Source organism: Bos grunniens, chromosome 23, assembly GCF_055505025.1.
Source record: "Bos grunniens cultivar Pamir isolate PY7600 chromosome 23, Bosgru_T2T1.0, whole genome shotgun sequence".
In the NCBI taxonomy this organism is placed as follows: domain Eukaryota; kingdom Metazoa; phylum Chordata; class Mammalia; order Artiodactyla; family Bovidae; genus Bos; species Bos grunniens.
The window spans coordinates 53,509,441-53,580,728 of NC_141187.1; the positions used below are offsets into that span (position 1 = coordinate 53,509,441).

Sequence of the window (71,288 nt, forward strand, 5' to 3'; positions counted from 1 at the left end):
GGCCTGTACGCTGGGGCCGGGACATTGGTGTTTAATTTCTGTTCTCTGCGGGAGAAACTCAGGGCATCTGCTTTACCTGTTTCCATACGTAAGAAAGCATTTTAGTTTCTTCCACAAAAGCCAAGCCTCCCAGGAAGGCAGCGGGGATGCCAACAGAAGAGCGCGTTCAGAGTCCAGGCCTGGGGTCCTCACACGAGCAAAAGGGGCTGGCCGGTGTCTGCGGGGAGAATGCTTTATGTGCACACACACACACCCGTGTACACATGCACACACCTGCACGTACATGCACGTGCCTGTACACACGTATATACATGTGCACACAGAGACACGTACACGCGCATGCATATACATGCGTGTGCACACATTTATGCACACATACCTGGGACACACGTACTACAGCTGTTGCTCCTCTTCTTTGGTTGCCAAGGCATGTCTGACTGTCTGCGACCCCATGGACTGCAGCACCTCAGGGTTCCCTGTCCTTCACTGTCTCCCGGAGTTTGCTCAAGCTTGCGTCCATTGAGTCAGTAATGCTATTATCTCATCCTCTGTCACCCTCTTCTTTTGACTTCAATCTTTCCCAGCATCAGGGTCTTTTCCAATAAGTGGGCTCTTCACATCAGGTGGCCAAAGTATTGGAGCTTCTGCTTCAGCATCAGTCCTTCCAGTGAATATTCAGGACTGATTTTCTTTAGGATTGACTGACTTAATCTCCTTGCAGTCCAAGGGACTCTCAAAAGTCTTCTCCAACACCACAGTTCAAAAGCATCAATTCTTTGGCACTCAGCCTTCTTTATGGTCCAACTCTCACATAAGGTGCTCATGGTAAAGATTCTGCCTACCAATGTAGGAGACATGCGTTCCATTCCTGGGTTGGGAAGGTCCTCTGGAGCAGGAAATGACATCCCACTACAGTATTCTTGCCTGGGAAATCTCAAGGGCAAGGGAGCCTGGTGGGATACAGCCCATGGGATGGCAAAGAGTTGGACACAACTGAGCCACTAAGCGCACACACACACACACACACACATTTACTGAAGAAAATCCACATTTAAGTGGACAGTTCAAACCTGTGTTGTCAAGGGTCAGATGTGTATCCGAATGTGACAGAGAATGTACACGTAAAGTGTCATTCGGGAAAGTCAGCACGCCGCACATGAAGCAGAGCGCGTGAAGCCGAAGCCAGCGCACGTCACGCCGCTGGCGTTTCATCGAGTCTGTGGACAGCAGACGCCTCAAACGTGCAGCTAGTGGTGCTGGTGCCCCCGGCAGTCAAACCTTGAGGCCGGTCGTTCTCTGCATGCTCCCCCCTTGCTCACCCTGCGCTGGTGCCACGCTGGCTTGCCTCCAAGTCAAGGCAGGTCCACCCCCGCCCCATCCCTCTGAAGTCCCTGGAGAAGCCACCACCTTGGCCTACTTCCAGCTCATGCTAGGCTGAGAAGTCAGGAGGATATTTTAAAACTGAAAGTCCCTCCATGGCCTCAGGCTGAACCTAGAACAAACTCCTGCCACGTGGCCTGGTCTAGCTCCTGCCGTGTCCTGCTACGTTCCCAGGGCTCCAGCCTCAGAACACCCTGGTCCTCCTCCTTGGCTTGGGGTCTGCACCTGAGCCTGGAGCTTCTTCCCCGGGCCCTCCACCTGAAGCTGTCCTGCCTCCTCCACGTGGAGCTCCGCGTCACCTCCCAGAGAGGCCGTCCAGGGTCCTGCCCATAAGGAAGGGGCTCCCATCCCTGGCGCCTCCACCAGCCTCTCCTAGACCCCTACTAGGCGCTCTTCACAACCTGCTCTGGCTTGTCTATTTGCTCACTTCTGCATTGCCACCCCCCAAACGATGGACTGGCCACGCCATTACAGCCACGATGGACTGCCCGTGCTGTTATGGCCACGCCGTTACGGCCACGCCGTTACGGCCACGATGGACTGCCCGTGCTGTTACGGCCACGATGGACTGGCCACGCCGTTACGGCAGGAAAAGGGCCAGTCCCATCCGTCGCTGCCTCCCCAGGACCCTCAGCATGTCCTACCTCAGAAATAGAATTTTTATCACAGCCCAGAACATACATTTTCATTACGTGTGATTTAAGGATATTTTCTGGGCTTCCCTGGTGACTCAGCTGGTAAAGAATCCACCTACAAAGTGGGAGACCTGGGTTCGAACCCTGGGTTGGGAAGATCCCCTGGAGAAGGGAACGGCTACCCACTCCAGTATTCTGGCCTGGAGAATTCCATGGACTGTACAGTCCGTGGGGTCACAAAGAGTCAGACACGACTGAGCGACTTTCACTTTCAAGGGTATTTTCTATCCTATTATGTTCTATCCTAGTTCTTTTTCTCAAAAAGCTACTTTTGACCCAACAAACTTTGCAACTCATTGTAGAAAGAATGTTCACCATTCTTGATTTATTTGGATGATGGGATTATATAAAATCTTTATAGCTCAGCTGCTTCAGATGACATGTTTGGCAAAACTTTCAATTATTCTTCGAAATAGTGAAGACTCGGGCAATGAAAATTTAATTTGCATGTAGGGTTCTCATGTAGTGAATAAAAGGAATTTTTATTATTTTATAAAAAGAAAAGAGGATGGGGAGAACTTTCAATGTATGAAGTCATTTTTAACAGAGCAGCAAATAAATCAAGTACATTTACAACCTGTGGCCTGACAGCTAAGTCGGTGACTCAAAGATGCAGAGGTTGCCACAGTGTCGGCAGACCTGAGCCTCTCTGGGGGCCGAGGACCCAAAGGTGCAATCTGACAGGGGAAATTTTTTATCTTGCTTTGTTTCAAATGTTTTTAAAGTAACTTTGAAATATGAAATAAAAACTGTTCAAAAGAGTAAATAAAAATTATGACAATGAATGTACCAAGTGCCAAGCCTCTCCTTGATTCCCGTTTGAAGGGCTTATCCTTTCAGGGATATTTATGATTATTTCCCTCCCTTTAAAGAAATAAATGATGCACACTTGCACATCACGCTCCTTCAGAAACCTTTCTGGGAGGTTTCGGGACGTCGCTCCACGTCTGGTCATGCTAGGCCTTGTCCGTTTCGTGGGCTGTGTCCCCGGTCAGCACCCCATTTATTTAACCAACTTCACGTCGACCATGCAGACTGTCTCCACATTCTTGCTGCCAGACCATGATGCAAAGAGTAACAAGCTTGACAAACCTCACGGAAGACAGGGACAAGGATTTCTGAGGGGTGGATTCCAGAAACGGAGCTTCTGGGTCAGAGGGCAGGTGGGGGTGGGCAGGCACCCACCGTCCAGGAGGCCCCGGGGCGCACACCCTCCTGTGGGTCAGCAGACGCTCCTCGTCACACCCGCCGCTCAGGGACACTCGCGGGCCTTCGGACGCTTGCCGGTCTGGTGGGCGAACAAAGGCGTGGCAGCGTGACATGCGTGAAGGGTGATGAGCGGCGGTGAGGATTCTGGGCCACGCGAGACAGCGTGAGGAGGCAGCGTCCACAGGCAGGGGGAGGGCGTCAAAGCAGCGGCTTCGAAAGCGGACGGCTGCTGTGACTGTACTAGCGCTTTCCTTCTCCCTGTGATTGTACGCAGCGTCCACACGTGCCCTTTCATTTTGCTCCTTCTGAAACCCTGCATTCTTTGTTTTAACTCCTCTCTCAGTAAACACAGTCGCCAAGTAATTTCCCCAAAGTGTTTCGTGCTGTTAAATGCCCACATTTTTATACGACGAACTGAAATTTAACTGGGTAGAAATTACCAGCTGCACTCGGCCACACTCTCCCTTCGGAATCGCAGAGCGTTTTCACTTCATCTTGAGGCATCCAGGGCTCCTCTAAGAGAAGTCTGACGTTCAGCTTCATGAGTGATTTGCTCCTTTTACAGTATTTACTCTTAATCCTTAAATCTCCATAACTTTACCAAGACGTGACTCAGTGTTTATAATTCTGTGTCGTTATTTTTCCTGATACAAAGCGTGCCCTTTCCACCTTCGGCTTCAGGGCTTACACTTACTTTAGAAATGTTTTGTTCTATTATACTTGAGTGGTTTTATTTTTCTGTTTATTCTCTTCTGTCTTCGGGAACATCAATTATACTCAATTTAGTACTTTTCAGTCCAGCTTTATATAGTTTTCATTTTATCTTTACTTGCTAGCCCTTTTTATTTCCCTTGGCCTGGGTGATTTTTTCATACTACTGACTCTGTGCCCAGTGGTGTATATTCTAGTTTTTTCCCTAAACTATCCATGTCCCCCCATTAACAGTTATGTTGTTATCCTCAGTTGCCTTTCTGGGTTCTGCAGTCTCCTTTTATATCCTCTGTATCTCTTTTTTAAGGTATTTCTCAACCAACTGTCAAAAGAGTATTTACTCTTCAGTTTATTTGAGAGTGTGGACAAGTATTTTCCTAAAATTTCCTTTTATCACCTGCGAGGATTCTTCTTTTTAAGTGCATTCTTCTTTGTTATTTGCTTCTAATTCTCCTTTCTTTCTACTTAGACATTTGTGATGTTCATGCATGTGCTCCTTTCGTATTCTTTCTGCTTGTTATTCTTATTCTACTGGGATGGTTTTATCTGGGTCTGATATTTGCTTGAACACAGGATGTAGGAGGGCAGAGTGTTCTGGTACAGCCGACAGCTGCCAATCAGCTCTATTGTCGCCAAATACTTTTCAACAAAACCTACCGCCTGGGCACACACGTCCTTCCTGAGGTTTGAGGCCTTCGCTCCATTAGGGTAAGATGGTTCCCCAGCCAGTAGCTGGGCAGAGGGTTGCTGGGCTTGTGACTCGACGCTGACTTCTCCTTGTTCACACGGCCATGGTCTGAAATGTCCTGCTTCTGGCTGTGCCCCCAGATGGAGAAGCCCAGGCCACAGAGGCACTCACCTCACCCCCTCCGTGGGTGCACCTCTGCCTCAAGGCAGAGTCATCAAGTCGTGGGACCTGCTTCCTCCCAGGGCGACTGTGGGTCAGAGAGCATGCAATGCTCTGGGAGGGGTATGGGGGCTCGCTCCAGAATCGCTTGCAGTTGAGGGAGCCCCAAAATCTAAATAGTTGACTGCCTACCACAGCTGCGGAGCCCAAGGCTTCAGTGTCACCACGAATCACTGTCTCTGCTTCTTGCCTTTGCCTCTTTGCAGGTGCTCCTTGTCAGGAGGGCCATCCCTTGGGGCCTTGGGAGGCCGGCTGAATCTTCTGGCCACGTGAGTCTCAATTACTCCAGTAGAAAAAAGAGAGAAGCTCCCTTCAACAGACCAAAGGAAGCATCAGGGTCGGGTCTGCTGGGTTCTGGTGGGTCTCATTTGGGTCCTGTGCCCGCTACTGGACAAAAAGGCTCAGCCCAGAGCGTGAAGCCCTCTCAGGCTCAAGCTGGAGAAGTTTGATTCCACTGACCCTGTGTGGCCGGGAGCCCAGGGTCAGGAGGGTGGGAGGACGCAGCTGGGGCAGCCACGCCATTCCCAGCTGATCCAAACGCCGCTCTATCTGGTGGAATTCTTCCTATTCTTAAACTGTTTTCTCTCCTGAATTCAATCAGAGGTGGAATTCGTTTTCTAATTCACTTTTATGGCTTTCAGAGGTGAGGGCATAATCTCTTCATTTCTGATCTTTACCTGCAAGTCCAAAGTTAGCTACCTGTTCAACTTTATGACGTGGATTCTTTGTCATTAAACCACCAATTCCAGGCGTCTGCTGGTCGTGGTCCTGGGCCTGCGGTCGCAGCAGTAATGAAGGCAGGCGTTGGTCCTGGCCTCTTGGAGTTGGTGTTTTGAGTATAAGATGTGATGCGGGGAAAATGGACTTTACTTTTCAACCAGCTTCGCAGCCATGGGTCTGTTCCCAGTAAAGTGGCCTTTCCTTGCTCTGGGGGGGTGGGTGGCGCAGAGGACAAGCAGGCCCTGGGTGAGAGGAGCCGACCCCAGAGAAGCCGGCCTCTGGGGCTTCCCGGCCTTTGACCTCTCATGGTCCTGAGTGAACTCGCTGCACGGGTCCTCCCGTGTCCTCCCCGCTCGCGTCCAGCACGTCCCCAGGGCCTGGCGCCCACTGCGTCTCAGGCAGATCTGCCCCTCACTGCCCCCACCCCGGGGGCCTGAAGGCCAGGCCGGGATCCTGGGGGCTGTGGGACGGCTGGCCAGTCACCAGGGACCCGAGCAGAGTCCAGGCCGGCGTTTGCAGCCCTTACAGTGTTTACAGCACTTGCAGCCCTTGGCCACGGGCACAGGCCAGCGAGTCCCAGCCCACTGCACGCCCGGTCATGCCGCTGCCCCGAGAGGCAGAGCCTGGACCACAGATGCGTCAGGCTCGCGTGGGCCACTGTGACCGCGAGACCCTCCTGCTGGGGAGCAGCGCCCGGTCAGAGCCTCGCCCGGCGCCGTCCTGTGCCCAGTCACTCGTGTTCACGTCTCTATCGACAGGCGCTGTGTTTTTCTTCATCTTCCTGACCCTGGACTCCGGGGCTGGTCCAAGCCCATCTTTCCCAGGCACGGTCCTAGGCCGGCTCTGGCCCCGGTCACCCTGCGGGGAGGTGGATGCCTTTCTAGTTGCGGCCCAGCCTGTCCCTCTTGTCCTCTCTCTTCGGTAGCAGGACCCTCTCCTGGACACAGCCCAGGGCGGAGGCAGGGACTTGCTCAGGATGGGCTCTGCCGGCCCGCCGGACTGGAGAGCCTGGGGTGGGAGGTGAGCCCAGTGGCCTCCACGTCGGAGCTTTGAAGACTGTTTTTATGCTTTTTGTCTCTTCTTTGTTCATTTGCTGTTTGCTCTCCTGTGGTGCTTCGGTGAAGTTTCTTTTGAAAACCCCAAGCTTTCCCAGCTGTGCAAAGACAAACAAAGAGAAGGCCTGGGCGCCTTGTCCTTCCTGGGCAGCTGCTCCCGGGGGCCGGGCAGGCGGTGGGTGGGGTCCTGGCCGGGTGTCCGTGGGGCTCGGCCTTTCTCATAGAGAGCTGCCTGCCCTTCCACCACCCACCATGCGGAAGTTTAAGAACGAGATATCTCAGGAAGCTTGCAGATTTGTCCCCAAAAGGGTCCCAAGTCCATTCACTCCACCCAGCAAGCCCCGCAGCTCCGTCCCCAGCCCTTCTGGGGCTCCTGGGGGACTCTGCGGCCCTGAACTTCCATCCCCGGACAGCAAGAAGTGACAGTGATGCCACAGGACAGAGGTGGCGCCTGGAAGGGGACCCGAGACTCCTTGTAGCCACAGCCTGGTCCCAAGGCTCTGCCCCATGGCAGCTGGATTCCAGGTTTGGGCAGGAGAACACTGCAGAGGTCCCTGGGGCTTTCCTACTCTGAAAGGGGTGGAAATGAAGCCTGAATTTACCATTTCCTCCCAAAGAGGTGATGATATAAGTAAGTATATCAAGTAACAACCGCTATTTAGTAAACACTGTGAACTTTACATTTCACATAGAGTCCTTTCAGATAAACTGGGTTCACAAACCTGGCCCCTTTGAAGGTGAAGAAACTCAGAAGATTGGCTGATCGTAAGGCAGCGAGCAAGGATGGGCAAGGTTGGACTCAAATGCTGGTTTTGGATGTTCCTGAGTCGAAGCACGCCCTACTGTTCAGCATTTAACAGGGAAACTCAAAACCTCAGTGCCAGGACCACTTCCTGTCTCTGCAGCTGCCAGGGCTCAGCCAAGCCCCCCGGGTGCTCGCCCCAGCCACCCCTGCGCCATGATCGCTGCCAACCTGCCTGTGCTGAGCTGGGGGCTCAGAGGAGGGGCAGGGGCTCTCTGACTGGATGCGTTGGGGGCTTGACACACGGACAAGCTGGTCAGTGACTGATGGGGGGTAGTGAAGACTGGCTCCATTTATAAGGAGACACAAGGTCATCTTGGGGGGATCACTGAAGACGCTTGAAGCTAGGTTCCGTTTCTTCATTTGTAGAGTGAACACTGATTGATCCAAGTAGAGCTTTGGGTTCCTTTCTAGGTATGAAGGTCTGTAATGCTAAACAATACCTGTAAGCTGTGTGTGCTTAAAACCACGTAATAATACATGTGTGCTGTGCACAGTGAAGAAGAATGCGATGCTAATCAATCTCCTCCTGACTCAGAGTTTAGGGTCATAGTCGATGCTACGAAGTTAAACACTGCGAATATAAATGTCATCATAGGAACTACATAGTTATAAACTGGAAAATGGAAATGTTTTGTGGAAATTCATGTATGCTATTTACAGAGAGGCCCTCCACGTTCTGCAAAGTCTGAGAAGCATTGTCACACCAAGGACTCCGGTGTCGGAGGGGTTGATGCAGAGGTCACTCAGGAACGTTTCGGCTCTCCTCGTGAATGTGGCTGTTAATGAGATGGACACGCAGATGTGAATCACTGTGCTTCCAGAGAATATGAATCTTTCAGATGAATAGCACACTTTCACTATACTCAAAGGACAGATTTGTTCTTCCCATTCTGAATGTGGGAGAATTTCAAGTGGAATTTCTTGGGGAAATCCAGGCAAGCAGATCACATAAATTATGCTGATGTATCGAGTGTTTGTGTGTATTATTTGCGGTCATAACTGAAGCAGGATGGGTTTAGCTCTGTATGTGCAGATGGAAGCACTTAGGGAGAACCTGAACCCCGTCACACACACACCCTGGGGGAGGGATGAGATGCCCACCGAGGGATAAAGGGCCTTGAGGTTTCACCCACAAAGCAAAGCCAGATGACCTCAGGGAGAGGTAGGGTACTCCGGGACTCTCCCGGGTACTGAGCGGTCTGCAGGAGGTTGGGTCTGCCTCAGCGCCCCTCCAGGGAGTTTCTGAGCTTTGGGTGGAAGGGTTGCACCTCAGAGGGGCCCTCCCCCGCTTGTCTGGAGAGCAGAAGGTGCACTCCGGTGCCCACAGGCCGTCGCCAGAGACTCTGACTCTGAATAAGCCGGGAATCGATTCTGGCTGCAGCATTCAACGATCCGAGCCTAAACTCTGCAAAGTTCAGTCAACACGCACTTTCCGTAGATCAAGCAGACCTGTGCCTCTACTGGTTCACAGCAGGGCACAGCCTCCCAGAGGCAGCCAGCCCCTTCCTCACCTCGGGACACGAACATGCTTGGAGAGCAACTGCGCTCTGTCTGCCTCGGCAGCAATGGCCGCTGGTGAAGGGCCCGGGGACCCCGCGCCCTCTCCTTAGAGACTGCAGACTTGGAAAGACGGGCTCTGAGGCCCCAGGGGAGGGAAAACCACTCCCGGAGACAAGGGAGATTTTTAAAGAAACGTGTAGATTGACACAGCCTGGAGGAGGGCATGGCTACCCACTCCAGTATCCTTGCCTGGAGAATCCCATGGACAGAGGAGCCTGGCGGGCTCCAGTCCCGGGGCTCGCACAGAGCCGGACAGGACTGAGTGACTAACACACGGTCGTTCTAAAGTTCTAGTTGCTCCCTCTGGCCTGCAGGCCTTGTTATAAAGAAAGCTTCGGCTCTCAAGCAGCAGAGGTGACCCACTGGCTCAGGGGGCTGGTCACAAGGTGCTGGCAGCTCTTCACTCAGGACCCCTTGGTTCGTCCTTCCCCATCACTGGGGCTCCCTCCTTGTTTAACTTGACAGGCAAAGTTCAAGGCTTCCTCTCCTTCAGTGACATTTTCCAAGGTGGAGCCTCTTGTCCTGTTCGTAGTCTTGGTTTTGTTCAAAAGCCCTGTCCTTCCTGGCCAGCTTTGACCTGCCTATCACATCCCAGACCTCAGCGAATGTGCAGTTTAGGGCGATGCACCACGTGCCTCTTCAGATGCACACACTTGCACGGAACTGGGGCGCAGAGAGCAAATGGGGCGGTCAGGCTCGTCTCGGCCCCTGAGCGTGATCTGATTCTGACTCAGAGCTTGTTTACTTCCACGGCTGGAAACCCTGCCCGGAGCTGAGTGAGCTGTTTACCACATGCCCCCAAGTTGCAGAGAAACTTCTCTAATGTGGGTTATGTGAGGCAAAGTCTAGGATGAACTCAGCATAATGCATATTCGTGGCTGTAGAACCACTGTGTCACGGGGTGCTCAGGAGCTGAGTTCAAATTCCATCCTCACAGGGGAGACCCTGCACCTTCTCCAGTTGGTGTGAGCTCGGCCACCAGGGAGACACATGTGTGGGAGCCAGAGACACATGTGTGGGAACCGCTGGGCTCAGGGTCCCCTGTCCTCTTACAGGAGACGCTCCCTCAGTGATTGGTGGATTCTTGAAAACACAGCTCGCCCTTGGAATTCCTGGCCTAGTGTTCTGTTCTCAAGACCCAGCCACTGTTTGCTTAGGTCTCAGCGTGGAGTTTACGCTAGAACATTCCAGGGCATGCTTAGCAGGGGTCACGGGGAACATCAGAGGATTCTGAGGGAGGTGAGACCGGCCCTGCTAACCAGCTGCTTATGCGACGTTGTCGGTCTGGAACCAAACTGGCTGGAAACCTCACATGAAGACAGAATCTCTCCTTTCCAATCTTTCCGCAAGGTTTCCAGCAGTCGACACTGCCTCAGAGGGTGGTGACCCCAGAAGAAGTCTGTGTTTTCAAAGCGTCAAGTGACCCCTAAGCACCAGAACCCTCAGGAAGCCCCGGTGGTCCTTGTCAGAGTGTCTCCGCCCACCGCTGCTGCAGAGCAGGGCCCTGTGATCAAGTCCAGTGCAGTGAAGGAAACCACGTCTGCTTTTGACAAAAGGCCTCTCCCCACCTCCAGAAGCCTCGGAATTTCATCAGAGTTTTGTACAAGCAAATGTCAGGGCAGCAAAGAATCTGAACAGCCCTGGGAGGAGTGCGTGGACACCATCCGTGTGAGAGACGGTCCCCAGCTCTGCACAGCCCTTACCTAGGAGCCTGAACCCCCAGCTCTGCACAGGCCTTACCTCGGGGCCTGGACCCCCACCCAAATTCCACTGTTTGCATTCCCAACCCTACTCCTCCGGGACAAAGTTGCTTTGCTGAGAAGGCTGCTGGTGGTTTTGTTGTTAAGAATTGTTTGGAATTTGTTCCCTGATAAAACCATTGATAAACTGAGCGGGAGCCAGAAAGAAAGCAGGGAGAGAACCTGGGATTGTTGGATGAGGGGGTCTTGGAGACCAGGAGCCGGGAGCAGACACCGGGCAGATGGGAGGCTGAGGAATGGAGGCTCAGCCTCTGCCCTTCACACCGGCCGGAAGGAGGCCTGTCCAGGGGCCTGGCTGTCCAGGGCGGCCAGGGCACCCCCTGCAGGGGGCCCACTGCCGGTTTAGAGCAGCCACGTGTGCCCTGACCACGTCCTGCCCAGAGGGACCAACCGCCTCTCCCCGGGGTCCCTCAGAACCTCAGAGACTACACTCCCAAAAGGCGATAGAATCGCAGGCTTTGCAGGTGAGACGCCGGCAAGGGAGGAATCGCTTAAAGATCCTCTCCAGAGAGTCCGAGGGGGGTTGGGGTTTGCCTGTTTGTTTTACAAAAGAGTGGGAGCAGGATTCCCTAGGGCTCAGAGGGCAGATGATGGCCCGTCTGCCTTCTCCCCGTGTCCAACACGCTAACAGCCCAGTGTCACAAAGACTTCTTTGGGAGCCGCAACCGATGGACATTTTTAGTAATTTCAGAAATAAATTTCTGTCAAACAGAAACATAGTGACAGAAACATGGGGACCAACCGGGGGGACAGGGGGGTCCGGGTGCCCCGTGGGCCCTGGTTGACCCGCCGGGCACGGCCCCCTTCCCTCCGGAGCCCTTGTGGGTGCAGCTTTGAAAACATTCACGTGTTTTTGGAAAAGTGTAACAGTTCAGTTCAGGGGCAGACGTGTAGACCCGTGCAGTCTACCAAGGAAGCAGCTTAGAGTTCTTAGCATTATTGCCAAGTGCTTGTTTCTGGAAAGTAAATAAGATGAGCATTGAGAGCTGGTGATCAAAGGGACACAGCATTATTTATAGTTCCCCACGATGGCAGGGCTGGCAGGCCCGTTGCCGCTGCTCAGAAATGAAGACCATACGATCAGAGATACTTTCTTTGATCGTTTCTCTAAAGCTACCCCCTTGTCGGTGGATGGCTTCCCAGAAGATGACATAAACCAGGCCAGAGAGTGCAGCACAAGGACTCCCGGTCCAGTTATCCCCAAACAGACTCCAAAGGTCCCGCGAACAAACATTTCCTGCAGGCTGGGCACCAGGTCTGGGGCTTCTGGGCCCAGGACTGGCCCGGCTCAGGTTCTAGGGCTTCACCCAAGGGCACATCAGGGGCTCTCCTGAGTCTTCACTCAAAGAAACGCATGAACCGTGAGAAACTGAGGTCTCAGCGTAGGAACGATCACAGCGCGCCCCCAGGCAGCATCCTCCCGACCTCCTTGATGCTCTCGGGTGGTGACCGGATGCAGGAACAGGCCTGCTGTCCACACAGCACATCTGCCTGTCCCAGAGGGCACACTCCACGTGTCCCCACCTGCGACCCAGAGACTCCTGCTAATTTGTGACCGGATTCTGAGCCAACAGGACAAGCCTGCGAGGGGCTGCGTGCCCTGGAGACCACGCGAGACAGCGAGTGTGGGTTTACAAGTGCCCTCTCCCTCGCTCAGCTGCACCCAGAGCTGACTCTAGGTGGATGCAGCGAGCACTTATATGTGCTAGAGATCAATTCGTTTGTTCATTTCAACTTTTCAGTCTATCTAAATTTGTGGAAATGTGAATGTTTAATTTCAATCTCTCTTTCTAAGATAAATAGTGGTATAAGCCCTGAAAAGGGAGAGAAAAAAAACTGCTAAGAAAACTCAAAACTTGAACCAATTATCTTTGTGAGTTTTTCACTTGAGAGAGTAAATATAATATCCATGTTCTCTTTAAATAATCATACAAATACCCGCACATCTTCCAAAGAACTTAAGAAACGGAAGGTCCCAAGTGATGAAGGTGAAGCTTCTTTGTAGTCTCTCTATTTCTGTCATCCTCCTCAGCTTCCCTGGTAGCTTGGTGGTTAAAAAAAAAAAAAAATCTGCCAATGCAGAAGGCGTAAGAGATGCAGATTCCACCCCTGGGTCAGGAAGGTCCCCTGAACGAGGGCAAGGCAACTCAGGTGTTCTCGCCTGGAGAATCCCGTGGACAGAGGAGCCTGGTGGGCTATAGTCCATAGCGTTGCAAAGAGCTGGACACGACTGAGCGACTGACCACATCACCCTCCAGCCCAGCAAACTGCTGTCCTAAATATTCTGATGATCATTTTCTTCCACTCTTGATAGAAAGTCGGATAGATAGATGGATAGGTCGATGAAAGATAAAGAGATAGGTGTCAGCTCAGTTCAGGCACTCAGTCGTGTCCGACTCTATGAGACCCCATGTAAGTATAGTTATATAAATGTGTACTTACACAGAGTGTAGTCTTACAGGTTTTAATTTTTTTCTGTTCCTGTAGGTTGTCTTTTCATTTTATTGATAAAGTTCTTTAATATACAAAGTACTTAATTTTGGTGGAGTCCGCGCTTTTGGTTTCTCTGGAGACTAAATTTTTCACTCACTCTCTTCTTGCCTGCCTGGCCTCTGTGGAAAAACCAGGTGTAACCTTCCTGACGCCTCCCCGCGCTCCTCCCTGGAGTCCCACAGTGGGTGTGCTGGGCCTCCTGACGGTTCTCCTCGTCTGAGGCTCTGCTCACTGCTCCTCACTCTTTGTTTCTGTTTTTCAGACTCGGTAGTTTTTGAGTGAACCCCGGGAGCTGGTGATGGACAGGGAGGCCTGGCGTGCTGCTATTCATGGGGTCGCAAAGAGTCGTTCACGCCTGAGCGTCTGAACTGAACTGAGTTTCCACTGTCTTTTCTTCAGGATTGCTGAGTCTTTCTTCTGAGCCACAAATCTGCTTCTGAGACTTTGTGGCGAATTTTTCATCAGTTTTTGTGCTTCACATTTTCAGAAAGTTTTTTTGTATCTTTTCAGGATTTCTGTTTCCTTAGTAATATTTTTTGTGCCGATATTATTTCCTCCATTTTTTTCACATCTTCCATAGTTTTCTGAGCATGTTTATGGCCGTTGTTTTAAAGTCTCTGTCTAACGTATCTACCAAGTTTGTTCCTCAGAGATCCTGTTAATTTTTTTTTCCCTTTATCTCAGCCATATTTTCCTACCTCGTTGTGTGCCTTGTGACTTTTTGGTTAAACACTGGACATCTGAATTGGATAACCTGGTAGCTGGAAATTGGGTCCTCGCCCTTCCTCCGGGATTGCTGTGCTTTGTTATTATCTTACAGATTATTGCATGGGTGTGGTGCGCGCGCGTGTAAGCTGCTGTTATGCTGAGGATGAGGCTGAGTAGCTCTTCCCAGGTCTCTGCTGAGCCTTCCCTGGGCATGTGTGGTCACTTTATAGTTTCCCCATGCATGCTCCTGGTATTTTTAAGATTTAATTATTTACTTATTTTTGTTTACTTTTGGCTGCACTGGGTCTTTGTTGGCGTGTGTGGGCTTTCTCTGGCTGCGGCAAGCAGGGGCTACTCTCCTGCCTTGTGCAAGCTTCTCACTGTGGCAGTGTCTCTTGCAGCAGAGCATGGACTCCAGGGTGCACAGGCTGCATTAGTTGTGGCTCTCGGGCTTCATTGCTCCATGGCATGAGGGGTCTTCCCAGACCAGGGATCGACCTGTGTCCCTGCATGGACATTGATTCTTAATCAGTGGACCACAGGGGACGTCCTGCTCTAGCTTTTTTAATGTTCTAGTCTTTAATGTCTGGCTCTCAAAAGGGGAAAAAGGGGAAAATGAAGAAGGAGTGGGAGAATGCATCCTTTTAAAATTATTTGAATGTTTATAATAGCATTAGTCATGATAGCCAAAAGGTGAAAATAACCCACAACGTCCAGCGCTGATGAATAATGGAGAAAACTGTGGTGTCTCACAGATGAGATGTTGCTTTACCACACAGAAGAGTAAAGCACGGAGACGTTCTACATCATGGATTAACCTCAACAACACTGGGCTGAGGGAAGAAACGAGCCCCCAAAACCACGCAGGATGTGAATCATTCACAAGAACGTCTGGAATAGGGAAGTTTACAGAGTCGGAAATCAACAGAGTAAAAGTGTCATTTAGGCAGTGTGGAGATTCCTTAAAAAACTGGAACTAGAACTGCCATACGACCCAGCAATCCCACTGCTGGGCATGCACACCGAGGAAACCAGAATTGAAAGAGACACATGTACCCCAGTGTTCATCCCAGCACTGTTTATAATAGCCAGGACATGGAAGCAACCTAGATGTCCATCAGCAGACGAATGGATAAGAAGGCTGTGGTACATATACATGATGGAATATTACTCAGCCATTAAAAAGAATGCATTTGAATCCGTTCTAATGAGGTGGATGAAACTGGAGTCTATTATACAGAGTGAAGTAAGTCTGAAAAAAAAACACCAATACAGTATACTAACGCATATATATGGAATTCAGAAAGATGGTAACGATGACCCTATATGCGAGACAGCAAAAGAGACACAGAGATAAACAACAGACTTTGGGGCTCTGTGGGAGAAGGCGAGGGTGGGATGATCTGAGAGAGTAGCACTGAAACATGTATATTACCATATGTGAAAGAGATCGCCAGTCCAGGTTCGATGCATGAGACAGGGCGCTCAGGGCCAGTGCACTGGGATGACCCAGAGGGATGCAATGGGGAGGGAGGTGGGAGGGGGGTTCAGGATGGGGGACACATGTACACCCGTGGCTGATTCATGTCAATGTACGGCAAAACCACTGCAATATTGTAAAGTAATTAGCCTCCAATTAAAATAAATAGATTAATTTTTTTAAAAAAGAAAACAAAACAGCAAAAAAAGGGGCTGGAGGGGAGGCGTGATAGCTAAAGGAGTGTAACTGACAGGCATGGGGTTCCTTTCTAAGGTGACAAAACTCTTCTAAAACTGACTGTGGGTCTGTGGATACATTGAAAGCATTGAAATCACACACTGAAATGAGATGAATCACAGGGTATGCAATTAGATCTCAGAAAAGCTGTTCACCACCAAAAAAAGGAAGACTGACACTCGAGAGAGTGCGTGTTACTCCTGCTGGGAGCTTGACCGTGGACGGCTGAGGGCGGGAGGGCAGCGTGTGTGAAGAGAGACAGTCAAACCCAAAGTTGTCCTGGTAGAAGAGGCTTTAGAACGAAAGGATGCTACCAAGAGCGGTGGCAGTGGAAGCCTCAGAGCAGACAGAAAGTGGTGACTCTGGGGAGGAAGAGCTCCCTCTTTTCTAAATCAGGAAAGGGCGGCCAGGGCTCGTGGGAGTCCCCAGGACGTGGGCGAGATGACCAGCAAGGGTGAGGCCCAGCTGCCTGCCCTCCTGGGCTGCAGGAGGCCCCGGCCCTCCACGCGGGGGACCTCAGACGGGGCAGGGAGGTCCGGGCCTGTACAGCGTGAGGGCAAGGCAACACCTCGAGAGGACGAACGGAGCGGGCGATCAGCGGGAGACCGGAGGTCGCCTCATGTGAACCCTGTCTGCTTCTCCAGGCAGAAAGGTGTGCACATCTCACGTTCTCACCAGCAAACCCAGAACTTTGGTCCCCAGATCCCCACACAGCATGGGTGCTGCCTGCGGACGTGTGGAAACGTGACCCGAGGCATGTCACGGCACCGCTCAAGTCCATACCTGATGAGGCTGCTTTCCAGCAGCCAAACAATTAACCACCCAGGAAACACCTACATACTCGCTGCCTGGAGTGTAAACAGCCATGGGGCTCAGCCACGCATGCCAAGGGTCTCTGGAGCCCTGGGCGGCCGTGTTGTCCACCTGGGTGGGAGGAGGGGCATCGCATGAAGTGTCCACCGTGGGCTGTCTCTGCCGGACTCCAGACACAAGGCATGAGTGATGCTGCGGGTGTTAAACACCCTCCTCCATAAACCGGGTGATCGCCGGCGTCAGCATCTGGCCCGGGGTGCTCTCGTTAAAATGAAGCTGTCACACAGCACATCTAATTAGATTTCACCTGCCAGCCACACCCAGCTCAGAGCTGTCTTCACCAGCTCGAGTTACCTGCAGAAGTTTGCCTAGGGCTTCCTGGCAGTCACTACTGAATCATGATTCTTTAGTGTTCGAACATGTTTTGTGTGTTTAAAAAACATCAAAATATTGAATTAAGCAGAGTTACTAGGGTGACTGTAGCTGGGTAAGGGCCAGATAAGCTCTCACAGACAGAGGGAGACGGAGCGATGCAGGGATGCCAGAAACTCCTGCCCACACGCCGGGAGAGCGTGCATGGCGGCCAGTACACGGGGCAGGGGTGGGGCCAGCCGGCAGGCATCCGCGGCCCTCCACGTGGGCCGCAGGGCTCTGTCCCAACCCTGCAGGAGGGAGCGGAGGCTCTGTGGTCTGTGTAAGATACCGCGCTTCTAAAAAACCCTTCTTCTCAGCCTTTCTGTGTATTTAAAAAAAATAGACTTTGTTTTCTAAGCACTTTAGGTTTCAAAGCAAAGAGAAGCAAAAAACACAGTGAGCTCACATAAACCTCTTCCACAGGTTCCCCATTATCAGGGTCCCTCCCCAGAACCTGGGCTGACAGCTCATCGCCCAGAGCCCACAGTTCAGGCCAGTGTCTTTTTAAAAGTTCTTTATTGCAGTTTTTCCCCTGTTGCTGGTCCTGACATCCAAGACATAGGATAAATGAAAATATTCACTGACAGGGATATAATTACACTTCATCTTCAAAATGCTGAAGACAGAGATTGTTAAGGAGAAAATATTTTTTAAAATAAGTTTACTATGTGAAGGAAACGCAGGTGAAAATCCTAGTGGGAAAGATCTAAATTCTGCAGTGTTTGACCACAGCTCTGAGATAGAATGCAGACGCCCTTCTAGAAAACACTCGTGGGCCTGAGGTCTCTGCTGGAAAGAGTGAGGTTTTCACCAGATATCCAAGGATCTACAAGTCCCCCCAAGTCATGTTGCTCCCCTCCCCGACTTTAAGCATCTGAGGTTTTCTAAGAGTTAGGACCCAGTGTGAAGGTATGGTCAAAGGCGTCAGACCCACCACCAGAACCTCGGGCCCGCCCCACTGCCTGTACACAGCCAGCGTCCCCCCAGCCTACACGTGATGGCTGTGCCCCAGACCCCTCACACGGAGACCCCAGCTCACGGGGCCCTGGTCGAGGTCATACCCCAGGGGGGACGGTTGGTGCAGAGACGACAGCTGACACGGAGAGGGTGACCAGAGGAGGAGGGGGGTTCATGGGTCAGGAAAGCCCAGGTCAGCCCACCCACCCTGGAGCATGTCTGTCCCCTTCCCGCCAGAGCAGAGGACACAGCCTCTGTACCAGGAAAGGCAGCCCACCCCCAACCCCCAGCACCCTCCTGGGGACCCGGCCTCTCTTCCTGTGGTTTATCATTTATCTGCTCTATGCCCCCATTTATATGCTGAAGCCGCCCGAATCGCGGTGTGACTATATCTGGAACCAACGTCTCTAAGGAGGAAACTGCATTTAAATGAGGCCACGGGGTGGGCACTAACACAGACCATCGGCCTCCTTAGGAGAAGAGGACATTTGGACCACGACAGACACAGAAGGAAGAAAAGCCCACGTGTGTGAAGATGGAGAAGGAGACGCTGTGGGGGAGGGGACTTGGGGGAAGCAAAGCTGAGCTCGGACGCCTGCCCGAGCTCTGCGGGACACACGCTCCTGCTGTGTACGACCCCCCAGCCCCGTCTGCGGTACTTGTCCCAGGAGACAGGTACATGCGCCTCTGAAACTTTTCTCCTGTAAACAGACATTCACCTGGCACCTACTGAAATAGCAGCTTGTTCTGATGAGCACACAGCTTCTTGTTTTCTGGGGACATGATTCTGGAACATGTTTTCCTAAATAGAAACGAGATGCTTCATGTTGCTTTTTCTTTTCCAGAACCTGAACCATATGTATTATTGCATTTTCAGTTTTCAAATTCTTCACTTCCATCTGTGTCACTTAGAAATGAGAAAACAAGCTTTCTTTAACTTACTGTAAATTCCTGTCCTCACATGAAACCGTACAGACTTAGCCAGGGTCACATTCACCCCTTGGACACTGTGTGACCACTTGCAAGTTACTTTATTACCTGTCACTCGTTTATTTATGATTTACTTGACTATTTTGTCCACTAGGGTTCTAACTGGGAAAAAAACAAGTATTCGGTCACCTTTAGGAGTTTTCACTGTATGAGGTTATCCTAGAACGTATTACAGATTTCCTAACGGAAATCCCATCTTCGTATTAAAAGGTTGGAGATACTTCCCAGTAAGTTTGTCATATGACTTTGAACTAGGAAGTGAAGTGAAAGTCGTTGGTAATGTCTGACTCTTTGCGACCCCATGGACTATACCATGCATGAGATTCTCCAAGCCAGAATACTGCAGTAGCTAGCCTATCCCTTCTCCCATGAATCTTCCCGACCAAGCATCAAACCAGGATCTCCTGCGTTGTAGGCAGATTCTTTACCAGCTGAGCTACTAGGGAAGTGCTTGAATTAGGAAAGAAGAAATAAATATTCTTTCTTTTGTGATCTTCATCTTCTTGAACTAGGCAAGAAGATCACAAAAGAAAGAATATTTATTTTAATCTGTTTTGGAATATGATATATTCTATGTATATAGAAAAAAATCTAAAAACATAAACACCTGTGGAATTGATGGGGATAGGGGTCCTTTTGCCCACACCTACCCCTTCTTCAGATTCCTGGCCATTGTCCTGATTTCCAAGGTCATGTGGGAAACCCCAGTCTCCCCTCAGAGGCAGGACCATCAGTGATTTGCACAGGCCTTGGTTCAGGGGTATACACATGACTCAGGACTGTTTTCTGAGTTTCCTGGGAAGAAGAGTGTGGGCCAAAAGTCTGTCCCTTGTGATTTCCTACGCAAAGGACATTGTCTCTCTGAAGCCAGCAGCCACTGCCAGCCCTGACGGTGCACCTGCGGGGTTCAGGGTGGACAAAACAGGACGCTGGCCCTAGATGGTCAAGGTGTGCATGTAAGGAAAACTGGAAAAGGTCAGCTTTCATTCCAGTCCCAAAGAAAGGCAATGCCAAAGAATACTCATACTGCTGCCCAAGTGCATTCATTTCACACGCCAGCAAAGTAACGCTCAAAATTCTCCAAGCCAGGTTTCAACAGTACGTGAACTGTGAACTTCCAGATACTTAAGTTGAATTTAGAAAAGGCGGAGGAACCAGAGATCAGATTGCCAAAATCTGTTGGATCATCGAAAAAGCAAGAGAGTGCCAGAAAAATATCTATTTCTGCTTTATTGATTACGCCAAAGCCTTTGACTTTCCAAAACAAAGTGTGGAAAATGCTTAAAGAGATGGGAATACCAGGCCACCTTACCTGCCTCCTGAGGAACCTGTATGCAGGTCAAGAAGCAACAGTTAGAACTGGATGTGGAACAACAGACGGGTTCCAAAACATGAAAGGAGTACATCAAGGCTGTATATTGTCACCTGCTTATTTAGCTTCTATGCAGAGTACATCATGCGAAATGCCAGGCTGGAGGAAGCACAAGTTGGAATCAGGATTGCTGGGAGAAATATCAATAACCTCAGATATGCAGATGACACCACCCTATGGCAGAAAGCAAAGAAGAACTGAAGAGTCTCTTGATGAAGGTGAAAGAGGAGAGTGAAAAAGCTGGCTTAAAGCTCAACATTCACAAAGCGAAGATCATGGCATCTGGTACCGTCACTTCATGGCAAATAGATGGGGAAACAGTGACAGATTTTATATCCTTGGGCTCCAAAATCACTGCATATGGTTTCTGCAGCCATGAAATTAAACGACGCTTGCTCCTAGGAAGAGAAGTTATGACCAACCTAGACAGCATTTTAAAAAACAGAGACATTACTTTGCCAACAAAGGTTCGTCTAGTCAAAGCTATGGTTTTTCCAGTAGTCATGTGTGGATGTGAGAGTTGGACTATGAAGAGAGCTGAGTGCCAAAGAATTGATGCTTTTGAACTGTGGTGTTGGAGAAGACTCTTGCGAGACCCTTGGACTGCAAGGAGATCCAACCAGTCCATCCGAAAGGAAATCAGTCCTGAATATTCATTGGAAGGACTGATGCTGAGCTGAAACTCCACTACTTTGGCCACCTGATTCAAAGAACTGACTCATTAGAAAAGATCCTGATGCTGGGAAAGATTGAAGGCAGGAAGAGAAGGGACGACAGAGGATGAGATGGTTGGATGGCATCACCGACTCAATGGACATGAGTTTGAGCAAGTTCCGGGAATTGGTGATGGACAGGGAGGCCTGGTGTGCTGCAGTCCATGGGGTCGCAAAGAGTCAGACACGACTGAGCGACTGAACTGTCTGACTGAACTGTAAGGAATGATTTTAATGAGCCCAGACTCCTGAATATTCCCATACATAAAAAAGCACTAAAATCATTAATTTGAGGTCTGTTTTTTGTGTGTGATTAGCAGTTATATTTTGATGTTCCACTACATTTTTTTTTTCAGCAAAAGCTCATAACCCAGCTCCTCCCGTACGTCTTTGGAAAAGCCCCTTGGAGCAGTCTGAGAGGTTGTGTGCCAGGCTGTGGTCCTCAGTAAAGCCAGGAAGCAAAATGTCATTCTCATCTTTCAGCTTGTGGGTGTTTTTGTTTTTGTTTTTTTTTAGTCTTCAACTGTTTGTCTTTTCTACTAGATTTGAGCCTGGAAGCCTGGAGCCCAAGAAATTTCTGCAGCCGTCTGTGACCGTGAGTTCCAGCACCCCCACTGGGGTGGAGCTGACTGAAGGAACAGCGAGAAGCTGGGTCCTGGATCCCAACCCTGTCAGTTCAGCTGCTAGGTCAAATCTCACCTGAAGAACTATCTTTAGAGTTTTCAAAGTAATTTTTTATCTATTGTTAAAGATACTGAAGTTGAGTTTTGGTTATTAAAACAGAACAAAGCATCCAAGCTGATAAAATCCCAATATGCCAAAAAAAAAAAAAAAAAGAGTATCTTTAGAAGATTTTCATATGCTATGTTTTGTTTTCATTTTCAATCATCTCTAAGTATTTTCTAATTTCCCTTTGACATTTTTCTTTGATGCATTGATTGAGTGTATTAATTTCCACACGTCTGTGACTTCCCCAGTTTCCCTTCTATTATTAGTTGCTAACTCAGTATGACTGTAGAAGATACTTTGTGTGATGTCTGTCTTTAAAATCTGTTGAGGTTTATTTCACAGCCTAACTGAGGTCTAATCTGGACACCGCCATGCGCACTTGGGGAGCACACGGGTCTGTGGTTGGTAGGGGTCTTGGCATCACCTGAACCTCATGGGTTTACCCTGGTGTCGAGGCCTCCATTTCCTCCTTCATCTTCCATCTGGTTGTCCCACTCATTGTTGGCAGTCAGGGTTGAGGACATTTTTTGTTCCTTACTTTGTACAAAAGGTAGCTTACATGTGTCCGGGTCCCAGGGAGGCAGGCGGGTGTCGGAAGCTGGGCCCTTGAAGCCGAGACCCTCTCCTCCCCCCGGCCTCCAGTGAGGAGACAACAAGACACAGGTCACGCAGGTCCCGTCCTGCCTGGCTGCGTCTCCCGAGTCCCCATCACATCACACTTTCCGGGAGCGTTCGGGCACTTTCATGTCCCTCCAGAGCTTCATGCCGTCTCTCAGAGGCTCTCCGTTTGGCCGAACCCCCGCATCCTCGTGCCAAGCTTCTTCCTCCTCAATCTGTCCACATTTCAAAGAAAATCGAAGCCATCTGTTTCTGCTTCCCTGGATTCGCTGCTCGAAACTCTGCTGGCGACTAAACGCAGAAGGTTTTAAGTCCCTGCCCAGCATCCACGCCCTCCTCCTCGGTGCTTCAGAGCAAAGGGCCGGGGGCAGAACCCACTCTCTTCTGACACCTCATTTTGGCCAAACTTTCCTCATCTGTTCCCACCTCACACGCCTGCTCACACAGTGAAATACAGTGGCTGATGAGCTGGGGGGCTGGCCCGACCCTGGTACCCACTCTGAGCATCACCCCAATGTGTGCTCGGGTGGGAGAGGGGGTATTTCAGAAGACCAGTGCTTCTCTGCTACAGACGTTCTGTGTGTGAACAAATGCTAGAAACCATGCCATGTGTCTCATTGTACTAGCAACAAAACCCAGAAGAAAACAGCAATAACACAATTCTCATTTAAAGCCAAGGAAGCACAATATATAAAAAAGACTTTGTCTCATTTAGTGAGCATCCAAGAAGCTGAGGACCAGACTGTCCGTATATTTTTATCTTGTGAGTTTTTCACATTCAACATTGTCTCATGAGCACTTTATTTTAGCTAATCTTCAAAAACATGATTTTATGGCTCAATAGTACTTAATTACACAATTACTCTTTGAATGGTTTCCAGTGTTTTATCTTTTTACAAATCCCACTCAGGAGGCGTCCTTGAATGTAAGTCCTTCATCATATTTCTGATAGGTTCCATAGAACAGATTCTGAGAACTGGCATTTCTGGGATAAGGAGCACAAATGTTGCCGAATTGCCCTCCACATTGTCTGGAAACGTTCACAATATGAATGTTAATAATTTTTAATAATTTCTCTAGAAATTGGACATTTGGGCTCTTACAAAATTTTCCTACTACAAATAACAAATATTAGTTTTAAAGCATGTTTATGTTAATCACTGATAGAGTCTAAAATGGTGTCTATCTTCTGCTTCTCTCGTATAGTTAAGGAAAAATAGAAGAGAAACAATAATTTGGATTTTTAAAATGACTGGCATTATCTTTAAAAATATAGCTTTCCTAAATATAGGAAATTAACCGCAGTGATTAAGCCAAAAAATTAAACCATCTGAAGACAAAAGTGTGAAAGGTACAGCTGGAAACTAGGTCGGGACAGCTAGCATGTGAGTCAGAAGAGCTCCGAGACCAAGGGAATCCCAGTCATACGGGGGCAGCTTACACGGGAAAAGGACCGTCTATAGATCAATAGAGTGGAATTGAATTTTTAAAATAGTAATAACAGTGGTGATGTCATAACTGCTTTTAAAATGTCAATTTGACAAAAATAGTTTGTAAAATAGTGATGAGAGAAGCCAGCCCTCAAGCTTCCAGGAACGGTCCCTGCACGGTGGCAGGGAGGAGGGGTCAGCACGACCGTGGGGCCTCGGAAGGTCAGTGACCAAGGCCCTCGGAAGGCAGGGCCTCGATCCAAGGGAGTCACGGCCGAGGAAGCAGGAAAAACTGGAAGGGAAGCGGGGCAGTCCAAAAAACCTGCCCTTGGAACCTGCCCTTGAGCTGGGGGGTGGGGGTGGTAACAGCGAGTGGGTCACAGATCACCCCGGAGAGGAGCAAGAGGGCAGCTGGGGAACAAGCTGGGCACGGCCTGGCGAGCGAGGTACTGGCTTGTCCGGCAAACGCATGTGCGCTGCTCAGAGTCTGAAACCAGGAAAGGAAAGTCCAGGAGACCCCAGAAACCACGCCAGAGCCCAGGACCAGCTGTGCCTCCCAGCCTGGCCCCCGAGACGAGCACAGGGGCCTTCCTCCAGAAGGACCGGCAGCCTGAGACAGAGGCCCGGACACCCCGGGCCGGGTGGGCAGAGCGGGGGTTGGGGGGGCTAGGCGGGGCTCCAGCCCTAAGGAGGCCTCGGCCCCTCAGGGTCTGTATCCCGCACGCCCGGCCAGCCCGGGGGTGCCGCTCCATGAACAAGGGCTGCAGGGCCAGCAGCCAGAAGGGCGGGAGGAGAAGCGCGGGTCACCTGGCGATGAGGGAGCTCCCAAAGCACTCGGCCTGTGGGAACCTCACACCATCTCCAAGGGCACCTGCTCTTCTGGGCTACACTGGAAACGGAGAGACAAAGAGGTCTGACCTGCAGAGAAACAAGAGTGAATTATCCTCACAAGTCATCGCATGTGTGTGTGTTTAATGATTTGATCGGAGAATGTTACAACTAATTATGCTTGGTTGTTAAGAAGCTAATTTTATATTTTAAACCTCTGCCAATTTACTAGAAGCCAAGAAGGCAAGTGTGAAGACAGATATATAATCATGCAGCTTGGTGCTACAGCAGTGTGATGTTGCTTTCTACCTAGGATATATTACGGCACACTCACAGGGTTTTCTGCTGCTTGTTCCTTATAAACCATAATTGTAAATTAATCTCCCTTAGTTTATTGGTGTTACTATCAATTAGAATTTATGAAGCCACACTTACCTGGAGAAACTCCCTCCCTGCTCGAAAGGGAGCCTGTTTGGAAGGGGAATTATGTGCTTTGTCCTGCTAGACTGCCGTTTACAATCAAATGGTACAATTTAGTAAGTGACGGTTCCACCGAATTCTTGAGAGTCACACTGGGTTAAAAGGATGACTGACTTTTTCAGATGGCTGAAAAACCAGAAAGGGGCTTCTACATTCTAGGTCACTCTAGCCCGTATGTTCAGTTGCTCAGTCACGGCCGACTCTTTGTGACCCCATGGACTTGTAGCCTGACAGGCTCCACTGTGCATGGGATTTTTCCAGGCAAGAATAGTAGAGTGGTTGCTATTTCCTCCTCCAGGGGATCTTTCTGACTCAGGGATCGAACCTGCGAGTCCTGAGTCTCCTGCATTGGCAGATAGACTCTACCAGTGGCGCCATCGGACTCTAGGTCAGCTCTGTTCCATAGAAAACACAGACGAAAATGCAAAGCATCTGTGCTTTTTCTAGTTGTTGCATTTTAAAAGGAAAAAAATTAAATTAATTTTAATAACGAAAGTGAAAGTGTTAGTCACTCAATCTTGTCCAACTCTTTGTAGCCCCATGGACTGTAGAGTGCTTAACCCAACGTATCCAGAAAACTATCATTATGGCATACAATCAATTTTAAGATTATTGATGTGTTTCACATTCAGAATCTGTTCCATGTTTCATACTCATGGCTGTTCTCCAACTGGGTCATCTTAAGGTGTTTGATAGCTACATGTGGCTGAGTGGCTCTACGTTGGACAAATTCGCTAGAGGTCAATCAACCTGCTCTTAAAAATAGACAAAAAATACAAATCATATCAATTCTAACACTGTTGATTCATTTTTTAAGAAATTTATTCCAGGAAAGCAAGAAAAGTAGATTGAAGGAGGTTGATAAGATTCAACATAATTTAAATCTTTTATTACTACATTAGAATACGGCTGCATTTAGAAGGCAACAAACTGTTAAAGTTCTAACAGCAGAAATAATCTGTTGGAGACAATGCTTGTTGCCACTTGTCTTTCATACAAAAATAGGTGGACTATGTATACAAGGGAGCATCTGATCAGGGTGCTTTGTGAGCAATAGTTTTCAAGCAATTATTAAGGTAGCTACAACTTAGTGGGAGATGATTTCTAAAAGTGTAAACGTGACTGAAGTGTTTCTGATCCTGGCCTTCAGACACAGCATCAGGCAGAGCTGGACACCCTCAGGTCGACATGGGGAAGCTCCACGCTGTAACAAGCACGAATAACACGTGAACGAAACAGTCTGAGGAACGGTGTCTGTGCGTGGGGCCCTGGCCTGCATTTTATGGAGTGAATGTTGAGCTTTGAGGCTGTTACTCCCTGGCCGCCAGCCTTCCCAGGTGTTGCAGTGGTAAAGAATCAGTCTGTCAAGCAGGAGATGTAGATTCAACCCCTGGCTCAGGAAGATCCCCTTGAGAAGGAAATGGCAATCCACTCCAGTATTTTTGCCTGAAAAATCTCATAGACAGAGGAGCCTGTGGGCTACAGTCCATGGGGTCACAAACAGTTGGACAAGACTGAGCAACTGAATACGCGTATATTAGAGTATCTTGTAATTTCTAATAACTGAACATTAGATCCTTTTTAGATTCAAATATATAGGGTTTAGGACATTTTGTTGACTCTGAACCATTGTTTGTTTCCACAGCTATTTTTTCAAGGGCCAATAAGAAAAACTAATAGAACTTAATTGGAAAATAAAATAGAGTTGAGCCCGGAACATCTCAGTTAATGAGCAGTAGAGATTATATTGATTTCATTTTATAAATAACATTAACTTCAATTGCAATTAATGCACAGAGATTGCTTGCTTAAGTTACCTGATAAGACAGGCTCATACGTTCAGAGTACTAATCTAAGAAACGGTATTAGTATCCAGGAAGCCATTGGTCTGCTCACCAGAACTGAAGTCGATGGAAACCCTCCCAGCTCCTTGCAGTAACCACACATGGAAATCTGAAACCTTGGTGCAACCGGTGATAAGAGGAGGAGAAATTCTGGCGAAAGGAAGATATTTCAGGCTGGTTTTCCTGTTGTAGAACAATTAAACCTTTCACAGTAGCACATCTAGCCCAAAACTCTTAGGATTGTGATCAAAGGGGAAGGAAAAGAGAAGCTGCTATTGCTGGCATTTGCAAATCAAGTTCAAGAGGAAAACTACAACCACCCAATGTATGGAAAACAGCTGAATTGACCACAGAATGATCCTCCTCCAAAGACCACATAATATCCAACAGATAACGGGAACTGTTCACTGGATCAATGTATAATTTATTATTATCCTAATTTATTAGAAACTGTTGTCTTGCAGCCTCTAGATCCTTCCGGTTTCTCACGGCTTAATTGCTTATTGTTAAGTGTTGAAAAATTTTAAGGACAAGACAAAAGATCTAATCAGCTGACCATGAATTATAAGCAACCCTGGGTACTTCCAATCTGGGGTCCTCTGGACACAGCATTTGCAAGCTTCTGATTTTACGGGTTTTAAAATGTTTGCTTCTTAGCAGTGGATCATAAATGGAGCCAATATGATTTTTAAGACAATCTAAAGATCAGCTACAGATTAAATAACATCTTGTGGATGGTTTAAAACTATGGTCAGTGAGTGCGCATGAAGCCCAGCACACGGTCAGGAGGAGACAACACTGTACAGACACAAAGCAACTCACGAGTGTGCGGAACACAGCAAACAGGCTGCAGGCAGGCGCCGGTCCCTGTGGCTGGCGTAAGGGACGCAGTACTGACCTCCCAGGGCTCAGAGAGAAGATGACCACATCACACGTGGGCAAACCCAATGTGGTCCACAGCAAATAGGAAGTTCAGTTACGAGCTCTGGTGGAAGGAGTCAGCTCAGCTAGGGAAGACGTGACTTGTGAGCCGAGCTCCCCAGGGAGAGAAGGGGTGGGAATCCCATCTGAGGCAGAGGAAGGACCAAGTGAGGGGGCCAGAAGGAGAGACAGGAAACCGTCCGCTCAGGGATGGGGGTGACTTCATGGTAAGTCAACAAGACTCCTGTGACACAGTCAGGTACCACACATGGTAAGAGAATCTCATAATTGTATCTATGTTTCAAAGATGTGCTGAGGATTCTAAGAAGGGAGGGTTAGAAGATGATGGAAACACAAGTCAAAAAGGCAGAGATCAGAGAAGCAGGAGGTGGCCAGAGAGCGGCTGCGGGGTCCACTGTCAGTGGGCGGGGAGCGTGCTTGTCAAGGGAAGTCCCAAGGTTCTGGTCAGGAAAACTGGGCAGGTTATGGACAGATGGCAGGAGGGTGGCCCTGCGGCAGGTGGTGCCACAGAAGCTGGAGGCACCAGCCACAGCCATGGAGCAGATGAAAGACACAACTGTCGGGCGTCACATTTCTCGGCCCTCAACTAGGAAGGAGCAGCGTGCAGGGAAGGAGCAGACGTCATCCTGGAACTCTTAGGGAATAATTTAAATTTAGTACAGATTTCTGGAAGCAAATTTCCAGGATGTATCAAGAGTCACCCAGGAATTTCACTTACAAGATTTTATCCCAGAAGACAACCAAAAGTATGATCAAGATTTACTTTCTTTTTGAAACATTTTACTAGCTAAAAGCCAGAAACCAGGTAGCTGTTTCAACACAAAATAGTGGTTAAACTGTACACTCAGTAAAACGTTATACCATAGCTAAAAATCACATCTTGTAAGGAGTACTTAACACCAGGGGAAAATCCTCACAACAAAAATGCGTGACGTGATTTTGTCGTTGCTCAGTTGCCAAGTCTGACTCTGTGTGACCCCGTGGACTGTAGCATGCCAGACTTCCCTGTCCTTCACCATGACGCAGTGGACCTGTCATTATGAAATAATATTACATAATATGTCATATTACAGACTAATACTGCCTAGAAAAAAAGTTAGAAGGTAGCGGAATTGTGAGTAACTTTCATTTTCTTCTTTATATTTTATACTAACATACTGTTTGCATCTTCCACTGAAAACACTGGTTTCATGAACAGAAGAGCACAGTGAGGCGTGAGCATGTATGTAGGGACAGAGGGAGGAGGGAAGTGCGACAAACGCGGTTGTCGGGAGGAAACCAGGAGCTGCAGCCCGCGCAGCGGGACGCCGTCGGGGCACAGCCAGGTGGGGTCTGGTCCCCCGATGCCTCTCAAGTGCGAACGGACACAGACTTCATTGCAGAAGCTGTGCGTCCCAGGGCGGCTTTCACAGGAGACAGTGTCCGGCTCTGTCTGCAGGTCTGTGGGATTAACCCTCCTCACAAGGCCGCACGTGCTGTTTTGGAACCAGAAAGGGAGAGGAGGGGGCTGAACTGAGGACCCTATGCCCACCCACCAATTCCCGGCTCAGTCTGGCCCCTCTCCGGGGGGAGGGCGGGAAAGCAACATTGATCGCCAGACTGGTGAGTATTTGCTGTCCAAATATTGGTGAATTCTCATTCACTATTTGCTTAATCAATCGAGGATATCCCACTGCCTAGATATCATAAAATGAAATGGTCTGTGGAAACTTAGCATTAAGATTTGGGTAAAGTTTCCCCCTCCCCACCTGAAAAAAAATCGGATTCCTTTTATTATCCGTGGCGCCAGGCTACATTACCAGGAGCGGAGCCAACCTGCTGAAGGAAGCGATTTGTTTCGCTGACAGCTCTCCAGAGCTCACGGTCCCACGTCCAAGGACGCCTTTGGTGCCGTATCTCCTCTCTGATTGTCACATGCAGCCGTCTCCCTCTGAGGTGTTCTTCTCTCCTTTTAATCCCAGAAGCTGGCTCTGTAATTCTTACTTATTATAAGAATGTATAGGCTAATTAAAAAAGCAAGATGTGATGGTAAACAGTTAGAGAACCATGTGAAAAGCCTAGCCAGGTGCTTAGAAAAACCTCTCCTTTTACAGAAAGCATGTTCTGGAAACATTTGTTGACGGAGCGAATGAAAGCTGTACCAATGACACAGAAAGGGTTTCCGTGTCATGAACTGAGAGGAGGCACAGACCTGAGGCTGGAGGAGCAATGGAAGGCGCTTACAAAGGTGAGGGGTGACAGGGTGAAGAAGCTGCGCTGAGCTGCCAGGCAGAGGGCCACGGTGGGGCCCAGGAACCGTGGACGAAGGAGCCAGTGCTTCAGAGGTGTGGCGTCTGGATTGGGAAGCTGGGACTTCAGGCTTGAGAAGTGGGTGATCGGAACGCCGTTGACTAAAGTTCTCTAGCAAGGGAGTAAGATGTTTAAGGTCACTCTCCGGAGAACGGAGGATGAATTGGGGCCAGAAGAGATGTCAGATGGGGAGAGAGTGCTGCTGCTGTTCAGCCGCTCTGTCGTGTCCAATTCTGTCACCCGCAGACTGCAGCACACCAGGCCTCCCGGTCCTTCACCATCTCCCGGAGCTTGCTCAAACTCATGTCCATTGAGTCAGTGATGCCATCCAACCATCTCATCCTCTGTCATCCCCTTCTCCTCCTGCCCTCCATCCTTCCCAGCATCAGGGTCTTTTCCATTGGGTTGACTCTTTACATCAGGTGGCCCAAGTATTGGAGTTTCAGCTTCAGCCATCAGTCCTTCCAACAAATATTCAGGACTGATGTCATTTAGGATTGACTGGTTTGATCTCCTTGCAGTCCAAGGGACTCTCAATAGTCTTCCCCAACACCACAGTTCAAAAGCATCAGTTCTTTGATGCCAGCCTTCTTTATGGTCCAACTTTCACAACCACACGTTGACTATTGGAAAAACCATAGCTTTGACTATGTGGATGTGTTGACTTTTGTTGGGGAGACGGTGAGAAGCCTGAAATCCCCCGTGAGGTTGGAATGAGGAGAGTGTGGGCTGGGGTGGTGTCCACCTCTGCTCTGACGATGCCGCTCCCTCCCCGAGGCTGAGACCATGACCTTGCTTCCTATTCCACTGGGAAGACAGAAGAGCCAGACACCATGGAGCTGCTCCTTCTGGTCTTCCTTCATGCCCCCACCTGCCCCCCAGGCTGTCCTGGGGTCCCTCTAGCTTCAGTCTTCCCCCCCACCCTCTGCACAGACTCGGCTTGTTCAGGTGGCAAGTTCTGTCCTGGCCCAACACCCACTGGGGCATAGACCAAGGGGGAGCGGGCCCTTGTGTGGTTGTGGGTGCAGCCTCAGAGCCTGGGTGCCTTCGTGCAGCATGCTGTCTTTTCCCGCACGTGGACCGGGGGCAGGTGGACAGACGCCCAGAGCCCTGCACAGATACGCCGCTGTCCTCACCAGTCAGAACCCCCATTTCTAAAAAGCTATTTATTTAGCAAGTTTAAAGAGAGACCTCAAATTTCCTAACTTGCTTTTCTTTAAAAATGACCAGTTACTTCATAAACTTGCTCCGTGTTTGCTGTGCCTGTCTGGGGCTGAGATTTCAGAGACGGTTGGACTGTTTTTCCTCTGTGTGCTGTGACCTCACTGGGGCTGAGGGGCCGAGGGGAGGCAGTGATGCTGACGGGAGACCCTTGCTCACCCCAAGGTCCCGCCACTGACATCCCCGAGCAGTGCACAGCGTCCGCAAACCCTGAAATTATAGTGTGATTGTCAGCTGACTGAAGGCAGCTTTGAATTTGTTTTCAAAACTAAAGGGCAGAAAGTAAACACCATTGAAAATGCAGGGATTCCTTGTGGGAAGACTGCCACGTCCATCCTGGTCCCAACCGGCATCTGTGGAAAACGCAAAGTACACGCCAAACAGAGACGCCTTAGTGTGGGGAAAGTGGAATGCTGATTTAGATAGAGTCACACAGATCACGTAAATAAATAGTGACGCTTTAGTGTGGGGAAAGTGGAATGCTGATTTAGATAGAGTCACACAGATCACGTAAATGAATATGTGATTGTGATTCATTTCAACTGTTTCTTTTCACTTTTTAATGTGGCAGCTAGCATATTTATATTTGCATATGTGGACAGTGCTGGTTTAAGTTAAAAAAGACTAAAGAGACATAACAGAATGCAATGTGTAACCTACATTGAATCCTTGTTTAAAAAACAGCAAGCAACTATAAAACCTTCCTTGAAATAATCAGAGAAATTTGAACGTGGATGGGATACTAGATATGGAATTGTTGATTTTCTTAGTGGTAATGTCATAGCCACAAGGAGATTGTTTTTACTTTTAGCACAAACATCCTAAAATATTTAGGGGTAACATGTCAATATTATTTTCAAATACTTAGGGATATACACACTTATATCGAGAAGGCAATGGCACCCCACTCCAGCACTCTTGCCTGGAAAGTCCCATGGACAGAGGAGCCTGGTGGGCTGCAGTCCATGAGGTCTCAAAGAGTTGGACAGGACTGAGCAACTTCACTTTCACTTTTCACTTTCATGCACTGGAGAAGGAAATGGCAACCCACTCCAGTGTTCTTGCCTGGAGAATCCTAGGGACGGGGGAGCCTGGTGGGCTGCCATCTATGGGGTCGCACAGAGTCGGACACGACTGAAGCGACTTAGCAGCAGCAGCAGTAGCAGTCATAGTATTTACCTTTTATTAGATTATTTATCGACATTACTGTAAATCTATTTACATACAGAAGCAGCAGGAGAGAATGTGGTGGCCCCTCCTCTCTGCCCCGGATCTAACATGACTGACACCCTGTTTCTCAGGTTGTTTTATTCCTCCCTGAAATTTCACTATTAAAATGTAATTGCCTCTGGAAAAGGCAGAACTCTGAAGACACTAAGAAGTCAGTGACGCTCAGGGGTTGGGTTGAGGGGCCAATGGGGGAGGGCAGAGGATTTTTAGGGCAGTGACACCAGCCTGTGTGACCCTATGAGGATGGCTACATGTCCCTGCAATTGTCCAAACCCACAAATGTACACCCCCTGGAGTGTATTAATAAAAATAAAAGGGCTCAGGTATTGCTCTGCATTCTTCCCTATTTTGACTTGGGGAACATCTTAAACACAGAAAAGCAGATCAGAGCACCAGAGAACAGACAATTGCGTCCACTGAGAATGAACAGAAGCTGACGTTTACTGTATTGATGCTGACCTTTAAGAAAAAATAAACCATCACAAACACAGAAAAATACAGACAAACCCTCTGTTTCCCCCTCCTCTGATCAAGTTGGTACATGTTACTCCATGCATGTTAGGTCTTTCCTGCACATGCATGTATTTAAAAACAGCATGTACTCTTCTTCTGTGTGTTCAAATATCACATAAATCAAAGTGCACAGCATACAACATCCTGTAACTAGCTTTCAACACTTAACACTTTAAGTTTATCCTTGCTCATGCATGGAGATTTAGTTCATTCACTTCACTGTGGGTTTTTTCAGAACTACAGTTTACCTCCCCTCCAGGAATCTGCCTGTGATGCAGGAGACCAGGGTTCCATCCCTGGGTTGGGAAGATCCTCTGGAGAAGGGAATGGCAATCCACCCCAGTGTTCTTGCTTAGAGAATCCCATGGACAGAGGAGCCTGGCAGGCTACAGTCCATGGGGTCACAAAGAGTCAGACACGATTGAGCAACTAATACACACACACACCACTAAAACACAGGGGTTTGCACATTTGGACTCACCTTGGGTGCAGGGGAGTGAGGGTCTCCTCAGAGAGTGACTCCCTCTGACCCCCAGACGCTGCGGGATGAAGGAGACGGCCTTTTGCTCCGTGCTTTGAGGAGCACCGTCTCTGGGGGTCTTACCTGTGGTCACTCACACTGCCTGTATTCTCTTCTCCAAATTCACCTCTTTCACCTTTCGTTCCTAAAAATCACTTTTATTTTAAAATAGTTTAAGATTTATGGGAAAACTGAACATAGTCTGCGCAGTTCTCTCTAAGGTCTTGCTTTGGAGAGTTCCTTTGTTGCAGTTGGTGAGCCGACGCAGATATGTTCTCATTAAGCCCGTGCTCCAGTCCAGGGGCCTTCCCTGCCCCGGGCCTCGCCAATGCCGCCCTCCTTCAGGCCCCAGGCCCATGGTCCTCTGGGCTGTGACGCTTCCTCAGACCTCCCGGGCTGGTGGCCCTGACGGTTCTCAGGAGGCAGCTCAGGCACTTTCCTGAATATTGCTCGCGGGCTTGTTGAGTTTTCCCCTCTTGATCAGACGAGTTTTTGGGAGAAGAGCTGGAGACAAGGACTGCTCAGCTTCATACCACGGGCACGTGGTCTCAGCACAAGTTGTTTCTGGCGGTGTTGCCGGGGTCACCTGAGGCAGTTTCTCTGCTTTCATTTCGCTTTTTAAGGCAGTCTTGCTCTGGCCTTTCCTCCACCAGCAAAAGGGGAAAGTTCTCGACAGTCGAGAGTGTGCTGATTCTTTACAACATGCTCAGAACCAGCTTGGTGCGGGGCTCCTCCAGCGACATTCTTTACAGTTACCCAGAGAGCAGGTGATGACTCTGTCCTACAGAGGAGGCGGGTGGGCTGCACCAGACCCTCCTGGAGACCTGCAGGCAGTGCTGCCCACCCCCACCCTGCCCCAAGAGCCAGAGAGAGTTGACCAAGCTGAGCTCTCCTACCCTCCGGGTCTGAGACAGGATTGGCTACTGAACTCAGCTTAGCATACGACCTGGTCCTACCGCAGGCAGCCTCTGTGGGTCTGCAGGAAGGAGGGAGAGGGGAAATGACAGGGGCTCCCGAATGCCTGCAGCATCGCGCTGGGTACTGGGGCATTGCTGGGGTAAATACCGCCTGCTGGTATTTGGAATTTCTGTAATTCTATCTTGAAAGTACTCCTCTATTTGCTGTTTGTTTTTTTTTCCAACTCATCATCTCTTAATGGACTCTCTAAATATCCTAAAATGTCTGCTTCTCCTTGACCTTCATATGAGGGAAATTAGAACTGGAAACAATTATTAAATACCTGGAAACTTTCCACTGGGATTTATGTCCTTAAAGCAACTGATCCCATCTAAATAGCCTCATCACAGTGAAATTTTGCTTCATGATCATGCATTTTAAAAAGTCCAGCCAGAGGCCCTGAAAGTCATTCTGTAACCACATAATGGTTCTCTGTCCATTAAGTCACAAAAACGTGTTACAAAAAACGTCAAGGTGCCGTGTTCACTGAATGCCTCACGCACAAAGGAATCGCCGTATTCACTGAATGCCTCACGCACAAAGGAACCCACGTCTTCAGTATTTTCGCCTTCTTTGTTCTTCTATTGTCTCTGCAAATCACTCCAGATGCTGTTGTTTAGAAAAAGCCTAGGCATCATTTCTACTCACTGGCTACTTCTGGCCACCCTGAAGGGCAGGAGGGCGGGTGAGAGCAGGTTGGGGATGGGGCTCAGGCGGGGCCCCTTCTCAGCAGCGTCCACTACGTCCTTAGTGTGAACAGCCGTACAAGAGCCCGATGTCTGTAGGCCTGGGGCCCCGGGAGCGCCACCTCCCCACCCCCCACCTCCCATGACCCCCGCCCCCATGTCCCCACCCCCCTACCTCCCATGCCCCCCACCTCCCCGTCCCCCCACCTTCCCTCCTCCCCCACCTTCTCGCCCTGCCCCACACCTTCCCCACCACCCCCACCTAACCTCCCCACCCCTACACCATCACGGAGCCTATGGCGTCCTGCATTCTGAGCCTTGTTCCGTGAATTCTGGGCCTTGTTCTGTGAATTCTGGGCCTTGTTTCTTGAAAGCCCCAATTCAGGATGATAGATGCCACACAAATGCCCAGCAGGAAGTCCTACAATCCAGAGAAGGGTTAGGGTTTTTTGTTTGCTTGTTTTGTAAACCCATCATCAAGTAAAAATCTCTATTCCATGTGAGAAAACTCATCAGCCAGAAGAGCGCTCTTGAGAGAAGCCCCCAGGGCTGGGATGGGGGTCAGCAGCTCACCTCGAACCCCTCCCTTCCCTGACCCTGGGGCTTCCCATGAGCTGAGTGTGGCCTTTAGTCTGAACTACTCTGGCGTCTCTTGAATAAAACGCAATAAAAAGTAAAGACAGGAGGAAAAGCTAAAAACGTAAAAAGCAATATCCAAGGTTTCTGATTTTAAACAAAGCAATCGTCCTTTTAGGAAAGTGGCACCTGAGCCCCACAAAGCTCTGCAGGAGCACGGCTTTCCTCTTAAAACCCCAACCAACCCTGCCCTTTCCGCCTTCCTCTCCCAGCACCAGCGAGCTGGTCCAGGGGCTCTCTCACTCCAGCCGGAGCACATCTGATTCTAGAACAGCTTTTCCAGGGTTGGAGACAGGGGGGCGCCACGCTGTTCACAAGTTCTCATCCACTGAGGTCCTTTAATGGACCAGAACCTGGTGGTCTGGAGTCGACGATAAGAAAGTAAAGGAGAGAGGAAAAAAAAAAAAAAGAAAGAAAGCAAAGGAGAGAGAAAGAGGCTGATATTCCTTGGTTTATGCAGAAAGCCAATAAAGCCCCTGCACGGGGCTTGCTCTGTTCACGGAGGCCTCAGGCGCCCTCTCGATGGGGTGAAGGTGCAGAGAGCCTTCTCGAGAGGGTCTTAGAAGCAGGAAGGTGAACTCAGCCTCTGTGCTCCAGGGGATCAGCCTGAAAGAGAGAGAGAGAGAGAGAGAAAGCAAGACACGGGGACCAGAGCTCTGATGCAGCAAAGGTGTTTTAATCAACATGGTGTGGGCATACATACTGTAGTTATTCTCAGCAAAGATAAAGATTAAAATTCCAGACTCACAAAACATAGGCGGTCCATATTAAAGAGAGAGAGAGTTGTAACAATCACTTTTACTGTATGGTTCACAAGAAGGAAGAGGGTACTTATCACCATATAGAAAAACTAACAAAGGAAATGTCTGGATTCCTCAGCCCCGGGGAGAGACTTGCCTCTCTTCTTAATTCCTGAGTATTCAGGGATTAATAAGGCACAGAGAATTCCTGAAAGATCCAAAACAGTACACAGGAAGCCTCCTGTTAAATGCTTCCTGACATTCGTCTTTAAAAGCACACATTCCACGCACCTGCTTTCCCTCTGTGATGAGCCCAGGCGAGCAGTCACTCTTCCTGGCTTAGGTGAGCAGCGCTGTCCTGGGGGACTCATCACGGTGGGTCTCATGGCAGAGGGTTAGAGAGACAGAGAAAGGGATAGTCAGAGGGAGGGAGACAGAGAGACGGAGACCGAGAGACAGAGAGACACAGAGAGACAGAGGAGAGGTTCCCAGGTGCGCAGTCCGATAACTCCCGAGCCACATGGTTACAAGCATCTGCCCACGCACAGCCCCAGACAACCCCCCCACACCCATCTCAACCAGGACAAGTCTCCCAGCAACACTGTCTAGAAGCTGCGTCAAACACAGCCTGAGGGGCGCGAACAAGTGCAGACTCTGACTAGAGCCTGGGCAGCGGTCGACTCCTCCACCTTCAGGTCTGAGCGACGCTGGGAAGTGCCACAGCTGGCAGACATCCAAACCCACATGATCCGTTTAGTTTGTACGTCAGTCCCCAGAGCCACCTTTGTGCCCATCCCCGGGCGGGGGACAGCCCTGCCTTGCACTTCGAGACCCGAGGACCCTGGTCCATCCCCAAGCTTTCCCCACAAGCCCGATCAAGACTCTCACAGAACTGTCCCGTGAAGTGCCATCCTCCAGAAAATCCGTGAAGCGGGCGGATGCAGGGCAGCAGGACACAGCTGGGACGCCCACCACAGAGGGGTCCTGGGGCCAGTGTCCACCCCTCGCCTGGCTGTGCAGTCCCCCGGAGTTGGGAGAAGTCACCCTATTTGGCTGGACTGCACGTTGCTATGGAGACCACAGCCTAACCGCCTGGGCCAGGCCCCAGCGTCCTGCTTCACAGAGTCATGTTTCCTCCAAGGCTGGGGCACGGGCAGCCACGGGCACCGCCTGGCAATTATCAGTAACGCATGGACAAAGAAGAGTCCCCAGGGGACGTAGGGAGGTGTCCAAACGCCAGTCCCATTCCACTCATCTGCCTCCATCGACGCCACTGAACGTCTTTGAATTAAACGTAGATTTTTGTTTTTCATTTCAAAAGTGAACATGAAGAATAGTTTCAATTCAAACAGCCTGCCCTGAAATGGATCATGTCCGGTAACTTGGTTTCACTGAATCCAATTAAGATCTTGTCCAGGGAGACAGAGAGCCTGGAGGGTAAAGAACAATTGACATGAAAATGCGGCTCAAGAAACATGAACACGTGGTGAGTGTGTGAAGGGTGGTGATCCAGGGGCTTCGGAGGGTGTGGGGCCTTCCTGGAGGCTCCGTCCAGGAGCGGCACCAACAGAGCAGCAGCAGAGGGACACCGGTCACCACAGAGCAGAGTCACCCTTAAAGGGCAAGAGTGCACTGCCAGTCACTTGCTGGTTTGCCCACAAGGGTTCCCTGGTAGACACACCGGCCCGCGCTTGGCATGAGAAACGCCTTGGCTTAGATTCGGGAGATTGTCACGATCTGGTAACCCGGCTGAAGGAGGCTCCCGAGGACGCCCACCCCGACCCCTGCCCCCGGCAGCCTGGGCACAGCATCCACCTCAGGGCAGGGGGGTGGCATGCAGCCAGCATCCCTGAATGGCGGGACGTCCCAGGGTCTGACCCGGGAAAAGCAGGAGGTGGAGGGAAGCCCTGGGCCCAGAAAAGCCCGAGGTGTTGGGGGGCAGGTGTCTGGCCAGGAGTCAGGGGCAGAGGAAGGCAGTCCAGCGCAGCGGGCGGCGTGGCTCCGTGTCCGGCCCCGGGACTTGTCACAGGACCCTGGGAAGCTTGGTCTGACCTCGGACCTCAGCCTCTGCAGCTATTCAGGGGGCTGTCCTGACGCCTCCTCCAAATGCGTGGAGAAGGGGTGAGCCAGGTGTGGAGATATCTGAGCACACGCCCTGAGATGGACCACACCGACACCGGCCGTCGGAGGAGAGCAGGGCTTCCGGGCGAGGAGCGGGGTCAAACCTGCCCCGGGGACTTTCTTCCTGCGACCCCTCAGCCCTGTCCGCTGCCCCTCCGCCCCCACTGGCGCCGCCCATCAGGCCCTTTCGCCAGTGGTCTGCACCTCGGAGCTGCGGCTCGCCCGTCACTGTGTCCCAGCACACCCTGCGTATCCTAGGCATGTAGGAAGGGCTTGGTAAATGTTCTTCAAATAAGACATTTAGTGAAGAAAACGTATGAAAGCCACAAAGCTTGGCTGGGTCAGTGTGTGAAGGCTCTGTGATATGAGATGCAGAAACAGCAGTCCTGATAAGGAGCAGATCCCACTGAAATCTCACCTCTGAGCTCAGGAGGGTTACAGAGCCACAGACCCCTGAGGACTTCTGTCTGTTCTGCCTTTTCAAGTAAATCATTTCCCATCTTTTCTCAGCAAGGCTCTGGTGTTAGCAGTGATGCGGGAAGATACCCAAAGCATGGAGAACGCAGCAGAGCTCCAGCTTGGCCAGAACGACCTCCCCTGGGATTCTCTCAGCTTGTTCTGCTAAACAAACATCTCTTCCAATCAGAACCCTGGGTGGGGGACAAAGCCAGGCTTTAAACCCTGCAGGGCAGGCGGGAAGCGGCCGAAGCGTGGGCGGCCCACCTGGATCTCGGACCGCTGCTGTCCTCTGGTGGCAGACCGCGTGCTTTTCGGATCAACGTGAGCAGAAATGAAAGCGCCAGGACCTGCTGGCTGATCCTCCAGGAGCTGCAGAGAACTGAGCTTGTTTTCCCGAGGACGGATACTGAGAAGGGCATCCTGGCTTAACGCCTGCTGACTTGGGTGATGAAAGGATGCAGATGGCTATGCCCACCTGGACCCCAGGACCCCCTAAAAACATGTCCTCGGCCCGTGGCCATGGAGCAGACAGCATGGATGTGAGGAGTGACCTCCGGCCGGAGGGACAGTGTGTCTTGTCCTGGACGGGGCTGGAGGGGATGAGTAGCTGAGCCTCTGGGACCTGGGTTCTCCCCTCTGGAGCCCCCAGAAAGGGCAGTCGAGGCCGTGCTCTCTCGCCATAAGGATAATTCTTGTTTTGTGAGTCCTTTATTTTGCGCCATCAAAACACGCTTTTGTTGTTTATTCTTCAGTTAACACATATGTGTCAAGCACCCACCTCCTGCTTCATGCTGGTCACTTACTGAGGGGCCGAGGCGTGGACAGGCAGGGAGGTCCCAGTCCTTCTGGAGGTCGCGTCTCTACACACGAGCCCTCACTCGCCCAAGTTTCTACCGCCCAGTGGCCGGCCACACGCAGGCCTGCACATCGGGGCTGGTGCGAGAGCCTCGGGGCCGCTCTGCTGGGACCCTCCAGAGAGGCCAGGAGACGGACCTCCTGGCAGACAGAAGCCCAGCGTGTGCTGAGCATGAATGGCTCTCATTCGGAAGGCTTGAGTCCCCCAGATTCTCCACTTTGGGCAAAAAAAGGAAGTGGTCCTCTCCTGCCCGGGTGGGGGGCCCGGGCTGGGATGCGGGGCCTCTGGGTCCTCCAGCAGTGAAGGAGAGAAGCGGCCAGGGAAACGTCACCTCCAGACATGCCCACTGCCTGTGAGAGGAGAGTTTATGTTACCTGTGATGCCGACAACAGTTTGTTAGAGACTTTCCTTTCTTCTTACTTAATAGTAACCCCCCAATATGGTGGGGTAGCAAGTTGGGCAGGTACCACTTCCTGTTTGCTGAGGCCTGGAGAGGCCAAAGTGATACGCCCAGATTCACAGAGGTGACCAGCGGGGAGGGGGGAACCCCTGACCCTGTCCACACCCGTTGGCAAGGACCCCTGACCCTGTCCACACCTGCAGGCGGGGACCCCTGACCCTGTCCACACCTGCAGGCGGGGACGCCTGACCCTGTCCACACCCGCTGTCCACGCCAGCGCCGCCTGGCCTCTCAGAGGCCTGAGCGCGAGCAGAGAGGACTGTCAGGTAGGAAGCTGCGCGCAGACAGGCGTCTTCGCCGTTAACCGCACACTGCTGGGATGCTGAGAGAACAGAGGGCCTGTATCCGGCCCTCGGCTTCAGGGCTTTGTGGGAATCGTGCAGACCAGCAGGAGCTGGAGAGACGAGCAGAGATGGAAAGGGAGCGTGAGGGCCACCAAAAGGCCATGGGCACGGCTGTGACGGGGGCTGCAGGCCCTGTGTGGCACCGGCCAAGGGGTGGGCATCATGGGGGCACGGGGAGGGCCCCCGGGGCTCCTGCACCACCTGCCCAGCACCCAGCCGCCGCTCGGGGGTCTCTTCAAAGGCAGCCTCTCGTGTTTTTTTTCAGAGGAAGTCGCAGGCAAGGGCGGTGACTCACAGGCAGATCTGAGGGCTGAGGGGTGTTTTGTCTGCCCTGTGGAGCCCGTACAATAGGCTGATGTCGCTGTGACGGGCGTGGGTTGGCTCCTGTCTGGAGGAATTTGTTCTCAGCGGCGGGGGTCCACTTTAGATCTTTGTTTATCTGGCCGTTGAATTCTCTGCAAGTTCACAGAATTTTGCATTGCCAAACTTTAAAAAATAATCCAGAGTGCTAAAGAAATCTCCTCCTTTAATTTCTGATAGGGAAAGTTGTTTCTTTTGATTCACAGAAAAAATAACTTGGTTTCCAAATATTTTCTTTACTATTTCAGATACATATGAAAGAGAGGGCTTAAGTGGCTTGAAAGAAATGTGTTGTTATTCATATTGAAAGTATCACATAAAAGGTGAGCACCCTGTGAAAAGTGGCACTATAATTTATATTAATATTAGTTGAATAACTGTTCTGATTTACCAAAAGTATGTATTAACTGTATATAAATTAATGAGACTTTAAAAATAGAGTGCAGTAAAATATACATAGCAACTGGGAAAAGCTAGAAATGATAGTAATATAACATTTCTTGAATGATTATTTAACTTTTCTGATTGTTTTGACTCTGGATAAATAGGAGTTTAATGTATCAGTTCAGTTCAATTCAGTTGCTTAGTCGTGTCCGACTCTTTGCAACCCCATGAATCACAGCACACCAGGCCTCCCTGTCCATCACTAACTCTCGGAGTTCACTCAAACTCACGTCCATCGAGTTGGTGATGCCATCCAGCCATCTCATCCTCTGTTGTCCCCTTCTCCTCCTGCCCCCAATCCCTCCCAGCATCAGAGTCTTTTCCAATGAGTCAGCTCTTCGCATGAGGTGGCCAAAGTACTGGAGTTTCAGCTTTAGCATCATTCCTTCCAATGAACACCCAGGACTGATCTCCTTTAGGATGGACTGGTTGGATCTCCTTGCAGTCCAAGGGACCCTCAAGAGTCTTCTCCAACACCACAGTTCAAAAGCATCAATTCTTCAGCGCTCAGCTTTCTTCACAGTCCAACTCTCACATCCATACATGACTACTGGAAAAACCATAGCCTTGACTAGATGGACCTTTGTTGGCAAAGTAATGTCTCTACTTTTGAATATGCTATCTAGGTTGGTCATAACTTTTCTTCCAAGGAATAAGTGTCTTTTAATTTCATGGCTGCAATCACCATCTGCAGTGATTTTGGAGCCCAAAAAAATAAAGTCTGACACTGTTTCCACTGTTTCCCCATCTATTTCCCATGAAGTTATGGGACCAGATGCCATGATCTTCATTTTCTGAATGTTGAGCTTTAAACCAACTTTTTCACTCTCCACTTTCACTTTCATCAAGAGGCTTTTTAGTTCCCCTTCACTTTCTGCCATAAGGGTGGTGTCATCTGCATATCTGAGGTTATTGATATTTCTCCCTGCAATCTTGATTCCAGCTTGTGCTTCTTCCAGTCCAGCGTTTCTCATGATGTACTCTGCATATAAGTTAAATAAGCAGGGTGACAATATACAGCCTTGACGTACTCCTTTTCCTATTTGGAACCAGTCTGTTGTTCCATGTCCCGTTCTAACTGCTGCTTCCTGAAGTGCATATAGGTTTCTCAGTCACATATAAATTAATAAATACAGTCAAACGGATACAATTCAAATGTATTTCCATATAATAAAATCCACATATATTCGTATGTAGGGATTGCTGATTGCCTACCCATTATGCATTCTCCTTTTTCTTACTAACAAAACCAATTTTGTTAAGGGCATTTCCTTGCAGCTCACAGTGGCCAATGAGATATAAGCCAAAGCCACTGGGTGAAACGTCTAGGCAAGTTCTTTACAAGCGAACAGATTTGGCTCGCTTGCCTCTGGGCCCTTTGCCCTGTCCTTTCTTTGAACCAGGAACATAGATGTGATGGCATGAGTGACAACAACCATTTTGTGAGCATGAGGAAAAGGTTTACACCCTGTGGATGATGGAACAGGGATTTAGAAAGGGCTCAAGTCCCTAGTGACCTACCTCCTTTTCAGCTGAGATAAACATGAACGTCTTTCTCATATGAACCACTTATCGTGGAATTTTCAGTTAAATACAGCCAAACAGAAGTTCAAATTGATGGTGTAAGATAAGGAATAAACTGAGAAGATCAAAGAACATCAATATTTTGTTCTTACTATAAATTTCTCTTTCACAATTATTGAATGTCCTGAAAAAGACAAGTGTGTACAGGGTGTCTTGAGTCAGTGTCCTCCACGTTTACTCTCTCTGCATGTTTTATGAACTGTACCCCACTGAGAAAGGAAGATGTGGATGGAGAGATGATAGATACTTAGTTACATAGACAGATACACAGAGGGTAGATGCAGCCTGACACAAGGCGCCAAGAGTAACCAAGCCAGCAGCTCAGTCTCCACAGTGGCTTCAGTTCTGCTCCCCTCCTCGTCCTCGAGTGCCCCCAACCCCGTGACACCAAGTCTCTTCCTGAAGTAATTATCGTCATGGATTTTGCTGCCATCATTGATGTTTCTCATACGCATTCACCCTGGAGCAGGTTCTTCAGGCCTGTGTAACTCGACACATGCGACATCAGCCTGTTTGTATTTTTCTGTAACTCTGTAACTCTTTGCTCCACCATCCACACAGTTAGCTGTGCTTTATTCTTTCTCACTGCTGTTCCGCATCTAAGGCTATAAATACCCAAAAGTGTATTTGTCCATTTTCTATACAGGTTTGGGTTGTTGTTTCCAGTTTGGGATCTTTACAAAGAATATTACCATGACTGCTTTTTAAATCGTCTCCTGGAGCTCACATACACGGTTTTATCTGAGATAAATATTTAGAAACAGAATGGCTAAGTTGCAAAGTCGCAGCTGCGCTCTGGAAGACCGTTTACACTCTGACCAGCGGTGTGCAAGTGTGTTAGACTTTCCGTTGTCCACAGCTCACCAATTCTTCAGCCTCTCTGTGGGGAGCCTGTGGGGGGCTGGGAGCTGAGGCTTGCCCCCTGTGCTTCCAGACGGCCACCTGTAACCCAGTCTGTCGATCCACTCAACTGATTTATTTTTTCCTATGGAGTCAGGTACCCACCTCACGAGAGAGAAAATACAGAAATGAATTTAAGACAGAAGAAGGGGTCAAGAATTGGGTGCAAGGGGCAGATTCAGATTCCTGGTCGCTGTATTTTCAGGGGTCTTATTTCATTAACTTGGAGGGCTCCTAAAAGAGCCCCCTTCCAGCTCTGAATGTTTAAATGTCATAACTCTATTTTACAAAGGAGGAGAGAGGTTTATTTTTGACAAGCTGTGAAACTTATTAAGGTTCTGAAAACTTCTTACCACAAAGTCCTTTGATTCAAACTGTGAAGTCTTACTTCCAACTACTGGTTTGAAAATAATGATAATAATTTTTCCTTGAACTTGGCTACAGACTCAAATTAAAACTTGCTCTCAGCAGGGGCTCAGTCACTGACCGTTATTGACTATGGAAACAAACACAGGCTCCGGGGCGGGAGACCCAGGCGGCAGCAGAGGGCCCGGTGTGTGAAAGCTGAGGCTTCAGCTCTGAAATCCTCAGTCCTTTTGAACAGGGGCCTGAGTGTTCATCCTGCTCTGGGCCAGGAGATGCTGTAGCTGTGCTGAGTGCTTTGTTGTGCTGAGTGCTCTGTGTGTCAAGTCGCCTTTACACCAAGTTCTTCAGCAATGCATGGTCACGAGAGGACCCAGAGGTACAACATTTCTAAGACAATGTGATTGATATCTAGGGGTTTCGTTGTTGCTTCTCTCTCTTTCTGAAATTGCAGTCTACAAGCAGAAACAATTCTTTGCATTTGGGAAGATTTGTAGTTCATCCATCTCCACCCCAGAGAAAGCATGAATTTCCTTTTGTCTGTTACTAAAAACATGTGCTGTTCGCAGAAAACAGTGACCCCTCCATACCTCCTACCTTCCAGGAGGGAAGAGGGGAGCCCACACATGCACACACACACCCACACAAATATGTATACACACGCACACACACGCACGCACACCTAGAGCTTTCTATCCGCAGCATACTTGGGAGGTTTAATGGTGTCGTCAGTATCTGATGGACAGTTTATAGAAAGCAGGATCTCATTACCTCTTTTATAGAGCATTAAACATTTTTTTAAAAATCTTGCCTCAGTGCTGCATACACTGGGCAAGAAATCCCCGAATTTCTGAATTTGTTTCTGCTCCGTTTAACACAACCCATTAAATACAATTTCTTAAAAGCTGACGTCACTGTGCTTTGACTCGAAATTAAAAGAACCCCGTAATTCTTTTGATTTTGTTAATAGTCCAAAAATAAATATTTGACTCATAAAGGTTAGGGAAAATTCATTCCTGTTTACTGCCCCGCACATGTCCAACTCTGTCAGCCAAGCAGCTGTGTCTGCCCCCGGGCCCTCGGCAACTGTGAGCCCAGACCCGCCCACAGGGCGTTGAAAGCGCTTACAGACCAGGCGTTCACAGGGACAGGTGCCCTGCACGAGGCTAGCACCACGAAGCGGCTGAAATTGCTTTCGGGGGATGAAACAAGAGGGACGCCAGCAACTCAACAATCGTCACCTCTTTATGAGTTGGCTTTGCCTGGCGGCAGGCAGCCTGACCCTCTGCTCCCACCCTGGGCCCACCCCCACCCGGGTGCTGGCTGGTCAGACTCCGGCGCAGCGGTCCTGGGTCTGGCCCGACCCCTGTGGCGTCTCTCCTGGCCTTGTTCCTGGGAGGGACACGGAGGGCCAGAGAGCTTCCTAACGTCCTGCACCCAGACTCCCTAGGGGTTACACCTCATCTCACTGCCTGCACCTTCTGTGTGCGTGTGCATGTGTGTGCGTGTGTGTGCATGTATGTGCACATGTGCGTGTGCGTGTGTGTGCGTGTGTGCTCCTGGACCACACCGCGGTGAGCCTCACATAGGATGCTCCAGTGCTCATGACTTGACTCTGTTTTTCCTACAAACGGTGTCATTTTTCCATGTAAACACAACACAACCATCAACATCAAGGAATCCCACTGACCCAACGGTGCCATCAACCCTCAAGTCCGCCTTGAGCTTCACCGACTACACCCCCTGCCCGACAGGGGTGCAAGACCCGTCCTCACAGGCGCGGGGCTGCCTGTGGATTCAGAGTGCTGGCCCTTCAGCCACAGCCGCTTCTCAGCCTCTCTCCGTCTTTCACAAACAGCCGCTTCTCAGCCTCTCTCCGTCTTTCACAAACAGCCGCTTCTCAGCCTCTCTCCGTCTCTCACAATCTTGACACGTTTGAAAAGTCCAGGCCTTTATTTGGAAAAAACGCTCCTTGACTTGGGTTTGGCTGGTGTCCGTCCTCTGTGTGTTCAGGCGGTGCTGTCCCCTGTTTCCAGGGGCCCCGGCCTTGCTGCGGACGGTACTTTACTCCCAGTGAGGACGGCACCTGCCGGGTTTCTCCGCTGGACACCTAGTGAAGAAGGCTGCTGACTGGTTGATGAGTCATCGGTGGGAGCTTGGAGGGAAATGCTCAGGCCAGCTCCCGTCTCTTCTCTCATTCATTTCAGTATAAATTCATGCTCCAAACAGTCGTTGGGTGTCTCCATGCATGAACGTCCCACTGGGCAAGGTCCATGTGGCACCCATGACCTCAGTGAGGCCATCACCCACCGAACCCGCAGCTGAGCAGCATGTGGCTGGAGCGGCCCAGCCACCCGGGTGTGGCGGGGGGCGGCGGGGTGGACCGGTGACAGGCAGGCTGGGCTCCCACATGCATGACGCTGCGGCAGAGAAGGCAGATGGGCAGCGAAGAGCAGGGTACAGATTCTGGGTGACGGCCTGCGGGAGCCAGGCTGGAGAGACAGAGCAGGAAGGGGAGCGAGTGGGAGGCGACAGAGGCTGCTCTGCCAGAACCTGGACCCCGCAGACTGAAGCTGCCAGCTCAGCCTTCAGCACGCCCCCGAGCGAGGGGAGGGAGACGCAGAGGGGCGTGGGTAGGAAGAAACGCTGGCTCCCCCTGCTCCTGTCCACCCATCTCCCATCTGCTCTGGGAGCCCGAGGACCCCCAGCCTGGAGAGCAGCCCCCACAGGGCCCAGGGCGGCAGGGGCCTGAGCGAAGCTCGAGGCAGAGGCCACGTTCTTCCTGAGCCGTGAGGCCCTGGTGCTCGGGATTGGGGGGGATGCTGACAATCCTCAGAGCAGGGGGGAGGACGGGGGACCAGACCAGATCACATCACTGCGCTCTCTGCCAGGACCTACATTAGAGCAAAATAATACCAGATTCGGGCAACGCCGGGCGTCCAAGTGCTTTATTCAGACAATTCAGCATAAACACCTCTAAACATCTTTGCAGAAAATTCAGAAATCTGGTCTCACAGAAACATTTTCTGCAGACTCCTGACCCTCAAAGTGGCTGTATGAGGAGTGAAGCGGGAGCAGCCAAGATGTTCCTGGCCCCCCAGGGACCCTGCAGGCCCCCGTGGGCTCAGAGCTACCTTCCAGGAGACCCAGCGCTGAGCAGAGGGCTGGTGCTTCACATAGTCGTGGCTCCACAGCTGTCTACCTGCACCCCCAGACTCCCTGCATGAAAGGGCAGGTCGGGAACCAGAGCCTACTCCACGCCTCCACTCGCCAGCACGGGGAGCAGCTGGCGGACCACCCACCAGCACTCCTGCCCCCAGCCCCACTCGGCAGGCATGGTCACTGGAAAGTGGAGCACTCCTTTTTGTTGAGTAAATTGACCGCTTTTGAATGGTTTTCATTAGAGTAAGAAGGCATTTTGATTAAAGCATTTGCTGTATCTCATGTAAAAAAAAAATCATAAAGTCCCGGGATTCACAAGGATAAAGTCCCGGATCCACAAGGGTCACAATGCTCTGTGTTTATGAACTGCTTTCCAAGCCCCTCACCAACTTTGCTTTATTAATAAATAATATCGCCACGTCCCCGGGAGCGGGAAGAAGGAAACATTACTGTCTTTATGGTTGATCATTGCCAAGTGCAGGGACCACGTGGGATGAACAGGGAACCGCCACGACCTGGACCGGGAGGCAGCACCTCGCACGTCCGTGTCTCCCCCGACCCCAGGCCTGTGTGCCCCCGCCCTGTGCTGAGGCTGCTCTGGGCCTGCGGAGGGGCCTGGCAGGGGGCGCTGGCGGGGGCAAGACTGCACTGGGCGGGTGACCCTGATGGAGGCGGTGCTGATGGGGTGAGGGACAGACGCCACGAGCCTGAAACGCCCTCAGGAATGCGTCCGAGGCTTGTCTGGTGCCAAGGTCCTCAAACCTCCCATCTTCCCAGTCTCATCACATGTGTCTGACATCCACCTGAGCCAACTGAGCAGCGCCGGGTAGGACGACAGTGACCACCGGACACGTTTGGTCCGACAGTCCTGTCTCTGAACTCACCACCTGCTGCACTGCATGGCCAAGAAGCAGGAAGCACCTGGCGCGGGGCTTGGGTCTCTTCCCCACGGCTGACTGCTTCCTGCCTGGCCCGCACCTGTGGGCGTGTGGTCGGGGACGCTGGCTTCGGGCCGGCAGGAGGGGCCCGTCCACACCTGCGGCTAAGGGGCAGGTTTGGGCCAGGGCCTCAGGGCCACACGGGGGTGCGGGGGGCTGGGCTGTGCTGCAGGCGTGGAACCCCGGCCCATCTGGAACATGCCGCCCCCTCCCTGCGACTGGCTCCTCTGGCTTCCATGGCTCGGTGGCCACCCCATCCAGCGAGGGGACCGTCAGACGGTCTGAGAGCGCCCCGTCCACGCCGGGAGCTGAGGCAGGGAGGAGCCCGCTGCCCAAGGCAGGTTCCTGTGAAAACATCACAGGCTTTTCATAGCTTTTCTTTCCTATGAAATTTCTTTCTTCTCATTTCTGTTAACTTTGCTAGTTAAACTGTCAGGCCAGTTTTGAAAGGGAATAAAATCTTAGTCCCTCCTCCCATCCTGAAGCCAAAATCTATTTTGGTTCGTATAAAAATGATCAAATTACAGCTTTTGGCATGTTCCTTAACGAGGGAAAAAATAACTTGGATTAACTGGTGGCAATAAACTAAATATTTCAATTAAATTCTAACATAAGTAAAAATATCAATCATACCAGCCTACGTCTCAACCAGCCTTAACCCTTCAAACAGTGTGTGTGACCCTCAGAGCAGCTGCTGCAGCTTCTATTAGGAAAATGAGACTTGAGGCAATAAAGGGAGTTGCTGGAGGGACCCCGAGAAACGGCACGTGTCTTGGTCAAACCAGCCCCAGGCAAGGCTGGACTTGCGGTAACCAGACACTTCTACCAAGGGGGGAGAAAGGCGTCCTTCCCCAGGTCCTGACCCTCAGCCCCAGCCCCAAAGGGCTCCTGGGCCCCACAGGTTGGGGAGCCATTTGAGTGGAGGCTGAAAATGCCCCCCAGAGCCCCCAGTCCACGAGACGAGAGGCTGACCCACAGCATTCTGGCTGCTGCCCTGGGGACCAGGTGTGCCGTCCACTCACAGCCCATCAACACACACTCCGGAGAGGGGGACCCTCCCCCAAGTCTGGCGCTTCAGCCACAAACCTCCAGGGGCTTCGGAGGGCCCACAGTCTGCAAGGACGACTGAAGTCCACCCTGACCTCAGGGTGTTCGTTGGTTCTGATGCGTCATTCCAGTGCCACCTGTTCGGGGCCCCGGCAGGCGCGGGGATCCCCTGGCCCAGGAAAGGGAGGAGATGCAGGCATAAGGTGTGGCCCCTGCTGACCAGAGCCCAGGGGCCTGAGCGGGTGACCGTGTGCGCGTGGGGAGGGGCACCTCCACACAGCACAAAATAAGCCCCAGAGCCAGTGACGTGATCTGTTTAAACTGCGGGATAAAGGGTCTGGCTGATGCTAAGACCGCATTAGTTTACAGAGACCATTCATTTCAGATTACTTCCATTAAAACTGATTTTGGTTTTCATACCAAAAAAGAGGGGAGGAATTTTGATGTACCTATATGATGCTGAAGGCATTTCCTTCAAGTAATTTCATAATAAACTCAGTTTGCTTCCAGTTCCCATTCCCAGCCAATGGCGTTTTCTCCTCTGACATAGAAAACTAACTTCCTCATGAGTGTCCATGGAGTGGCGATCACTGTCCTTCAGAGCTGAGTTCAAGTTCCTTCCAACCTGGGAAGAGTCCTGTGGGCTGAACCGGCAGGAAATTTCACCCAAGTTCCTGGTCCACAAAGTGTATCTTTAAAAATACACATTTCTGGCAAACCTTCCCTAAGGCAGTCCGCACTGAAGTTTCTTCTGGAGGTTCTTTCAGGGGCATTAGAGGGGCCCACCTGGGCCAGGGACTGCAGGGCACGAACTGTCTGGAGCCCGTTTCTCAGATGGACATCCTGTGAGTCACAGGACAGGTCACAGGGCAGCCCTGTGCACATCCAGGACGAGCGACCTCGCCCTCTGCACCCCACAGCCCCTTGCCTCCAGGTCCAGGTCTGAGGAATCGCCAGCAGGTGCATGGGGGCTGCAAGGGTCGAGCAGACCACCGTGAGTGTCCCCGAGCTTGCGGAGGAGATGCTGCCCGTTTCAGCCCCGCTGCTCCTGTCAGCACGTAAGCTCCCTGCTCCCTTGTGTAGCCAGCCACACACTCTCTGAGGCAAAAAAAAAAGATGACAAGTAGGGACGCCCTGGGCTCAGGGGCTTGCAAAGACTCCTGGAGCTGCTACAAGCAGATCTCTGCTGCCTATACCCCAACCTGGAGGTGGCCCAGCTGTGCATGTGTACACACGTGTGCGTGTGTGCATGCGTGTGCATGTGTGAGAGAGAGTGCTGCATTCACAGTCACCGCGTGTGCACACACAGATGTCACCAAGCGGGATAGAACCTGCCGGTGCAGGGTGGAGACAGGAGCAAGGTCAAGGCAGCTCCTCCTAGGGAGGGGGGTCGGGGACAAAGTTGCAGTAATTCTACCCTCCTCCCCACCCCACCCGGGGATGAGAGGATCTGACTCCCCAGCAGGAAACCTGTCCATCCATCCATCTGTTCAGGACAGAACAGGGCCTGGCCCTGCGATGGCACCCCTTCCCGCCTGTCTAGGGTATGGGAGGTGTGACGTGAGGACTGCCACATGGAGGACGAAGGCAGCGTGCTCTCCCGGTATGGACTTGGCAGGGCTCTGACCACTCGCCCCGTCTGCCTCCTGCTCCTGCTGCTCCTGTTCCAGCAGGGCCCACATCCACCGAGCCCGTGGGGCAGTGCTGGGGGTGTCCTCCGCTGAGGAGCTGCTGAAGATTCCCTTGGGCCGCCTCCAGGTTGGGGGAAAGTCCCCAGCCTCAGGGACTTTGAACCCGAGACCCTGAAGAAGGCCCGGAGCCTACTGGCCATCCCTTCACCAGCCCACCAGGCCCGGGGCTCGGCTCCCTGCTCAGCCGCCTGCTGGCTGCTTGACTGTCCTGAGTCTCCTCTCTGTCCTCGGCAGCCCAGACCTGGTCAAGTAACTGAATGGCCACGAAGGCCCCTGGAGGAAGCGATTGGGCTGCCAGGAGGCCCAGGGTCACGGCCCAAGTGTGTGCACTCTGGATGGTGATGCTTGTTCGTCCTGGGCCCGGCTTTTGGTCTGAGCAAGGGAGAGGCAGGAACCTTCCTCTCACACTGGTTGCGTCTGGTGGCAAGGTTATTCTACGCTAATATCTCTGTGATTCCTAAAATAAGCACTCCAAAGTCCTCATAAGAAGGTGTTGTTCTTCAGTTACTCAGCCGTGTCTGACTCTTTTCGACCCCATGGACTACAGCATGCCAGGCCTCCCTGTCCATCACCAACTTACTCAAACTCATGTCCATCAAGTCGGTGATGCCATCCAACCATCTCATCCTCTGTTGTCCCCTTCTCCTCCTACCTTCAATCTTTCCCAGCATCAGGGTCTTTTCCAATGAGTCAACTCTTCACATGAGGTGGCCAAAGTATTGGAGTTTCAGCTTCAGCATCAGTCCTTCCAATGAACACCTAGGACTGATCTCCTTTAGGATGGACTGGTTGGATCTTCTTGCAGTCCAAGGGACTCTCAAGAGTCTTCTCCAACACCACAGTTCAAAGGCATCAACTCTTCAACTGTCAGCTTTCTTTATGGTCCAACTCTCACATCCATACATGACTGCTGGAAAAACCATAGCTTTGACTAGACGGACCTTTGTCAGCGAAGTAATGTCTCTGCTTTTCAATATGCTGTCTAGGTTGGTCATAGCTTTTCTTCCAAGGAGCAAACGTCTTTCAATTTCATGGCTGTAGTCACCATCTGCAGTGATTTTGGAGCCCAAGAAAATAAAGTCTGTCACTGTTTCCACTGTTTCCCCATCTATTTGCCATGAAGTGATGGGATCAGATGTCATGATCTTAGTTTTTTGAATGTTGAATTTTAAGCCAGCTTTTTCACTCTCCTCTTTCACCTTCATCTTTAACAGAATCTTGCCTATTCTTTAACATCCATCTTCTATATGAGCCTCTCCATGAAATCTTAACAGCCATGTTCCTGCCAGAATTCCAGAAGCACCCCTATGCTCACAGGAGGAGGAAGAGGGCAAGGTCATTGCCTGCTTTACTGACAGAACACGGAGACGTGATATCACAGGAGCCAGAACCGCATCTCTGAGCTTTGATCCCTGTCAGGCCGGGTAGATGATGCTGTCCTTTATTTTATTTGGCAAAATAAATCCCTCTCCTCTGTATACAGACAGCTCAAAAGCAAACGAACAAGCAGCAATGAGTAGGTGAGTTTGCTGAGGCCACTTGTTCAGGAGGTCGTGTGTGACAGAAACAACACACCTGGGCAGATGACCCTTCCCCGGGGCCGGGCTCGGGGCCTGAGGGCTCCACTGGCCGGGGCACCCGGCGGCAGGCAAAATGTGCAGAGCTGGAAGGAGGGGAGGGAAGGAGGCGGCACGGAGGGAGGAGGAAGGAGGCCCTAAAGGTAAGTACATTGGCCCCAAACTGGTAGACATGCCCGTGTTCTGGCCCCAGGCTTCTCAGAGACGCTCCTGCCTTCTGCAGATTTTCTACAGGGATTTTAACCCAGTACCTTCCTTTCTCCATCTGAAACATTACAGAAAGAAAAGTAATGACCTCTTAGGGTGACCAGCTCATCCCAGACCACCCAGGACAGTCCCTGATTTAGTACCAGAGGCCCCTCACTCCCTCAAACCCCTCAGTCCTGGGCAGAGGGGCCGTTGGTCACCCTGTGTGTCCAGGGACGTCCTTGGCAGGAGACGATGCTTCAAGGACCCAGGCCAGGGCGTGTGTGTGTCCAAGACCCTGGATCATCCACAGCAGACTCAGGCCAGGATCCTGGCCAGCTCAGGTTGCCTCTCAGCAACACAGCCATCTGACCACATGTCGCACGCTCTGGGGTTGGAGGTGGGTATCTGGGGTGCCCACGCCTCTCCTGGGCTCATCCAACTGTGATGCACCCCATCGCCCCAACTAGTCACCCTGCCCCATATTTTTATTTACGTAGGTGCTTCTCTTTTTTATTTTGTTGGAGTAAAGTTGATTTTGATGTTGTGTTAGTTTCAGCTGCACAGCAAAGGCCCCAGTTATGCATACACATATACTCATTCTTTGTCAGATCCTCTTCCCTTTAGGTTTTTACAGAGTCCTGAGTAGAGCTCCTGTGCTGTGTGGCAGGTCCTTGGTGATTATCTATGTTATGTAAAGTAGTGTGTACATGCTGCAGTTCACGGGGTCGCAAAGAGTCGGACACGACTGAGCGACTGAACTGAACTGAAGTGTGTACATGTCGGTCCCGAGCGCCTGACTCATCCCACCACAGCGCTCCCCCTGTGCTCATCACAGTCTGGTTTCTAAGCCTGTGAGTCTGTCTGTGTATCGCAGGGATTTGCTCAGAGACACCCTTCCAGCAGGAACCTCTCTGGGCCCGTCCCTGCCCGCCGCCCCACCGGCAGCTGACTCTGCCCCTGTCGCGCAGCTGGTTTCACAAGTGACGAAGCTGCTCATGACCCTCAGTGATTTTCTACCCAATGACCTGGGAGCTGTAAATTCAGTTTAAACCAAAAACAAATTAGAAGGATCAGGCTTCCTGGCCTGTGGCTGACCAGGTAATCTGCTTGAGCAAACTTTGCCTCGAACGTGTGGCTCAGTAGCGACGTGACCATCAGAGGCCAGGCTCCTGCAGGCGGGCAGGGGCGGCGGGCCAAGCAGGCCTGCACTTCAGGCCACACGGCTCTCCTCCAGTCTCCCCATGGCCGCAGAGCCTTCGAGCTGGAGAAGAATCTTGCTTGGCATCAGGAAGATCTTCCGTTTCTTAGAGTGCCATCTGTGTGAGTGAAGTGAGGTCTTCAGAGAGAGGACTTTCTCTGGAGACCAGGCTCCTGTCCCAGGGCCCCCTCCTTCCTGGGCTGGACATCCTCACCAGCATCGAAAGGATGACTGATGTTCCAACTGGTGCTCTATCTTCTGTGCTGTGATCATTTTAAGTAAACAGGACTCTGTCAATTGAAGGGCATCTCTTTCCGCCCTGTGGGATACACAGGCAGGAGAACCTCAATCCAGACCCATCCCCCCAGGACACCCCGGGGTGGCGAGGAGCAGGGCCGCGAGTCTGCAGGAGGAGGAGTGGGAGCTCCTCGCAGGAACAGGCTCTGTGCAAAGACCCTCCTTCCGCGGAAAGGATGGCGGGAGGGTCGGGAGGAGGGAAGAGCATCAAAGACACCAGCTGAAGGTGGGGGCGAGCCGTCCTCCCGAGTCATGAGAACTGGCTCCGCGGTCCCACTTCCTGTCCCTCCTGCGCTTTTCTCACGAGAATCCGGCATCAGAACAAGGGCCCCTCACAGCTTCCGGGGGCCGGGGCGCCGCGCAGGGCACCGAGGGCACAGTGCTGGCAACACACAGTGAGCAGCAAGACCGAGCGCCAGCCCTGGACACACGCGGGCTGGCACACGCGCCCGAGGCCCCGGGCAGAGCGCCGGCGAAAAACGGGAGCCTCGGGCGCGCCTTCAGGGAGGCCCTTGGCCAGCTTGTGGCCACCAGGAGGTTGAGATGCACTGAATCCCACCTTCAGGAAGCACAGCACTGGGGACAACCTCCTCCTGGAAACAGTGGGGCAGCCGCTCTCACGCTCCGCAGGGAAACTGCAGTCCCTCTTTCTTTCTCCCGTCTCAGGTCCACGAGGACAGGAGACACCAGGCCCTGCGGGGGCTCTGAGTCCTGTCGGGGTCACGGCAGGGGTGTCTCACAGCACGTCATCCCTCTGGATTGTAGGGGCGAGAGACAGCCCTGCTTCCCTGGTTTCCACTCAAATTTATATAGATGACAGAGGGATAAAGTGAAGTCGCTCAGTCGTGTCCGACTCTTTGAGACTCCATGGACTGTAGCCTACCAGGCTTCTCTGTCCATGGGATTTTCCAGGCAAGGGTACCGGAGTGGGTTGCCATTTCCTTCTCCAGTTAAAGTGAAGTAGAGATGCTAGATTGGCGATAGCTGGATAGGTAGATGGAGATAGCAGATAGGTGGTGGATAGATGGAGGATGGATGGATAGACAGGGGGGTAACAGACAGATGGAGAGATATAGACAGATGACGAACAGATAGAAGGACAGATAGATGCAGCATACGAGAGAGGCAGGAAGGGGAAAGAGAAGAAGGGCCAATAGCCTCAAAGTTGTCTATTTTGCTTTTTGGAGTTTTTTGTTCTTTGGTTGCTTTTTGTTTGTTTATATTTAAAATGGAGTAGATGAGAGTGAAGTCTGTGGGCTAGTGAAAAGCCCTCAGTTTCTCTTCTAAGTGGCCTGAGATCTAAGTGCCCTGAGATCCCCGTCAGGATGCAGACAAAGTGATGTGACAAATCACATCAGTCCCATCTTCCTGACTGCGTCAAGGTCGCCTTCCCCATCAGAGGACGCAGGGGAGCCGCTGGGCCTCCCAGCGATGTGACCGACCATGACCGGAGGCCACCGCAGAGCCCAGCTCAGCCGCCAATTCCACCCGCCTGTGCTCTCAGTGCTCCCCGAAAATAACGGCAGCGCCTTCCTTCCGGCTGCAGGCTCAGGACAGGGACTTGCTTAAGAAAACAACTGCCTCTTCCTGCTTCGCTAGCCTGAACACAGATGGCCAGAGACGCCCCGCGGATGCTCTCAGCTCACGTCCAGGGTGACAGGTCTCACTGCTGGAGACCGGGGCTGGGGGTGGGGCTGTGGGGAAGCTGCCCCACAGCTGGACCCCGTCCTCCTGGCAAAGGGGCTCTGTCCAGGTCTCGGGTGCTGCCCCAGGCAGGTGCTGGCCCTCGGCGGGCAGGTCTTGACCAGAAAGCAGCAGCTGCTGCAGACCCTCCAGCTTCCCTGAAAACAAAGGGAGCTTGAGGCTTCTCTCAACCGATGGGTTTCAGCCAGAGACCCACACACCCCAGCTGTGCCCAGGGTCCCCCAGCCAGCACACCCGGCTCCCCACGGCCCTGGGAAGGCAGAGTCCCAGGCAGACATGAGACGACCACCACCCGGAGCCCCTCCTGCAGTCCCTCCAGCCTGCAGCCATGGGCAAAGCTCTGGAAGCCAGGACACCACCTGTCCCCACAAAACCTGCAGCCTCGTCCCACTTCGCACATGCAGGCCCTCTCCTGGGCGACGTTAAAAATGAAGCGAGGTTTTATTGGAGCAGGTACTAGTGCAGGGCTTAACTCAGCCCTGAGCACATGTGCTGTTTGTTCCTTCACTGATCGTCTCAGAATTCAGCACTTGGTCCCTAGTCTCACCTCCATCATGATGTAAATCACGTAAAGTTTTTATGCACATAATATAAACTAGACTGGACTGACATCATTCCAACTCGCGGTGCCTTTCCCAGAAGCAAGCAGCCTGCTGCCAGGAATACAGCCGTCACCCGTGGACGAGGGGCTCAGGGCCCTGGACGGGGGCTGCCCTTTCTCTGCTGCTCACCAGCTGGATTTCTTAGGGCGAGTCTCCACTTCTTCAGTGTGAACTGTGGCTGGTAATACTCGGGACCTCACGTGCTTGCTTTGGCGATCAGCGATGCAGATCAGAACAGAAGTGCTTTCTGAAGGCTTTGCAGAGCTCAGCTGGGAAGATGCACCCCGGCCTGAAGCACCAGTAACAGACGCAAGAGAGAATGGGCATTCTCCTGTTGCGTTTCCCCCGTTTCTAAGGGGAAAGAATAGACCTTTTACAGAAGTTAGTGAGCAGAGACGACCTGTTAGTTTGCTCTGGCTGCTCCAGCAGGTGCCACAGGTGGGGCGGCTTACACGCAGAAATGTACGCAGTCCTGGGGGCCGGAAGCTGAGATCGAGGTGTTGGCAGGGTGCTCCCTCCTGAGGTCTCATCCTCATGTGGTCATTCTCCGTGCCGGTCTGTGTCCCAGCTCCTCTTGCTGTGAGGACCCTGGCAGGTTAAATCAGGGCCCCAGTGACCTCATTTAACTTAATCACCCTTTAAAGCCTCATCTCCAAACAGACTGCCTTCTGAGGACACAGGGGTTCGGCTTCAACACATGAGTTCGGAGGGGACACTGTTCAGACCAAGCAGGTGGGACAGAAGCGTCACCTGTGGATTTGAACTTGCTCTTTATTTGTCCACTTTTAACAACCAAGTGCATTGAAAACCTAAGGATACTAATGAATCTTGGGACTCTGGGCTAGTTTGTTCTACAGTTTGATCCGTGTCCACAGGTACCAAGACTTGGTGCCTCTGGTCTGGCCAAGGAGGAGGAAGGGTCGCCCCCACCAGTTCCAGGCACGGCTGAGCCCTCGGCCTTGGGAAGGGTGAGGGGCAGGGGCAGGCCTATTTTCCCAGCTCTGCCAGTGAGTGCCTGGCCGTCCTCTTCCCTGAGAAAAGTCTCCAAGGTTTGCTTTACTTTGTCCATTGCTCAGTTCAGAAAAGCAAAGCTGACTTCATGAGAGCTCCTTACAAACGGCCTCCAAACAGCCCCAGAAGCCTTCCTCTGGCTCACAGAGCCAGCCCCTGCCCAGGGTCAGACACGGAGCAAAGTGAACACAGAGAAACTATAATTTCACCAATGAAGTGCAGTGAAGCCGCTATCTCCAGAGCGGTAAGATGGCAGGAAGGCTCTAACACACACACTCACACACTGCCCGAGAGGGTCTTTGTAAGAGATCCTGCCAGGTGAGTCTGCATTTAATAGAAACAGAGCTATCATATTGTGTCAATAATACAGTAAACATTCTGTTTTAAAATAACCATAAGCTTCCACCTCTAAGCTAAAAACTTAAAAAGTGCTTTATATTCAACATCACATTTTAAAACGTCTATCATCTCTCTAAAAAAAACTGGCATTCCAAAATGTTTATTTGTTTAAGATCAAGAATTTGCAACCTGAAATACCAAAAGAGAAAATGAGTAAATTAGACTTGATTAAAATTTAAAACTTTTGTGTTTCAAAAGACACCCACAGAATCAGTTCAGTTCAGTTGCTCAGTCGTGTCCGACTCTAAATGACCCCATGAATTGCAGCATGCCAGGCCTCCCTGTCCATCACCAACTCCCGGAGTTCACTGAGACCCACGCCTATCGAGTCAGTGATGCCATCCAGCCATCTCATCCTCTGAAGTCCCCTTCTCCTCCTGCCCCCCATCCCTCCCAGCATCAGAGTCTTCTCCAATGAGTCAACTCTTCGCATAAGGTGGCCAAAGTATTGGAGTTTCAGCTTCAGCATCAGTCCTTCCAAAGAAATCCCAGGGCTGATCTCCTTTAGAATGGACTGGTTGGATCTCCTTGCAGTCCAAGGGACTCTCAAGAGTCTTCTCCAACACCACACTTCAAAGGCATCAATTCTTCAGGGCTCAGCTTTCTTCACAGTCCAACTCTCACATCCATACATGACCACTGGAAAAACTGTAGCCTTGACTAGATGGACCTTTGTTGGCAAAGTAATGTCTCTGATTTTGAATATGCTATCTAGGTTGGTTCATAACTTTCTTTCCAAGGAGTAAGTGTCTTTTAATTTCATGGCTGCAGTCACCATCTGCAGTGATTTTGGAGCCCAAAAAAATAAAGCCTGACACTGTTTCCACTGTTTCCCCATCTATTTCCCATGAAGTGATGGGACCGGATGCCATGATCTTCGTTTTCTGAATGTTGAGCTTTAAACCAACTTTTTCACTCTCCACTTTCACTTTCATCAAGAGGCTCTTTAGCTCCTCTTCCCTTTCTGCCAAAAGGGTGGTGTCATCTGCATATCTGAGGTTATTGTTTTTTCTCCCGGCAATCTTGATTCCGGCTTGTGCTTCTTCCAGTCCAGCGTTTCTCATGATGTACTCTGCATATAAGTTAAATAAGCAGGGTGACAATTTACAGCCTTGACCAACTCCTTTCCCTATTTGGAACCAGTCTGTTGTTCCATGTCCAGTTCTAACTGTTGCTTCCTGACCTGCATATGGGTCTCTCAAGAGGCAGGTCAGGTGGTCTGGTATTCCTATCTCTTTCAGAATTTTCCACAGCCACAGAATAGAACAAAGTATTTGCAAAGTATGTGCCTGATGAAGGTTTTGTATCTAGAACATATAAAGAAAACTTGCAACTCAGTAGTAAAATGGCAAACAACTTGATTTATAAATGGACAACACATGTGGCTGGACATTTCCCCAAAGGCGCACAAACGCCCAAAAATACATGAAAAGGTGAGCCCCGCCCCTGTTGGATGGCTGTGACCACAAAGAGGAGAGCAGGTGTCGGGAGGTGCGGACACGGAGGAGCTGGGACACTGCACTTCGATGGTGGGAATGTACACTGTGCGTTCACTTTGAAGAACAGCCGAGAAGCCGGCTGGGAGGATGGGCAGGCCGCAGGGCCCAGGCGGTCTGGCTCTAGGTCTACACCCGAGAGAAATGAGAATCCGCGTCCACAAAAGCTCATAGATGAACGCTCACGGCAGCGTCGCTCAGAACAGTCAGAGAGAAAGCAGCCCAGAGTCCATCAGCTGGTGAGTGGGCAAGGACGTGGCCCACCCAACAGGGACACAACACTCAGCTGTAGGGAGGAGTTACGCACCGATACACCTTGAAAAGAGCCACAAACGACGGTTGGGGTGACTCCAGCCACATGAAGTGTCCAGATCAGCAGCTCTGTGGAGGCAGGACGCAGGCTGGTGGTTGCTTGGGGCAGGAGGTGGGCGGGAGGAAACGAGAGTGGAGGCCACGGGCTGGGGCGCCAACCGCGTTCTGAAACCCCGTGTTGACAGGTGCCCAACGTGAAAGAACCGAAAACATGGAGTCGTACGCGCGCGATAGATGCCGTGCAGGGCTCGTGCATCACGCCTCGACAAAACCGTCGCTGAGGAGACGCTCGCCTGCCATGCCAACCTAAGGGCAGGTTGGGCTGCCCCTGTACCCACAGCCTCCGGGAAACGATGACAATATGTGCTGTAGTCCTGCCCCTGAGAAAACGAGGCTGCTAATGCTTTTATAAACTCAACTGGAAATAGGACACAGCTCCAGCAGCCGCACGAGAAAAGCACATAGCATTTCAGTGTGATCAGCCATTCGCCCCATTCCTCAGGAGCAAGGAGCATGGGCTCAGCCCCAGCAAAGTCCACGGTAAACACGGACACACCCAGGACCGTCCCCTAGGCGCTGCCGGCCACGTGGTCCGGGTGGACGTCCCCCCGGGGGGTGGGCACACTGCAAAGACGAGACGTCCGTGGCCTTCCGGGGAGCAGCCTTGGCTGTTTTGTTTATCACTGCATTTCCTGGCATCGAGAATGAACAGAGAAAGTTTACCTATTCCTTCTCAAACCCTCAGCACCTTCCATTCACCCTGACGCATGGGACGTGCCCCGTGCTGGCCTGGCGACTGTCTGTCCCGGCTTCCTCAACCCACATTAGGCATCTGAACTCAGAACAAGAGGAGGTTCGTCACCAAACGCATGTTGGGGTTCATCTCCAGTCACACACTGCTGTAAGAAACCACGGTCTCATGCTGAGCGTGAGCTGACATTGCTGGGGGCCCCGTTCCCGAGCGATGGGGACCGCTGGACTGGCTCGAGGCGACCCCAGAGCCGCACAGGAGGCAGGGCGCTGGCCGTGGGATGCCGGTGCCCGGCCCACCGGTGCTCGGTCCTGACTCCTGGTCACTGGTCTGGCAGGGTCACCCCGGGCCCTGAAGATGACCTCCTCACACCTGTCCTCTGGGGCACGCCATGTCACCTCCAGGGGCCCACGTCCCCTCGTTCCGGACCAGACACTTCTGAGAGCTCTCCCTGCCCCTCCTCCAGCTCTGGGAGCACTGAGGCTCTTTTCCAGGACTTTCTCCACAACCACCCACACCACCAGCAGCCCGGGAGTGAGGGGCAGAGCAGAGGCCTGGGGAGGGTCCGTCCATGTGGGCCACCGGCCCTCATCACCCCATCAGCCATGTGTCATGGGTCAAGCTTGGTGAGTTGGCCGGGGCCCGTCGTAAGCCCAGGCTTCTGAAACTCAGAGCCCAGAACTGCCCACACTTGCTCTGTGTGCAGTGCGGGAAGCAGGCAGAGGGGTCGGGGGTATCCTGGAGGGAGAGCAGAAGTCCCTGGAAAGCCAAGGAGAACTGTCTCCTGGCTCAAGTCCTGAGGATCCTATTGTCGAATTTATTGACGTGGGGGCCTCAGGGCTGGCGGAGGGCCTGGGGTCTACAGCTTCCACCCCGGCTCCAGGCAGCCGGGGTCACAGGTGAGAGGGCGCAGGGCAGGGAGGGCAGCCAGGCAGCCTCCCTGGAGTCTCTGCCCTCACACCCTCATCCATGGCCAGATGGCAGAGTTCAGTCTCGGGGGGAGGGTCCTGACGGCAGAGTTCAGTCCCGGGGTGGGGGGGTCCTGCTTTGCTCTTCCTGGGTCAGACTTCTCCAGAGGCCTCCACCGTCAGGGTCTCCCCAGCCCCTGGGAAGAGTCTGAGAACAACAGAGGCACGAACAGCCGAATACCTCGGGTGGCCAAGGGTGCAACGTGAAAATGCCAGGCCAACTGGCGATGACCCCAAACGTGCAAGCCTCGCAGAGCGGGAGGAGGGAGAAGCGGGAAGTGGGGTTAGTTCAAATAAGGAAGGTCTGCTCCTTCCTGAATGAGAGTCCAGGGGAGGCGGGCTGGAGAGGCGGGAAGAGCCCAGCAGAGTCCTGGCTGAGGTGAAGTTCGGTCCAACACCCCTGAAGTCACAGCTGGGCACGAAGAGCCTGTGGTTTCAGGGTTAAGGTCAAGGTTGGCTGATGTCATTGACTTGGGAGGAAATGTGAAACCAGAGACCCACCCCATGCCTCATCAAGACAGACTGCAACCCTAGAACTCGGTTGTCTTCCGCAAAATGTCATTTCCTTTAATAGTCAGAGTTCAAGGTCCACAAGATGCAACCGACTATTGACCCGTCACGCCTGGGCTCGACTTCCGAACCTGTGGGCCCAGTGGGGCCAGAGCCTGGGCTCGACTTCCGCACCTGTGGGTCCAGTGGAGCCAGGAGCTGCTGCGGCGTCAGAGGCGACTGTAGCTCAGCCGAAACGATGCTCACACAGGGGACGTTTGCTGTGACTGATGGTCATGGGAAAGCTCTGTATCTCAGCAAAGGTAAATTCGCCTAAAAAGGGCAGATCTGCAAATTATCTGTTTCCTGTGTGTGTCACACACTTTGGAATTATAATGACCAAGAAACCTTCCTGAGAGAGTCGTGTTGGCGTGCTGGGGAGCGAACACAGAGCATCTATAAGGTCACACTGGACTCTGGAATCTATGGTTCTAACCCTGCTCCCCATGAGGAGGCAGCTTCAAAGGTTATCAGCACTTCTTCTGTTTTTCTTAAACTTAAACGTACAGTGATAGTCCATTGACTGATTTGCTGGTACAAACTGGTCTATTTATCTGTGGTCTCTAGAGATAAGTAATGTCAAGTCTGAGTTTAGACTTTCACCTTTTCCCTCCCTCCCTCATCACACTTCCTTCAGGCAACTTACCTTTATTTGAGGCACCAGAGGAGAAAAAAAAAAAATCACACATGCACAAGTAAGCCTGCCCTTTATTCCTTTTTAGGGAAGAGATCTGCCATATTTGATATTTTCAACATAGATGGTTCTTTGGGGTAAAAAACTACAGTAATTTCAGGAAGTACGGCCTGACACTGACGACCTCCAGCTGAAAGGCCCCAGCCCCCCTCAGCTGCCTGGGGTCTGCAACGGGGGGAGCGTCCGGCCCAAGGGTGGGCGTTGCCAGGACAAGCCAAGGATGCCTCCGTCCCCTCTGACACGCAGAGGGGAGAGGAGGCGGGAGGGTGACAGCTGCTTTCTTCCCTTGGGTTTCACTCGGTCCCACTTCCTTGGCTGCTCCTTCTCCCCAGTCTCCTCTCTCATCCTGGCCTCGGGCTTGTTCTGACCAGTGAACCCTTATCTTAGGTAACTGCTTGCATCACTGTTTATGCTTTCAAATGCCAGTATTGAAACAGGAGCGGATAAATGGGCCCATTCAACATTATCGCCATTTTTCTTTCAGGAGAGGTGTGAATTTGTGAGGAAGCCAGTCAGTATCTGTTGTCTTTATTTGGGAAAGATAAAGGAGTCACAGAAGGGGTATACTCCACTCACAGTCAGCATGAGAAACCCCACAGAGATTAGTCCTTGGAAACTGTGAATTAACTACAAAAACATCGTCTGAAACAGTCGTCCTCCCGCCCGTGAGGCCTGCTGTCTCCAGGGCAAGGCAGGGGGAGGACGGGCCCTGTGGGATGACCTGCCATTCCTTCCTGGCTGCGCTTGGACCCTTTCCAGACAACTTTACAGGGACCAAGGGTCATTGTGCAGGGGCCAGGCCCCGGGCACTGGGTGCTGGGCCAGACTTAGCCCCGGTGGGCCCAGGGACTGCCATCTGGGAGTCTCCGCCTGACGTCCACTCTGGGCCTTGCTAGACACAACACCTCCATCAGGGAGCCCTGCTGGATGTGAAAGACTCTGGGCCGGACCCCTGTCATACCAAACGAGGACCCCTCAGGCGACCGTCAGCCTCTGGGTTAGTGGGACCCCTGGGTCAGGGCCTGGCCCATAGGTGCAAGCCACTCACTTCACTGTCCCCAACGTGGTCATCAACCTGAAAGTTAGAGCAAAGTACTGACGTGTCGGGCAGGCAGCCATCACGGGGGCGTCTCAGGGCTTCTGCTGGACGAGCCGAGCCTCAGAGGCTCATTTCCTGTGCTGTGTCCTCCCCGCCCCGTGGCGGTGCCACAGGCTGCGTCAGGACATGCTCAGCTGTGGGACAGGACAGCTGTCCTCCCTGGGGCCTTCTCTCTGGCCCTGCTGCCCCACAGCCCCCAACTGTGTTTCAGAGCATGGGCCACAGATATGAGTCTGCAATTCACACACAACATCCCAGACCCTGTGGTTAAATGTCTGGAAAACACCACATCTCCTGACAGTTCAAGGCCCATCGCTACTGAATCTTATCAAAGCCCAGAGAAAGGGTTTCCTCCAAACTCCCCTCCAGCTCAGCACCCATGGAACCCTGGTGCCAGCACAAAGGTGGTTCCTCTGCCGTTTCCTCCTGGATGGGTAGATGAGTGGATGGACGGATAGATGGGTGGATGGATGGATGGGTGGATGGATGGATGGGTGATGGATAGATGGGTGGATGGATAGATGGGTGGATGAGTGGATGGACGGGTGAGTGGGTGGGTAGATGGATGGATAGATGGATAGATGAGTGGATGGATGGATACGTGATGGATAGATGGGTGGATGGATGGATACGTGATGGATAGATGGGTGGATGGATAGATGGGTGGATGGATGGATGGGTGGATGGATGGATGGGTGATGGATAGATGGGTGGATGAGTGGATGGACGGGTGAGTGGGTGGGTAGATGGATGGATAGATGGGTGGATGGATGGATGGGTGGTGGATGGATGGGTGGATGAGTGGATGGACGGGTGAGTGGATGGATGGGTGAGTGGATGGATGGGTGAGTGGGTGGGTAGATGGATGGATAGATGGGTGGATGGATGGATGGGTGATGGATGGATGGGTGGATGAGTGGATGGGTGATGGATGGATGGGTGATGTATAGATGGGTGGATGAGTGGATGGATGGGTGAGTGGGTGGGTAGATGGATGGATGGATGGATAGATGGGTGGATGGATGGATGGGTGGTGGATGGATGGGTGGATGAGTGGATGGACGGGTGAGTGGATGGATGGATGAGTGGATGGATGGGTGAGTGGGTGGGTAGATGGATGGACAGATGGATAGGTGGATGAATGGGTGATGGATAGATGGGTGGACGGCAGTGATGTGGATTTCCCACTGAGCTGATGCTCTTTCTCATCAGCACGTTTCATAGTCAACATTATCAGATCTCCCAGCATATTGAATGCTGAGGTTTAAGCTTTGCTAGAAAATTAGAATATTTTAATTTCTCATTCTCATCTGAAGAAACCAACCTGTGGGAAGTTGGGAAGTGGTGTGACAAGCTTGAACATCTGGCTGCGTTCTGACATGGTCGATGGAGGGCAGCTGGGACGCCCTCAGCAGAATGCGTGCCCTCTGCTGCGCTGGCGTCATCGTTCCTGTAAGGATCGTGTGAGTGTTCTCACTCGTGCAAATACACCATCTTTTTTTTTCAATGTGAGAAGAAAAGCAACAACGGACTTTGTTTTCCCAGACGACGAGAAAGCTTCCTGTTTTTGTCCCCACGTTTCTGCAGCTGAAGGATTTTGGAACGTCTGACTCTAGGGACCACCGACATCTTGGCATTCCAGTCTTTGGTGCTAAATATACCGCAGCACTTTCTGTTTTCCAAGGGATTGGGAATCAGACATCTGCTACTTGACAAGTGGGGCGGCGACCCAGGCTGCCACACGTTGTCCACGGACGCCCAGGTGCCCACAAGCTGGTGTCCTAAGTGGTGGAGAGGAAGGGCACTCTCCTGCTGGCTCCCACCACCAGCGGGCAAACTCCAGTGGTCTTGGGACTGGGCTCGAGAGATGCTCGACTGGTGAGTCAGACCATTAGTGGAGAGAAAATGGTTCCTGATTCTGTTCCAGGAAGTAGACTTAACTCGAACTCCATCCTGCAAAACGCTGTGGATGCAGAAGCTGAAAGGCCATGAGTTGGTTTTCCTCTCTGTGAAGAGCACAGGATCCGGATCCCACAGGCCCAGCCTCACCCACCCGGGGTCGCCCACTAGGTGGTTTTCTCCCATCACTCGCCTCCCCTGCACCTGGCTTCCTCATCCAGAAATGAGGGTCGATTGACTGACAGACGTGGTTTGCATGTGTTGTCTGCAGACTGCAGCTGTAAACTCTGCACAGTGCACGGAGCCTTCTGGGAGAGAGGGGCTGTTCTCAGATTAGGGGGCCACACCTGTGGTGTTGCTGATGGGTGCACACACAGACCTCCCCGTCCTGCTGGGAGATCATTTTAGTAGATGCGAGACACAGAGCGTCAGATGTCCTGCCAATCTCGTCACCGCTGGACAGAGGGCTTCAGTCTGGCACTCACATGTCTCTGTCCTGGTCAGGAAGGCATTAACCCGCTTAAGACCAGACCGTCCCTGTTCTCCTCTTTGATGGTTTCAAGAGGGAACACACTTAAAATAGAGGAGGGATGTTTGAGTTCGCATGACGATTTTGGATTAAATTTTCTTTACTCAAAAGGAAAAAAAAAAAAAACCCTCAACAAAATCAAGCATAGTATTAAGGCTTTAATTCAAAGGAGCAAAACCTCTCTGTTCTGCATTATGGGATTACACTCTTAGAAGGAGAGCTGGAGTCAGCCTGTGGTGTGTCCCGGCCGCCAGGCTCACGATGGCCCAGAGCGCTCTGGGTGTCTGCTCATCTTACAGCAAACCCTCCCATCAAGCAGCACAGCAGCTGCTCGCAGGAAAGCAGAAACCAGATCCCAAACGCTGGAAATGTTTCTGTTCAGGCGGGGGTGAGGGGAGTGGTTGGACGGTGTGTGTGTATGTGAGTATGTGTGTGTGTATACACTAATGTGTTCTTTTGTACATACAGTTTACTCTTAGTTAAAAAAAAATACAGATCACTAGGAACTGCTTAGACTCGGAGAACTCCTGCCGTCCCCGGCCCCTCCGCCCCAGACCTCCCACGGGGGACGGGAGGTCTGGGCGGATTCCTTTCCTGCCCATCTCAGGAAACGCAAAGATGCCGCTCAGATGATGGCTCTGCAGCAGTAAAGCCGTGATTGCGCCTGGCACAGGGCCCATCAGCCACACTCGCCACACAGGATGCCCACGTGCCTCGTCCTCCAGAGAGCGCACACCCCGGGGAGGAGGCAGGCCTCGGCGTCGGGGGGCCACCCCAGGCGGGGCCCAGGGGGGCATCCACACGCCACACCTCCCTCCCTCCACCAGAACCGGGCTGACGCGCCCTCCTGGTGGGTGCAGACTCCAGGTCTCCCGACGGCCCTGGTCTCCAATCTCCCTCCTGGGCAGCCAACAAACCGACCTCAGAGTCAGAACTCACGTGAGAAACCCCGTTGCTCAGGTAGCCCGTCTTCTTCCCATTCTCGCTGGATTGAGAGCCAACCGGACTCAGAGAGGGGAGGCCTCGGGCAAACGGCAGGAGCATCTGGCGGAGCAGAAGCTCCCGTCCTCTTGCAGGAGCTCCAGCCTCAGCCAGACACTCCCAGCTGAGCTCTAGACCGGCAGGGGCAGGAGCAGATGCAAGACTACTTTTGTGCCTTTTGGTCAAATTACGAGCAAACAATTCAAAATAAAATAGACTGAACTGAACTGGTTCTCTTTTCAACTCCTGTGTCTTCCTGGCCTGGTGTGTAGGATTGTCATGTTAGTCTCTCAGTCGTGTCTAACTCTTTTGTGACTCCATGGATAGCCTGCCAGGCTCCTCTGTCCACGGGATTCTCCAGGCAGGAAGACTGGAGTGGGCTGCCATTCTCTTCTCCAGGGGATCTTCCCGACCCAGGATCCAGCCTGCGTCTCCTGCACTGCCGGCAGATTCTTTACCATCTGAGCCACCTGGGTTGGCGGGCACTTAAACACAATTGCCTTTAATGAAAACACAAGTGGTATAAACTGATCGGTTTCAGGCTGGCTTTTGCCTGTTCTTCTGAATGAAATCAGGCACCAGCTGGTCTTCCTGCATCACAGTCTCTGAAATCTGGTGGTTTTCACCTTGGGCTGAGCTGCGGTGACCACCCCAACAGCCTCATTTTAAATCGGTCACCTCCCGAATTCCCATCTCTGAGAATGGGACGTTGCTGGCACTTAGGACGTTGACATGTGAACCTGGTCACCGTGCAGCCCACAGCCCCACCAACACTCAGGACACCCAAAGACAGGATGCTGGGGACGGGAGAAGAGGCGGCGACGTCCAGCGCGGCCGGTCCACCCCGCGGGGCACAGCCTTGCTCACCAGCTTCCTGAGGCCCCGCAGCCGCATGCGTCCTTTAAGCCCACCTCTCACGCCATCGTGAGGTGGTCTGCCTCTTGGGAAAACTATAACTCATCAAAGTGGAATTGGGATCCGGGGACCCTGGGGACCCTGGGGGGCTTTCAGCCCGGTGATCTTCTGGGCAGCTGCAGAGCCCAGATACACAGCGAGCGTCCACGATGCTCCAGGCTCAGGTCAGGGTGAAGCGGGGCCTGGGAGCGGACCCTCCCAGCCACGCTCAGGGCCCCGCGGGTCGGGCTTCCTTCCCTCTGAGGATAAAAGCGCACCTGAGGGCTAAACTCAGAGTGAGCCAGCCCTGAGAACGAACTCATTTTGTTCAGAAGGCAGTCATCTCCGAGGGCCTCCCTGCAGGCCTCGGTATGTCCCTGCCCCAGGCACTCTGTTCAGATGCCCCTTCTTGGCAGGCGATTCGTGATGGGCGCGGGCATGGAATCTGATACCTTCTTCCCCTTTAAGTCTTTGAAAAATATCTGCCGCTCTGACAACCAAGCCTCCAAGTTGCTGGAGCCAAACACAGAAGAGCCAGAGAGCGCCATTTCTGCGCTCATCTCTCCAGCACGGTCTGAGCCGCTCTGGGAGCTGCTGCCTCCGGGAAGCCGGGGCCTTACTCGTGTGGACGAGAGGACAGTCCACTCGTCACATAATAAAAAATGCTGGAGTAAAACCAGGGCTTCTTTTCTCTTAGAAGAACTATTTGTGTCTCAACCTCTGACAACCAATGGCCGGAGATGTCAAAAAGCCGAGATGCGTGTTCCTCCACACCTTGTCTCTCAGAGCAGCACAGGAGGCTGATTCAGTGAAAGAGGAAGAGAGCAGGGGTCTGTTTGTAATCAGAAAGCTCAGAGCTCACCCACAGAACACAGACCCGTGCTATGCTCAAGTATTGAGAAAATTCAGAAATCCAGAGCACACTTTCAATGGCTGGATTCTGCCCACGCTTAACTTTTTAAAGATGTTTTCCTCACTTAGAATTTTATACAGAAGGCCACCTTTTAAAAGTGAAAGTGAAAGTCGCTCAGTCATGTCCAGCTCTTTGTAACCCCATGGACTATACAGACGGTGGTATTCTCTAGGCCAGAACACTGGAGTGGATAGCCTTTCCCTTCTCCAGGGGATCTTTTCAACCCAGGGATCAAAGCCAGGTTTTCCACATTGCAGGCGGATTCTTTACCAGCTGAGCCACAAGGGAAGCCCAAGAACATTGGGGTGGGTAGCCTATCCCTTCTCCAGCAGATCTTCCTGATCCAGGAATTGAACTTGGGTCTCCTGCATTGCAGGTGGATTCTTTACCAACTGAGCTATCAGGGAAGCCCTATCACAGAAGGCCACCTTTTAACTATGAAAAAGGCACATCCTTCTAAATGATCTCAGTGTCAGACACATGTCCATTGCTGGGACCACGTGTCAGGCTCATTAGTTTGTGAGGATGGGATCTAACCTTCCACATCCAGGAGGATCCCTGTGTTTTCATGAAAGTGAATGTCTACATACTCAATGCTGATGTGACCTGTAAATTCATATTTTCCATTCAGTGCCCTTGGATAAACTTACAATAAGAAGACGGATATATAATCAAGGGTATTTTGTCAACATGCAAACATAATAAAAGAAACTGAAGAAGATACACACAAATGGAAAGCTAGCCATGCTCACAGATTGGAAGAATTAATATTGTTAAAGTGCCCATACTATCCAATGCCATCAAGATTGCAACCACATTTTTAACAGAAGTAGAAGCAACGATCCTAAAATTTTCATGGAATCACCAAAGACCCCAAATGGTCAAAGCAGTCCTGAGGAAGAAGGACCAAGTTGGAGGGATCAGACTTTCTGATTGCAAGCTACCATTACCAAAACAGTGTGGTTCTGGCAATGAAACAAACACGAAAACCAAGGTACAGAATCTAGAGCCCAGCAATGAAACTGTGCAAATTCAGTCAGCTAGTATTTGACAATGGAGAAGGAAATGGCAACCCGCTCCAATGTTCTTTCCTGGAGAATCCCAGGGACAGAGGAGCCTAGTGGGCTGCCGTCTATGGGGTCACACAGAGTCGGACATGACTGAAGTGGCTTAGCAGCAGCAGCAACAGTATTTGACAAAGGAGCCAAGATACTTCACGGAAAAAACAGTCTCCTCAGTAAACAGTGCTGGGGAAATGGAAAATGATAGGCAAAAAATGAAACTAGACTCCTAACTTACACTACTCACAAAAATTCACTCAAAATGGTTAAAGGCTTAAACATGAGACCTGAAACCAAAAAACTCCCAGAAGAAAGCATAGAGGTAAAGCTCTCTAACATGGATCTTGGCAACAATTTCCAGGATGTGACCCCAAAGCAGAAGCAACAGAACAGAAAGCAAACAAGCGGGACGCCGTCTAGATAAGAAGCTGCGAGTATCAGCAGAAGGGAAAGACAACCTACTGACGGGATAAAGTGCTTACAGACCACACAGCTGATGACCGTTACTACTCAAAATACACGCGGAGCTCACACAAGAGCAAAGAAATAAATAATAATCAAAAAAGGCAAAGGACCCAAATAGACATTCTTCCAAAGAATGTGGCCAATAGATGTATGAAAAAATGCTCAGTATCACTCATCACTGGAAAAGTGAAAATCAAAACCACAGTGAGGTATCACCTCACACAGCTCAGAATGACTAGTTTACAAAAAGATAAGTGATAACAAGTGTTGGTGAAGAGGTGGAGGAAAGGGAACCCTTGTGCACTTTTGGAGGGAACGTAAATTGGTGC

General features: G+C 51.3%; 2 long non-coding RNA genes across 5 annotated transcripts; one reads left to right on the top strand and one right to left on the bottom strand.

Annotated features, from left to right (window-relative positions):
- Nucleotides 1-23,056: 23,056 nt before the first annotated feature.
- Nucleotides 23,057-37,324, bottom strand: LOC147347878 (uncharacterized). Of its 4 annotated transcripts, none has more exons than XR_015152905.1 (4): nucleotides 36,934-37,324; nucleotides 35,548-36,508; nucleotides 29,666-35,246; nucleotides 23,198-29,325 (listed from the first exon to the last, which is right to left on the bottom strand). It is a non-coding gene; the product is annotated as an uncharacterized LOC147347878 (long non-coding RNA). The 4 variants fall into 4 exon arrangements; XR_015152904.1 differs by having other exon boundaries at nucleotides 35,548-36,850; XR_015152903.1 differs by having other exon boundaries at nucleotides 35,548-37,324.
- Nucleotides 37,325-37,741: 417 nt separating this feature from the next.
- Nucleotides 37,742-41,802, top strand: LOC147347879 (uncharacterized). The gene is made up of 2 exons (XR_015152906.1): nucleotides 37,742-38,128; nucleotides 39,274-41,802. It is a non-coding gene; the product is annotated as an uncharacterized LOC147347879 (long non-coding RNA).
- The last annotated feature ends 29,486 nt before the right edge of the window (nucleotides 41,803-71,288 follow it).